The following is a 71942-nucleotide window of genomic DNA, read 5'->3' as shown; positions in this document are numbered from 1 at the left end:
CGTCCTTGCCATCAGTTCCTAATTGACAAATTGGCAAATTGATGCTTTTTGATCGCCCATCATCAATTTGAGGGGAGATGTTAACAATATTGACAGCAGAGCAACATCAGTTGTCCATCTCGACGTAGCACACTAGGATGGCAAGATCGCAGCTAAATTGGGCAAGGAAAATATTGCACCATGATGTCCAAGACAATGCCTAACTAGGAAAGATTCTTGGGATTAACTAGGAAAGAAAGTTGCGTCAATTTTATAGAAAGAATTCTTTTGATTATTTGTTTCCTTTGCCATAAACGTGTAAAGTCATACATGTTGTGTATGTAAGGCCGAGTGCCTCTCCATTGTAATTCAAGCTAGAAATATATCAGTTCAGGGCAAAACATTGTTTGACAAAATCTGCTACCATCGTTAATTACAAGGAAGACCAAAATAATTTATCATCACACAAACTTAAGGGTGTATCAGGAAATAATAACAATAGAGAGATGCTATTTAAGTGGAGTGCTATAACACTGCCATATGATTAAGGTGACGTGACAGTGAAAATCACAGCTCTCTATACTTGTAGAGTTTGGATTGCGGCTTTAGATCAGGACTCCACCACTGCTCAAGTCCATGATCTTGTTTAAAATTCTGGGAAGGAGATGGATTAATGGTCAGACTTGCAGAAGGAATGAGGTGTAGTGGTTCTGAGTACTCCTTCCCCAATGCATTCATTAGCAGACCTCCAATCGAGTTCTGGGTTGCTAATCTCCCAATCCATCCTGCACCATTCTCTTCCATCTTTTTCCTGCGTTCAAAATACTCAATATATTCTGAACCAATGTGATCACGGGGGTTCACAAATAGACAAGGGACCCATGCAGACAAAGCAGCAAATTGATCCTCCGCCGTATTCCTCTGGTGTTTAGTCCTCATAGCAAGAGTGAGCCCTGCTGTGATCGCACTGCTTGCAATTCGAATCCCGGTTCTCAGTCTTTTATCCTTAATTTTCTCAATTGGGCCAGAAAGGAATGGCGGATTGAAAAGAAAAGATTCGAGAAAGATGCCGGTCTTGGCCATAGTTTTTCCAGCAAGCATTGCCATTGCTGACCCAAGGGAATGGCCAGCTAACCAGACATTTGAATCACCAACTTCAGTAACAAAGCTCTGGACAAATTGCATAGCAATCTCAAAACGAGATGTCCGGTGAAGTTCATTCAGAATGAGGTCCTTATTCAAGTCGGCATCCCGTAAGACAGTGCCTAGCTTTATTAAGGTGCCTCGGAAAGCAATCACGTATCGTGGACTTCCATCTAGTGAGTGGTCACGGTGAGACGCTGGAGGATTGAATTCATAAATGGCTCCAAAGATGGAACAATCAGCATCATCTACAAAGGGACGAAGCAGCCGAAAATGGAGAAACTCCCACCAAGGAGGAGCAAGGGCATGGGAACCTTGACGATTTGCTTGGCGGTCCCGTTCGAGAATGTAGACACCCTGAACCAAACTGGCAGCAACAGACCTTCGATGGTTTTCACTCCCCCTGCATATAGCACACAGCATCCTTAATTTTCCCTCAGCATCTTGTAAATACAGAAAGGTAATATAGGATCAAATTGAATTAAACAAAAGGTAGCCCATGTATGGGATGTTTATCGTAAGGAAAAAATCTTTAAATTCTTAAATGGCCTCTAACGGGAAGGCAATAGTTCAGATCTTCATTTGCACATTCTCAAGTAAACAAAGGTGGACTCAACAGTAAGAATCCAAACTGACGTCAAATGCTATGCTCCAAGTCAATGTCAACAAGCATATGCAGGATAATGGCCAAGAAGGAAAGTTCCATGCAAATACAATTAAATAATAATAATAAAAAAATGGACACCAGCTCTACCTGTGTTAAAAATATAAAACTGGGTGTAATTAGAACACATGCATGCGACTCTTACTGGGGGAAGGGGATGAAGCCTATGACTCATGGTTCCAACCTGTAAGTTGCATCAGAAAAAGAAAGAAAAAAAAACTCTTTTTTTTGTTCCCAAGGAGAAGAGGAGGGAGAGATTAAGGAGCTGTTTGGTAACCAATCCATCCCATTTCAATTTCCATTTCACTTCTCCCAAAAAAATCAAATAAAAAACATTCCAACTTTTTTACACTTTTTACATCACATCAATAATTTTTTATTACTATTCAAATAAAAAAACTCACTACAAAACAAAACTTTTTCACTTTTCTATAAAACATTCTCAAATTCTATATCACATCAATCATTTATTACTACTATTCAAATAAAACATCCCATTTTCCACAACTTACCAAACAGGTCCTAAAACTTGTGATTTCAGCTTTATAAGGCATGATCCCAACAAATTAAGCTACCCTTAGGGAAAAAAAAAAAATGTAGAAGAAAAATTACCCCATGAATTGTAATTTTAATCCAATATGATTACGCTCTCAAATCATTCTTTGTCATATTGTTTTGCAATAGAATGAAACAGCTAAAAAAAAAGCCATTTTAATATTGTTTAATTATCAAGGACCAATCTCAGTCCCTTTGCAAGAGTTCAAAATATTCCATTGATCAGTCACAAGCACAACTTACATATCAACTTCAAAGAACTTTAGCGGCCGTAGACCAAAAAGGTAAGTAAATTTTGAAACAAGGTACTGCTATTTATTATCTATTCTTTTTTTCTTCTTCTTCTTTTTCAAATATATATATATATATATATATATATATGTGGAGGGGTTGAAGGTCTCACCAGTCAATAGAAATTAGGTGAAATGGTCCTGAAAGTCTTAAGTCTTCCCTCTTGGAGGCTGTTAGGCCCATTATACCGTATGTTCCTTTTTCCTCTTCCTCTTGATATCCTCAAAAACTGTTCTGCAATGCGCAAAGACATAATTGTGTTGTTTGGTAAGTAATTGCATCGTAAAATATTTGTTTGAATAATAATAAGAAGTGATTGATGTGATATAAAGCCCCTTCTGTCCGGTCATGGCAAAAAACATGGGTTTTTTGCCCACCAATAACCGGTCGACACGTCAGCTAAAAAAATTAAAACCAAAAAACTGAAATGGTCCTGATGTAGTGAATCGCTTCTCTTCATTCTTTCTTCTTCTGTTCTTTTTCTCTCCTGTCACCGGGACACAGTGAGGCAGAGGGAGAGAGTGGGTTTGAGAGGGGGGAGATCGGGAGAGTGAGATCAGGGGAGAGAGTGAAACAGAGAGAGAGATGATGTCGGAGAGACAGAGAGGATCCGATCGACGGTGGGCCAGCGCCGAAGGAGCAAGTCCGGTTATGGGTCGCACACCGGTGGCTGGAGGTGCGATTTTCGGTGGCCAGAATCGACTTCCGGCAAGGCAGGGACGGTCCGAGAGGGGGAGATCGGGAGAGTGAGATCGGGGGAGAGAGTGAAACAGAGAGAGAGAGGATCCGAGACGGTGGGCCAGCGCCGGAGGAGCAGGTCCGATTATGGGTCGTCGACCGGTGGCTGGAGGTGCGATTTTCGGTGGCCAGAACCGACTTCCGGCGAGGCTGGGACAGTCCGAGAGGGGGAGATCAGGAGAGTGAGATCGGGGGAGAGAGTGAAACAGAGAGAGAGATGCTGTCAGAGAGAGAAAGAGAGATGCTGAGAGAGAGAGAGAGAGAGAGAGAGAGAGAGAGAGAGAGAGAGAGAGAGAGAGAGAGAGAGAGAGAGAGAGAGAGAGAGAGAGAGGATATCGGGGGAGAGAGTGAAACAGAGAGAGAGAGAGAGAGAGAGAGAGAGAGAGAGAGAGAGAGAGAGAGAGAGAGAGAGAGAGAGAGAGATGCTGTCGGAGAGAGAAAGAGAGATGCCGAGAGAGAGAGAGAGACGAACAGAGAGAGGATCCGATCGCCGGAGAACTGACTTCCGGCGAGGCAGGGACGGTCCGGCAGTTGCTTTGCAGACTGAACAGTAATTGGAGGCTTTGAGCTTTGCTTGTTGATTGATTTGAGAAATGGAGGTTTTGCTTGTGTGTGTTTTGTATATTTTCTTTTGGTGTAATATGCTGATGTGTCTGTTTTCTATTAGAGGGCATAAAAGACTTGGTTTCTGCCAAGTCCGAACTGAAGTTATTCCCAATCTAAAAATGTTTTATAAAAAAGCGAAAAAGTTTTGTAGTAAGTTTTTTTTTTTTTATTTGAATAGTAATAAAAAATTATTAATGTAATATAAAAAATTATTATGTTTATCTAAATCAAACACATTAACTTCCTCGAACATAATAAATTTCAAGGATCTTTCGCTTGTTATTGATACAGTAAACTCTACATTGACGTGTGAATCATGCCAAACCAGTTCCATCGAAAGTACTAAGGACTGCCAATAAAAGTTCATATATTCCTTTCTATACAAAAGATGCCTAAGACTGCCGATAAAAGTTCCTATATTCCTTACTATACAAAAGATGCCTAAGACTGCCGATAAAAGTTCCTATATTCCTTTCTATACAAAAGATGGGCCATGAGTAGGCAATCCATGGAAATTAAGAAGTATTTAAAACCAGTCTTATTTAGAGATTTTCAATTATAATATTTTCAAATAATTGGAGCTTAGCCAACTTGTAGATTCTAGATATTAAACTGAAACAGGAAAAGCAACTTTGGAAACACTTTAGACCTTATTCCCAACGATGAGTGGTTAGTGCACAATTGTTGTGTACCACTTTAGAGACATAAGGTAGATCTCACGTAGGACTCATGTGGTGGGTTCCACCACATGAGACTTACTTCATGTCTCTAAGACTCTGCATAACAGTTGCACAACTGTTGTACAAGAGTCATTTTTCATTCCCAACATACATATAGTCACCTCAGGGTACATCTGAGTTTTTAAGATAAAAAATACTTCATAAATTAACACAAAATATGAACCATATTTCTCATTCCAATCAAGAATCAACCTTTACGTTAAAAAGAATCTCTAGAAAACAGGGACGGAGCCAGAAAGTATTTTGGACAGGGGCCAAGCCGTTAAGACATGAATTACAAATATATTAAAATAGAGGTAGGGGTCAAAGCATAAATTTAGTTTTGACAACAAAAATTAAACAAAATAAGTGTTTCATAATACATCAAATTTAGCCAAAACACTTATCAATATGGAACCTGTCGGATTTTTGAATCTCGAAAATCATCTATAAAATAAATTTACATGGTTATGTTGAAGTTTTTAGAAAAGTAAGAAAAAAAATTTCTAAGTTAGCAACTAACGAACTCACATAAAGAATAATAGAATATAATAGCTTTCACATGTCAAATTCTCCACTTAATTGTTTAGACTTATAAACTATAATAACCAATATTCTCAATATTTAATAATCATAATATCCAAATTACAATACCACTTATATTAAGAATTGAGCTTAGAAAACTAACCTCAAAAGTGCGACTTACGTTAGTAATTTTGCACCGCTACTGTGTTGCGAATTATTTGTTGTTCTGTATCTTAAAAATCAGATTAAATCAATAATTTTCAAAATCTAAATTTTATAATACTGTAAAGTAAAAATTGAAATAATAATAATAATAAAAAATTGTCTAAAAGGCATTCAACAATTATTGAACAAACCAAATGATTTTTACGACACGCAAATTAGTCACACAAATGAAAAAAAAAAAAAAAAAAAAGAAAAAGAAAAAAATTGTACACAATTTGTCTTAGACTTCCCCTTCAGACGTTACTTCTCATTGTTCAATTTGTACAAAATTTGTCTTTTTCTCCTTATTAGTCAATGTTGGGTTAGTGTAATTGTTTTTTAAAATGTTTTCTTTAAGTCTATTTTACTGTCATGACTAGACTCTTCTGTAGACTTTCTCAGTTTCTCCGGACTTGTTTGGCAAATCATTTCCAATTCTTCTTCTTTTTCTTTTTGTTTTTTTTTTTTTTAAAAAAATCAAATAAAAAACATTTTAACTTTTTTACACTTTTTATATCACATTAATCATATTTTATTATTGTTCAAATAAGTAAACCTACTACAAAACAAAAATTTTTCACTTTTCTATAAAGCATTATCAAATTTTATATTACATCAATCGCTTTTTACTATACAAAACACAAATATTTTTCACAACATAATTACTTTCCAAACAAGCCCCTATTTTATTTTGTACTCATCTTCTCGACTTTTCTCCTATTTTCAAGATTCTTCTCTAGACTCTTCTTCACCTGAGTCTAGCTTCTTCTAAAAGTCAATAATCCTTATTCCTCTTCACTTCTTCTTTTAGACTTCAGTTTATGTTTTCAGTTTAATTTCGCCATAAGGCCGTAAGTCACATTTTTAGTTATCTCTTTAGTTCTTCGCCATATGACAAAAAAATATAAGCAAAATATTAAGGTTTTGAGAACTCGCAAACTTAAAATGAATGGAAGCACTAAAGGCGGAAGCAATTGGCCAGTGAAATCAAAGACGGCAAGGTTAATTAAGACACCTTTTTCTAGGTTTAATTGGATAAGGTATTTTTTTTAATGGAATTTTGTTCTCTAATATATATATATTTTTTTGCTTGTGGACATGCGGAATGTAGTTTGGTCAGAGTACTTTTTTAGGTTTAATGGCTTTTGATATCTATAGGAAATCTGTGGATTGTAGATTGCTTTTTTTTTTTTATAAGGTTTATTTGGTTAAGGCAAAAAAAAAAAAAAAAAAAAAAAAGGGTAAGGGCCAACATAACTTTTTAGAATGGGCCAATAATTTTTTGAGAAGGTGTCAATGGGCTAAAATATATATATTTTAATCCTTTTTTTTTTTTTTTTTTATTATTATTTTTTTTTATGTCAGTTCATTCTCTTCTGAAAACAAGACATGCACTTATAACAATATACTTAAATAAATCACTCAACTTTGACCCAAATCATAAACCTCTTTTATAGTTTGTTTCTTTTGTCTTCCTAAGAGATCCAAATCATAATCGATCAATAGCTCAATTTACATAAGACCCACTAACAAATGCAGGGTTTTTTTTTTTTTTTTTTTTGAAGTTTCGATTAACAGAACAAGTATAAGACCCATAATGAAAAATGCACAAAACAAGCCTTATTTCACCTCCCTTCAAGAGATCATTTTGGAGAAAAAAAGAAAACTTTGATTACTTGCATACAAAACCATTTCAACCCCCATCCCATTACAAGGTTCGATCTTTTCATTCTGAACATTGTCAAAGGCTGATAAATTGAACTGACATTGTAATAACCAATGCTCCTAGAGACTAACATATCAAAAGCTAAAAGAATCGAAGAAAGGAGAAAAATAAAAAATAAAAAATTGTACCTTCAAGAAATTATAGGTATTGAGATCACATCTGATAGAAATGTGCAGAATGGTTTATTTGAAATATCAAGCGAAGGCCTTAAATACTTAATTTTTTTTTTTTAAAAAAAAATGGTTGAAAGAGACAACTTGGATATGTGATAGGGGTGTGCATGAGGTGGATTTTCGCCATATTTGGCCCCGCCTCGCAACCCTGCGGTTTTGGAAAATGTCACCCATGAACCGCAAAAGATGAGTGACATTCGTGTGGTGCGGGGGGAATTGATGCATGGGGTGCGAGTTGGCAGTGGTGGGACGGGTTTAGGCGAAGAAGATGAAGAGACGAAAACAAGAAACAAAACAAAATCCTGGCAATCACTCATTGAAACAAGAAACAAAACAAAGGAATAAAATTTTGGTACCGAATGGAGCCGCTCAGCGCTCACAATCAAATGCACGGCACATCCATGGCTTCCAAGACCACTAAGAGTATCCCTAGCTAGTTCTCTAAATTTTCTCTAAATTTTAACTCAAAAATCTTCTTCTTCTTCTTTCTTTTTTTTTTTTTTTTTTTTTAATATTTTGTTTATCACTTTTAAAAAGCTTCATACATCAGACTCTTTAAATATTTTTTTATTTTTATTTTAAACAGATATTATTTTTTTATTGATTTTGAGAGCAACGACTTTAACAACTTTAACTACCATGAAAAGTTGCTCCGAGTAAAATAAACTATATCCAGAAAAAAGTATTCACAAATAAATCTAACAACTTAAGCAACCGTCAATATTACCAAGGTAAGCCCTTTGCTTTGAGAAAGGTAAGCCCCTTGATCGATTGTTTAAGGCAAGGAACTCGGTGATCGCAAGCTACGGGGCTCCTTCTGTAGACTTGCTTGCGCCTCCAGCCGTGCCCGACGAGCCCACTAGGGAGAGTGAGAGATTGCTAAACCAATGGAAGTGCAAATTAGCGATAAAACTTATGACCCAATAGAGAGTGAGAAAAAGAAAAATAAAGAGCGTGAGAAGCGAAGGAGGAAAGTGAAGAAGCGGGAGAAGAGAAAAAATACTTGATAAAACGGTGAATGGTGAAAAGAAAAGGGAAATCACATTTATAGAGATTTCTGACAATAACTATTTTGCAGAAATTTTCAAGAGCTTTGATGCAAAATGGACATGTATGATTTTTTAGCAAGACTTTCAAGGTAAACTGATAAAGAACTTACTTCGGGGCAGGCCGGCAGGGGAAAACGAAGTCAAAGATTCCCGGGTTTTTTTAAAATCCCAACCCTTCCCTCCAAAACTATGTAAATCTAAGTAAATTCAGAGCAACTTCCTTTCCAATTAATTTTCCCAACAGATAGGAACAAGATTACTTTTTTTTCCCTAAAGATAGAAACCCCACACCAACTTCCTTTTATTTTTTCCTAACTTTTACTTTTACTTTTTCCTTTGGTTTTTTTATTCTTTTATTTTCTTCTCTCTTTCTCTCTCGTCTTCTTCATCCTCACACCAACTGTGTCTTTTTTTTTTTTTTTTTTCTCTCTTTCGTTGTCTTCGTCAAGCAAGCCCCCATCCCTGTTGTGCCTAGTTTGTTGACCAATTCATGTACAAACAAACACAAGAAAATCGAAAAGCCTATCAACAGAATGAAAATCAAAGCCGCACTTTTCTTGGATTTTGGTTTCTTTTGGGTACTGGATTTTTCTTTTTCCCAAAAAATTTCCTTATTTTCCATCTGATTTCCCCAAATTCCTTCCGATTCCTTCCCTTGATATTCCAATTGGAAAGCTAAATCTTGCAAAGTTCAATTGAAGAGTGGAACTTGGCCGTTTTGAAGATTACCCATTTGATTATTTGCTGAATAGATTTTTTCTTTGAAATCGCTTTTCTTGGGGTTTTTGCAGAGTCCTCAATGGAGTTTTCTATTCCGTCATCGTGTTTGTGGTGATGAGAATACCCTAAAGAATTCCCAGAAGGCGGTAGACCGAGCTCGTCCTCCAAAGCTTCCAGAAGGTACCAAATGAATGATATCAGAGGAAGAAGAAACGGACCGAGAGTTGGGAGACCTGAGAGGATAGAGGAGAGGGTGGTTTTTTTTTTATGATTATAATATTGAATGATAAGTGAACAGTAATTTTCACTTCCAGAGAATAAAAAATTGTAGGAGCTTATTTTTTTTTTTTTTTTTTTGTACTGTAACAAAAAAAAAATAATAAAAATAAATATAGAAGAAAAGTTCACATGAAGCTTAAGCTTACTTTTTTGCTTGCCTGCGGTTTTTTTTTTTTTTTTTTTTTGCCTTCTAGATCTGGATTACAGTAGGTGGCGCTCAGGCGGGGCTACAATATTTTTATAATATTTGTACAACTTCCAATAATTTTTTTTTTCAAATTAATTATTGAATTTGTTTTTTACATATTCAATTCTTAATTTTTTTAAAAAATAAAAAATATTTAAACCGTAATAAAATTGTATAAAAGTTGTAAACGTATCATATCTCTAATCATTAACATATAACAGTAAGCCAATGCAAGAAAGTAAAATAGAGCACAAATAATAAGACTTGACTAGGGGGAAAAAAATCCAAATAACTTGACTAGAGATTAGAGAACATTAGAATGGTAGCACAGAGAATAACCGCTCCAATATTTCATTTGAATTGCCCTATAATTTCAAGTAGAGAATTTAGTTAAGGCTATAACTTACCTGCAAGTGTATAATCCGATATAAAATCTAAGTAAAGAATCTGAAACGACACCTAACTAAGGTTGTACCTCATAATTGGAAATAATTTTACCAAGTAACATATCTAAATTTAAGAATGTGTGGAAAACTTCTCTCCTCCTCTTCTCATCATATTTTTCACTAATATTTTAAGCTCTATTTCGTAAAATTTTTGTTTTCTAATCTAAAAAATAATAATAATAATAACAAATAACCCAAAACAAAAAACAATTTTAAGAATACACTTAGTTTTCACATTTATATCACATCAAAACATTTTTTAAAATAAAAAATATTTTTCAAAACATTTTTAACACACAGAATTGAATCAAATAATTGGGTCATCTTGGTTCAATGCAAAAGTGTCAACTGGGAAAGCGCTTCTATTTAATATGTTATTGAAATCAGGATGTTTTGAAAATTTTAAAACATTTTACTATGTAAAATTCTTTAAATCTTTATCATCGTTTTAAAATGATCATATCAATATCTATTACTTTTACCAATCTAACATTTTTCAATATTTATCATTCTTTTCCGATTTTAAAAATAATAAATACTAATATGATAAAATTGTAACTATTTAATTTAGAAATAATTATTAGTATTTAAAAATGATACGCAAAATAATATATATAAATGATTCTAATAGAAACTTTTAAAAAGGATTTGATATTGTATTAGGGTGCGTTTGAGATTGCGATTTCGTAGACAATAAGTGCGATTTTAAATCAAATTGCAGAACATAAATTGTTTGGGAACTGCATTTTTAAAAATTGCGATTTAAAAACGCAAAAAATTTGTCTTTTCAAATCGCAGATAAGATGATACTTTTTTGAAAAAGTAAAATTTTAAACCCTAATTTGCGATTTTAAAGGCTAAACTGCGATTTTGTCAAACGCTAAACTGCGTTTTTTAAATTATTTTTTTTCAAATCGCATATTTTAAAATCTTTATTTTAAATCGCACTTTTTGAAATTGCAAACTCAAACGGACCTTTAAGCCCAACCATGACGTAAATAGAAATCGCACCATCTTTCAACTTTTTCGCTTAACACGCACTAATACTCCAACGAATCTATAGTTCTAGATTTTGACAATTCCCATCATCCCATCCACGCAGGATATAGACATATGCTCTGTTTTTTTTTTTTTTTTTTGGGTGCGGGTGCATGTTGGATTTTGATCCATCCATGCAGGTGGTTTACGGGTTCAAATTTTAAAAAATCCGAGAATCTTTGACTTTGGTTTTTGGGGTGGGGTAGGGGGTTGGAATTTTAAAAAGAAAATGATTCTTACACAACAGTTACATAACTATTGTATACCAATCACTCATCATTTTAAAAAACCCTAGGAATCTTTGACTTTGTTTTCCCTTGCCAGCCTGCCTTGAAACTCTTTATCAATTTACCTTGAAAGTTTCTCAAAAAAACCCTTTATTTCCATCTTCCTCTATGCTGTTTAAAATTTCTGCAAAATAATTATTGTCAGAAATCTCTCTTAACAAGCTTTATGTCTTTCAATAGAACCATAAGCACAGAGCTTGATGAGTTGATGGTGTAGACCCATTTGCACCCAAGAAGCTTGACTCCAGCAGGACAAGAGACAATGTCCCAAGTGTGATTGTCTTGAAGAGACAAACAAGAAACAAAACCAAATCCTGGCAATCAATTACTCATTGAAACAAGAAACAAAATAAAGGAATAAAATTTTGGTACAGAATGGAGCTGCTCGACGCTCACAATCAAATGCACGGCACAACCATGGGTTCAAAGATCACTAAGAGCATCCCTAGTAAGCTCTCTAAATTTTAGCTGAAGAATCTATTTTTTTTATTTTATTTATCACTTTGAAAATGCTTCATACATCAAACTCTTTAAATATTTCTCTATTTTAAATATTTTTTTTTTTTTATTGATTTTGAGAGTAACAACTTTAACTACCATGAAAAATTGCTCCAAATGAGAAATAAACTTTATCTAGAAAAAAGTATTCACAAATAAATCTAACAACTCAAGCAACCGTCGATATTTTTTTCAATTAAAAAAAAAAAGGGCCTTGAGAGTTGAGAGATACAATTCCCAACAAATGAATTGGGTATTCCAGATTATACACAAATTTGCAGCTGAAACTTAGCTAAGAACTTTCAAGATAAGCTGATGAAGAGCTTCAAGGTTGGCCATTTACTACGTGGAGATGGACAGTTGTTGTTTTGCTGTCAATATTGTTAACATCTCCCCTCAAATTGATGTTAGGTGATCAATAAGCATCAATTTATCAATTAGAAATTGATGGCGAGGACGAAAGAGAGCCTTGGTGAAAACATTAGCAGTTTGGTGTTCAGTGGAAATATGTAGAAGAGTAATCTCCTGTCGAGTAAATGATTCACAAATGGAATGACAATCCATTTTAATATGTTTGGTGCGCTCATGAAAAACGGGATTGGCCGCAATTTGAATAGCATTGGTATTATCAGCATGAAGATGAGTAGGAGTAAGCTGCGGAACACTAAGTTTGTCTAACAACCCTCGAAGCCACACAATTTTAGAACAAGCAGACGACATAGCCCGATATTCAGACTCAGTCAATGACTTCGAGACACGAGACTGCTTCTTACTCTTCCAAGAAATAAAGGCATCGCCAAGAAACATACACCAACCTGTAACAGAACAACGAGTATCCGCACAACCAGTCCAATCGGCATCACTAAAACCTTGCAACAATAATGAATTCCTTGAAAGGGAGCACAAGCCGCGACCAGATGTCCCTTTGAGATATCGAAAAAGACATTGGACAGCTGTCAAATGTGTCTGGCACGAAGCCTACATAAACTGATTGACCTGCTGAACAATAAACGAGATGTCAGGGCGAGTAATGGTCAAATAATTCAAATTGCCTACCAATTGTTGATACATTGAAGGATCAAATAATAAATCACCATCCACTTGATGCAGTTTCAAATTTACCTCCATAGGTGTAAGAATCGAATTACAGTCTTGAAGACCAACTAAAGAAAGAAGTTATTGGGTATACTTATGTTGATGTAAGAGCGTGCCCTTCTGACACTATTGTACCTCAAGGCTAAGAAAATACTGCAGGGGACCAAGATCTTTCATATGAAATGAAGATTTGAGATACTATTGGAGCTACTCAATTAACTAGAGATTAAAACTTGTTATCACAATATCATCGACATACACAAGAAGGATAACAATACATTAAGAAGAATGCAATCTTACCAAAGTGTTAAAGTGTCCCACATTGCTAAGAGATCCTTGTCTTGTACACTTTATAAGTCATGGACACCCCTCCTCTCTCAAGGCGTCTTTTGAGAGTGAGTAAGGCCCATGGACTTTTACATGGTATTAGAGCAGGTTCCTTTGACAATGATGGGCCTTTTCCCTCCTATTGTTGAACACGTGTTTGGCCAAAGATGCCACACGTGAGGAGGCGTGTTAAAGTGTTTGGCCAAAGATGCCACACGTGAGGAGGCGTGTTAAAGTGTCCCACATTGCTAAGAGATCCTTGTCTTGTAGACTTTATAAGTCATGGACACCCCTCCTCTCTCAAGGCGTTTTTTGAGAGTGAGAAAGGCCCATGGACTTTTACACAAAGGACATTCATTCACAACTTACTTTTTCTTCTTTCTCATGCACCCGACCTAAATGTCGTTTAGGATTGCAGTTTTAAAGATTTAAAGAAGTGCAATATTAAAATGTAGTTTTTGAATACACAAATTTTAAATTGTAGTTAGCATTTAGTAAAATTTGTTATAAAGTGTTGTTTCTGTCAATTAAGTGTTTGGATAACATTAGTATAAAAATGCGGTTTCATGTGCAAATTACCAACGAGGACATAGTTCACAAACAATTAAAATTAGTAGCTTGATAAATCACAAGAAAAAAAAAACTTGAAAGTATATTAAAAATTAGCCCAAATCATAAATAATAAAAGTATTTGTCACCCCACAAAAAGTTGGAAAAATTAATAATAATAACAAGGGAAAACGTCACTTACCCCTCATGTTTAGCGCTTTTGCAATCATACTTTCAGAGTTTAAAAATTTACAATTTTGAGTTCTCTTATTTTAAAAATTTCCCTCTTACTCTTGATATCCTCAAAAACTGTTCTGCAATGCGCAAGGACAGAGAGTGTTCAGGGTCATCCCAGATTTGCATTGCAGATACTAGATTCAAGAACTAAATTGACAAAACAATTTCATTGCAAGCAATCTTAATACAGTGTAAACCCTTTCGGAAACTCATTATTTGCTTTGCAAGCCATCTAAAAAACAATTACTTCAAAAATGTTCAAGAGCACGGAAGACAGTTTCCACGCTCTTTGGAACAAAACTATTTCCAAGGTATGTGTATCTAAATCAAACACATTAACTTCCTCAAACGTAATAAATTCCAATGATTTTTTGCTTGTTATTTATACAGTAAACTCTACATTGATGTGTGAATCATGCCAAACAAATTCCATTGAAAGTACTAAGGACTGCCAATAAAAGTTCTAATATTCCTTTCTATACAAAAGGTGGGCCATGCGTAGGCAATTCATAGAAATTAAGAAGTATTTAAAACCACTCTTATTTAGAGATTTTCAATTATAATATTTTCAAATAATTGAAGCATAGCCAACTTGTAGATTCCATTCTAGATGTTAAACTGAAACAGGAAAAGCAATTTTGGAAACAATTTAAAACTCATTCCCAACATACAGATAGTCACCTCAGGGTACATCTGAGTTTTTAAGACAAAAATACTTCCTAAGGGATCCAAATCATAATGAATAGCTAAATTTACATAAGACCCACTAACAAATGCAGGTTTTGTTTTTTTGTTTTTATCTTTTTAAGTTTTGATTAACAGAACAAGCACAAGACCCATAATGAAAAATGCACAAAACAAGCCTTATTTTACCTCCCCTTCAAAAGATCTTTTCTTTCTTTCTTTCTTCTACTTCTTTTTTTTTTTTTGGATAAATTTGCTCTGGTTTTCCGTGGTTGAAGACTTGAAGTCACAAAGTCGATGCCTTTATATTCAATTGTGGTGGGTCACTGTTGCAGATAATGAAAGAGCTACAAGCTGGTGAGGCATCGGATGATGAAAAGATGCTTCGGTTGACTGTGTAAACTGGTGGATGTTCTGGGTTGAGGGTTTCAATATGTTTTCAATTGTTGTTAAGGATACGAGTAATAAATAACAATACATAACACTTGAGGGTTTCAATATGTTTTCAAATCGTTGAAGCCGTTTGGTTTCAATACGACGCAGCAGGACTACGCTCTGGTCCACAACTAATCACGTTGGAGCATCTGTCCAGGCCTCGAGTGAAACAAGATCAGCGTAGATCTCACTCATGACTCACCCATTGGCAGTCCATTAGGTGAGATTATGCGTGTGCCCAATCAACTTATTGGATGACATGACACAATCTGGGATTTCCTCGAAAAAACGACGCCACTTTCTTGGTCAGAGTCATGCGCTTCTTAAATGGCTAGGAAGACCAACAGTGGCATTGAGAATTGGAGAGGAGGGCATCTATTGACCCAGTCAGGCAGTCACCCACCCAACCCAAGTCCCAAGCGTGTAGAATGTTGCCTCTTTGACTCTCCTCATCGTCTACAGTAACAAACAAACAATAGTGACATAATGGGAAATCTGCATTCCTTATTGTCCTCAAATATACAGAAAATTATCTTCAAAATGAAAGCTATTTTCAAATCCAACTATTTCTTTCTTTCTTTTGTTCCCAATCCATCCATTCAAGAAGATCATCCTTCAATATCTCCTCTCTTTTAGCACTCTAGAAAAAGCACTGTGAGAGAGGAACACTTGCAAATGTCACAATCCCATTACAAGGTTTGAGCTTTTCATTCTGAACATCGTCCAACATATCAAAGCTAAAGGAATCGAACTGACATTGTAATAACCAATGCTCCTATAGACTAACATATCAAAGCTAAAGGAATCGAAGAAAAGAGAAAAAATAAAAAATTGTACCTTCAAGAAATTATAGGTATTGAGATCAGATCCGATAGAAATGTGCAGAATGGTCTTTTTGAAATATCAAGCTGGGCCTTCAATACTTAGAATTTTTTTTATTTTTATTTTTTTAAAAAAAATGGTTGAAAGAGACAACTTCGATATGTGACAGGGGTGTGCATGGGGCGGGGCAAATTTTTGCCATATTTGCCCCCTCCTCGCAACCCTGCGGTTTTGGAAAATGCCACCCGTAAACCGCAAAAAATGAGTTACATTTGTACGGTGCGGGGGGAATTGATGCAAGGCGGGGGGTGCGAGTTGGGAGGGGCGCGACTCATTGAAACAAGAAACAAAACAAATGAATAAAATTTTGGTACCGGACAGAGCCGTTCGACGCTCACAATCAAATGCACGGCACAACCATGGCTTCAAAGATCACTAAGAGCATCTCTAGTAAGCTCTCTAAATTTTTTTAAATTTAAAAAGCTTCATACATCAAACTCTTCAAATATTTCTTTATTTTAAACATATATTATTTTTTAATGATTTTAATAGCAACGACTTTAACAACTTTAACTATCATGAAAAGTTGCTCCAAACTTTATTCATAAAAAAGTATTCACAAATAAATCTAACAACTGAAGCAACCATCAATATTTTTTTTAATTAAAAAAAAAAAAGGGCCTTGAGTGTTGAGAGATACAATTCCCCAACAAATGAATTGGGTGCTGCAGATAATACACAAATTTGCAGCTGAAACTTAGCTAAAAAAATGTCAATTATATTCAACCGGCAAAACAAACCCCAAATCATGAAAAATTGAGGGACAAAGAAATAATTATCCAGCTATTTGACAATATTACCAAGGTAAGCCCCTTGATCGATTGTTCAAGGCAAGGAACTCGGTATTAAATTTAGAGAGATTTCTGACAATAACTATTTTGCTTAAATTTTAAAGAGCTTTGATGCAAGATGGAAATGGAGGATTTTTTAGTGAAACTTTCAAGATAAACTGATAAAGAGCTTCAGGGCTGGTCGGCAGGGGAAAACGAAGTCAAAGATTATCAGATTAGTTTTAATCTAGTAATGAGATAAGTACACATGTGTTAACTAAGATAACATATTGAACTAAACTCATAACTCATCTAACTAATCTGATACACGTGTGTTAACTAAGATAACATATTGAACTAAACTCATAACTAGATTAAAACTAATCTGATAGCCCCCCTCGAGATGGATGGAAGATATTGATGACATTCATCTTGGACAGAAGATGATGAAAAACAAGATGAGGTAGAGCCTTTGTAAAGATGTCTGCTAGTTGATAAGTAGACTTGACATTCAATGTCTGGAGTAAGTTTCTCACGTACAAGATGACAATCCAATTTTATGTGTTTAGTGCGTTCATGGAACACTGGATTTGCTGCAATATGAAGGGCAACCTAATTATCACAGAAAACTAAAGCTGCTTGAGGATGAGAAAGTTGAAGATCCTGAAGCAAGGCAAGTAACCATGTAATCTCACAAGTCACAGTAGCCATAGACTGGTATTCAGCCTCAATCGAAGACCTCGAAACTATATGCTGCTTCTTTGACTTCCAAGAAATCATGGAATCTCCTAAGAAAACACAAAAACCAGTGACGGAACGATGAGTATCCGGGCATGCAGCCCAATCCGAGTTACAAAAAGCCTTCAACTTTAAAGAAGAATCAGAGGGAAATAAGAGACCCTGTCCTGGAGATGATTTTAAGTATCTCAAGACTCGAAATGCTACATCCATATGTGGTTTTCTAGGAGAATCCATAAACTGACAAAATAACTGAACCGAAAAAGAAAGATCCGGTTGTGTAATGGTTAACTAGACCAATCGGCCAATTAATCTTCGACCACTAGAGGGATCATCAAGAAGCTCACCATCACCCTGAGAGAGTTTAAAATTAGAATCCATGGGGAAGAGAACCGGTTTAACACCAAGAACACCAGAATCCTCTAGAATCTCTAATGCATATTTGCACTGAGAAATAGATATGCCCTTATTACTATGGGCAACCTTTATCCCAAGAAAATATTTCAATGGACCAAGGTCTTTCAGACTAAAGACACCATTAAGAAATTGAGTAAGTGCCAAAACTGCTGCAACGTTGTCACAAGCAATGATTATATCATCAACGTAAACAAGAAAAGCAATAAAAGAAGAAGCCTGTGTACGAGTGAATAGCGAATAATCAGCCTTAGATTGTGTAAAACCATGTGAAATCAAAGTGGATGAAAACTTGGCAAACCATTGCCGAGAAGCCTACTTGAGGCCATAAAGGGATTTCTGTAATTTGCAGACTTTTGATGGTCCGGAACTGGCAAAACCAGGAGGGAGTTTCATATAGATTTCTTCAGCTAAATCTCCATGAAGAAAAGCGTTGTTAACATCTAATTGATTGAGATGCTAATTCTTCACAACAGCAAGAGCAAGTAGGCACCAAACGGTTGTAAGCTTTGCAACTGAGGAGAAGGTATCATAGTAGTCTAAGCCTTCGAATTGTGTATAGCCTTTCGCCACCAACCCAGCTTTATAACGCTTAATCTCACCATTAGCCTTAAGCTTCACTTTGTAGATCCATTTACATCCAATGGGGTGTTTGTTGGAAGGAAGATCCGTAACAATCCAAGTGTTGTTTGCTTCGAGTGCACTAATCTCAGCAACCATGGCATCACGCCATTGAGGAGATTTAATAGCTTGAGAAAAGGATTTAGGCTCAATGTGGGATGAAACAGAACAACTAAAATTTTTATAAGGATGAGAAAGATGATTATAACCAATAACAAAGGAAATATCATGTTGTTTACCTAGAAAAGAACTTGTAGAACCAATTGGATGAGTAGATCGAGTTGCTAAATTGCAATGAAATTGTTGTAAATATCCAGGTCTACGCCTAATACGAGTAGATTGACGAACAGAAACAATAATTGAAATAGGAGGAGCAGGCACAACAGAATTTGACAAATCAGAATGTGACAGATCATGAGAAGCAGAATTATTATGAGAATCAACAGAATCATTATGAGAATGAGCAGATGTAGAAGAAACAACATCTGAAATAGGTTTAGGAACAACAAAACGACCATTAGAATTGAAATTGGTAAGATGAGAAGCAAATGGAAATATATGTTCATGGAAAACTACATCCCGAGAAACAAAAACAGAATGATTAATGAGATCATAGAGTTTATATCCCTTTGAATTAGAAGGATAACTAATGAACACACAAGACTTAGCCCTAGCATCAAACTTTGACCTGTTTCGGGTAAGTGTAAAAGAAAAACAAAGACATCCAAAGACTCGTAAGTGAAGATATGAAGGTGATTTAGAGAAAAGTAATTGATAAGGAGATTTATTGGACACATTAGGAGTAGGTATGCGATTGATGATATGAACCGAAGTTAGAACACAATCACCCCAAAATTTGAGAGGTAATTGGGATTGAAACCTTAATGCTCGAGCAACATTAAGCAAATGTTGATGTTTTCGCTCTACAACAGAATTTTGTTGTGGAGTTTCAACACAACTCAATTGATGTATAATACCTTTTGCAAAATAGAAATTAGGCATAAAAAATTCAGCCCCATGGTCAGACCGAACAACTTTAATTCTGAGCTGAAATTGTGTTTTAATGAAATGATAAAAAGACTGAATTAAATTGCGAACTTGTGCTTTGGATTGAAGCAAATAAACCCAAGTAAAGCGACTAAAATCATCCACTATTGTAAGAAAGAAAGAGCTGCCATTTCTTGAATGTACTGAAAATGGTCCCCAAATATCTACATGAATCAAGTCAAAAATTGAACTTGAAACAGAAGAACTAATAAGGAAACTTAGTCTTCTTTGGCGAGCTAGTGGACAAACTGTACAAACAGTAATGGATTTACAATTAATAGAAGGAAGGACATCATGTAAAAGAGACAATCTGGATTGAGGTAAATGACCTAAACGAAATGCCAAACATCAGCATTAACGTTTTTAACAGAGCTAGAAACAAACGCAATAGAGGAATTATGACTAGATGGAGTAGTTGCCTTGGATGTTTGCAGAAAATGAAATAAGCCACCATGCCGTCTACCCATGCCAATCGTCCTCCAAGTGTGCAAGTTCTGAATAAAACAGAAACCAGCAATAAAAATGAGACAACAATGAATATCCCTAAGCAATTGACTAGCAGAAATGAGATTGAATGAAAATGAGGGAACACAAAGAACATTAGTAAGGATAAGATGTTCTGATAATTGGACCGTGCCAATATGTGTCACAGGAGCAAAGTGGCCATTAGGTAATTTGACTTTATGAGAAATAACAGCAGTAATGGAAGTAAACAATGTGACTGAGCTGATCATGTGATCAGTAGCTCCGGTGTCTATAATCCAAGTATGGTGAATTTGAAGAAAAGAAGTGCAAGAAAATACTGAATACCGCTTATCAAATGGACAAGAAGCATGAGTAAAAGTTTGGATATTACCTGCCATATTAGAAAAAATATGGTCCTGTGGAGGTGCAGAGGAACTTGCTTGAATTGAAGAGTTGGTAGACATATCATAAGGCTTAAGTAGAGCAAGCAATTGTTGACATTGCTCTTGAGTTACAGAAATTTGAACAGAATCGAAAGATTGAACCGTATTCTGAACTTGATGAGCAGAAGCAAGACGCAACTTAGGTTTGTAACCTAGAGGATAGCCGTGCAATTTGTAACATTTTTCAATGGTATGGCCTAAAAGACCACAATGAGAACAGAGAGGGCATGGTTTACGAAATTGTGACTGTTTAGGATATGAATTGGAAGGAGAATGATCAATCTTGGTTAATAAAGGTGCAGTATCATGCACAAACAAAGAAGAAGCATAGAGCTCACGCTGCCTCTCTTCTTGAAGCACCAAGGAAAACACTTTGTTTATAGGTGGAAGAGGATCTATCAGAAGAATCTGACCTTTAATGTTAGCAAAAGGCTCATTTAAGCCCATGAGAAAATGAAATATATACTCTTGCTGATGATGCTCAACAAGAACCTTCGATCCACCGCAATAACAGTTGGAAACAGGACGAAAGCTCAATAACTCGTCCCGAAGCCCCTTCAACTGAGTATAATAGGCACTGACTGAATTGTTACCTTGAGCAAGAACATAAATTTTCTTCTGCAACTGAAAAATTCTGAGACCATTGCTCTAAGAGAAGCATTCTTGAAGATCAGACCACATAGCAGCGGCTGAATCATTGAAAATCACGCTATTGGCTATCTTAGCAGAGATCGAGTTAAGAATCCACGAGAGGGCCATCGTATTGCATCGCGTCCAAGCGGAAAAGGATGAATCAGTAGAAGATGGTTTAGGAATGGAACCATCAAGAAAATAGATTTTATTTTTGGCAGTAAGAGCCATCTCCATGGATCAGCGCCAAGTGCTAAAATTATCATCGGTTAAGATCTAAGGCACAAGTACCGGGCCAGGATTATCGTCGTTGTGAAGAAAGAACGGACTGGAAGCATTCTCATTGGAGAATCGAGAATCGTTCATGTTTGAATGCTCTGATACCATATCAGAATCTGAATGTACAGAATCGCAAAGAATAGGAAAGAGGATGAACTCAGAGAGAGAATGGAATGAATGTCTAATCTGATTAGGTTGAAAATGAAATAATACAAATATGTCTGTATTTATACAGTACAAGAAACCAATGAGATAAGTACACGTGTGTTAACTAAGATAACAGATTGAACTAAACTCATAACTCATCTAACTAATCTGATACATGTGTGTTAACTACATTCAGATTCTGATAAAGATTCCCGAGGGTCATTTTCGTTTTGGGGGGTTGGGATTTAAAAAAACCCTTTGTTTTCCCCTGTTGGCCTGCCATTCAAAAATTAGTAAATAATACTCTTCTTTATAAAATGATTTGATTTTTGAGCAAAAAATTAAATTATCCATATATAATTTTTGGATGGCAGGCCGGCAAGGGAGTTTTTTATTAGTTCATTTGTTGATAAATTAGTAAACGGCCTGCTCTGAAGCTCTTTATCAGTTTATCTTGAAAGTTCTTAGCTAAGTTTCAGCTGCAAATTTGTGTATAATCTGGAATACCCAATTCATTTTATTGGGGAATTGTATCTCTCAACTCTCAAGGCCCCTTTTTTCTTTTAATTGAAAAAAATATCAACGGTTGCTTGAGTTGTTAGATTTATTTGTGAATACTTCTTTCTGGATAAAGTTTATTTCTCGTTTGGAGCAATTTTTCATGGTAGTTAAAGTTGTTACTCTCAAAATCAATAAAAAATAATATCTATTTAAAATAGAGAAATATTTAAAGAGTTTGATGTATAAAGCTTTTTAAAAGTGATGGATAAAAAAAAAAATAAAAAAAAAAAGATTCTTGAGCTAAAATTTATAGAAAATTTAAAGAGCTCATTAGGGATGCTCTTAGTGATATTTGAAGCCATGGTTGTGCCGTGCATTTGATTGTGAGCGCCGAACAGCTTTGTTTTGTACCAAAATTTTATTCATTTATTTTGTTTCTTGTTTCAATGAGTTGTGGGTTTTGTTGATTGCCAAGACTTGGTTTTGTTTCTTGTTTTCGTCTTTTCAGGACAATTACACTTGGGACATCGTCCCTTGTCCTGCTGGAGTTAAGCTTCTTGGGTGCAAATGGGTCTACACCATCTAGCTCCGTGCTGATGGTTCTGTCGAAAGACATAAAGCTCATTTAGAGAGATTTCTGACAATAATTATTTTGCAGAAATTTTAAAGAGCTTGAAGGAAGATGGAAATAGAGGGTGTTTTTTTTGAGAAACTTTAAAGATAAACTGATAAAGAATTTCAAGGCAGGTTGGCAAGGGAAAACAAAGTCAAAGATTCTTAGGGTTTAAAATGAGGAGTGATTGGTGCACAACAATTATGCAACAGTTGTGCAAGAATCATTTTCTTTTTAAATTCCAACCCCCCACCCCACCCCAAAAACCAAAGTCAAAGATCCTCGGATTTTTTAAAATTTCAACTCGTAAACTGCCTGCATGGATGGATCAAAATCCAACCTGCACCCGCAAAAAGAAACCGAAAGACAAAACACAGATCATATGTCTATATCCTGCGTGGATGGGATGATGGGAATTGTCGAAATCTGGAACTATAGATTCGTTGGAGTACTAGTGTGTGTTAAGCGAAAAGGTTGAAAGATGGTATCGTTTCTATTTACGTCATGATTGGGCTTAAGGGTCCGTTTAGGTTTACGATTTTTAAAAGTGTGATTTAAAATAACGATTTTAAAATGTGCGATTTAAAAAAAAGTGATTTTTAAAAATGCAGTTTAGCGTTTGGCAAAATCGCAGTTTAGTGTTTGGCAAAATCGTAATTTATCCTTTAAAATCGCAAATTAACTTTTAAAATTCTGCGTTTTCAAAAAAACATCATCTTACCTGCGATTTGAAAAAGTAAATTTTCTGCGTTTTCAAATCACAATTTTTAAAAATGCAGTTCCCAAATGATTTATATTTTGCGATTTGGTTTAAAATCACACTTATTGTCTACGAAATCACAATTTCAAACGTACTCTGATACGGTTTCAAATCCTTTTTAAAAAGTTTCTATTAGAATCATTTATATATATTATTATGCGTATCATTTTTTAAATATTAATAATTATTACTAAATTAAATAGTTACAATTTTATCATATTAGTATATATTATTTTTAAAATCGGAAAAGAATGATAAATATTGAAAAATGTTAGATTGGAAAAAGTAATAGATATTGATATGATCATTTTAAAACGATGATAAAGATTTAAAGAATTTTACATGGTAAAATGTTTTAAAATTTTCAAAAGATCCTGATTCCAATAACATATTAAATAGAAGCGCTTTCCCAATTTGTCCTTTTGCATAGAACCAAGATGACCCAATTATTTGATTCAATTCTGTTTGTTAAAATTGTTTTGAAAAATATTTTTTATTTTTTATTTTAAGAAATATTTTGATGTAATATAAATGTAAAAATTGAGTGAATTCTTAAAATTGTTTTTTGTTTTGGGTTATTTGTTATTATTATTATTATTTTTTAGATTAGAAAACAAAAATTTTACCAAATAGAGCCTAAAATATTAGTGAAAAATATGATGAGAAGAGGAGAGAAGTTTTCCACACATTCTTAAATTTAGATATGTTTACTCTGTAAATTTTTTTCCAATTACGAGGTACAACCTTAACTAGGTGTCGTTTCAGATTCTTTACTTAGATTTTATATCGGATTATACACTCATGGGTAAGCTATAGCCTTAACCAAATTCACTACTTGAAATCATAGGGTAATTCAAATGAAATATTTGAGCGGTTATTCTCTGTGCTACCATTCTAACAGTCTCTAATCTCTGGTCAAGTCATTTGGATTTTCTCCCCCTAATTGAGTCATATCATTATATATTAATGATTAGAAATATGATACATTTATAATTTCTATACGATTTTTGTATGGTTTTAAAAAAAAAAATTAATTTTTTATTTTTTAAAAAAATCATCCATCGAATATGTAACAAAACAAATTTAATAATTAATTTGAAAAAAAAAAATTATTGAAAGTTGTACAAATATTATAAAAATATTGTAGCTCCGCCTGAGCGACTCCTACTGTAATCCAGATCTAGAAGGCAAAAAAAAAAAAAAAAAAAAAAAAAAAAACGAAGAAGAAGAAGAAGAAGCTTAAGCTTCATGTGAACTTTTCTTCTTAATTAATTAATTAATTAATTTATTTATTTTGTTACAGTACAAAAAAATAAAAATAAAATAAAATAAGCTCCATGTCAACTATAGAAGACGTGTGTTTTCCTGTCTCTTTCTCGATCAGTACCTGTGAAACGATTACTCATGGAAAAGAGAAAGGGGACAGATTTTTTGTGGGGGCTCACCCGCACTTCTTTAGGGTATTCTCGTCACCACAAACACGATGACGGAATCGAAAACCCCATTGAGGACTCTGCAAAAACCCCAAGAAAAGCGATTCCAAAGAGAAAATCTATTCAGCAAATAATCAAATGGGTAATCTTCAAAACGGTCAAGTTCCACTCTTCAATTGAACTTTGCAAGATATAGCTTTCCAATTGGAATATCAAGGGAAGGAATCAGAAGGAATTTGGGGAAATCAGATGGAAAATAAGGAATTTTTTTGGGAAAAAGAAAAATCAGTACCCAGAAGAAACCAAAATCCAAGAAAAGTGCGGCTTTGATTTTCATTCTGTTGATATGCTTTTCGATTTTCTTGTGTTTGTTTGCACATGAATTGGGCACAACAGGGATGGGGGCTTGCTTGACGAAGACAACGAAAGAGAGAGAGAAACAAAAAAAAAAAAAAAAGAAGAAGAAAAAAGACGGTCTGTGTGAGGACGAAGAAGACGAGAGAGGGAGAGAAAAGAAAATAAAAGAATAAAAAAACAAAAGGAAAAAGTAAAAGTTACTATTTTAATGATATAGTGGTGTGGGGTTTTCTTTTTAGGGAAAAAAAGTAGTCTTGTGCTTATCTGTGAGGTTGTTTGGGAGATGGATAGAGGTTGTAAGACAAGTATTTCTCGATTTTAAAAACATGGACTAGGTACAAGGTTGACTTCGTTTCTTCTGTTTGGGAGTTAGGTAGAGGTCGTAAGACAAGCATTTCTCGATTTTAAAAACATGGACTAGGTACAAGGTTGACTTCGTTTTCCCTGCCGCTGCCCTGAAGGTCTTTTATCAGTATACTTTGAGAAAGTCTTACTAAAAAATCATACATTTCCATCTTTGGTCAAAGCTGCTTGTCTCGATTTTAAAAACATGAACTAGGTACAAGGTTGACTTCGTTTTCCCTGCTGCCTGCCCTGAAGGTCTTTATCAGTTTACTTTGAGAAAGTCTTACTAAAAAATCATACATTTCCATCTTTGGTCAAAGCTCTTTAAAATTTCTGCAAAATAATTATGGTCAGAAATCTCTATAAATTAGATGCTCCTTTTCCTTTCGCCATTCACTGTTTTATCAATTTTTTTTTTTTCTCTTCTCCCGCTTCTTCACTTTCCTCCTACGCTTCTCACGCTCTTTATTTTTCTTTTTCTCACTCTTTATTGGGTCATAAGTTTTATCCCTGATTTGCACTTCCATTGGTTTAGCAATCTCTCACTCTCTCTAGTGGGTTCGTCGAGCACGGCCGGAGGCGCAAGCAAGTCTACAGAAGGAGCCCCATAGCTTACGATCACTGAGTTCCTTGCCTTAAACGATTGATCAAGGGGCTTACCTTTCTCAGAGCAAAGGGCTTACGTTGGTAATATTGTCAAATTGCTGGATAATTATTCATTTGTCTCCCAATTTTTCGTGATTTGGGGATTGTTTGGCCGGTTGAATATAATTGACATGTTCTTAACTAAGTTTCAGCTGCAAATTTGTGTATAATCTGCAATGCCCAATTCATTTGTTGGGGAATTGTATCTCTCAATTCTCAGGGCACCCCCCCCCCCCCCCCCCCCCTTTTAATTGAAAAAAATATTGACGATTGCTTGAGTTGTTAGATTTATTTGTGAATACTTTTTTCTAGATATAGTTTATTTTACTCGGAGCAACTTTTTATGGTAGTAAAAGTTGTTAAAGTTGTTGCTCTCAAAATCAATAAAAAAAATAATATCTGTTTAAAATAAAAAAAAAAAATAAAGAATATGATGTATGAAGCTTTTTAAAAGTGATAGCTAGACAAAATCAAAAAAAGTGGATTCTTTAGCTAAAATTTAGAGAAAATTTAGAGAGCTTGCTAGGGATGCTCTTAGTGGTCTTTGAAGCCATGGTTGTGCCGTGTATTTGATTGTGAGCGCTAAACGGCTCCATTCGGTACCAAAATTTTATTCCTTTGTTTTGTTTCTTGTTTCAATGAGTACGTGGGTTTGTTGATTGCCAGGATTTTGTTTTGTTTCTTGTTTTCGTCTCTTCATCTTTTTCGCCTAAACCCATCCCACCCCTCCCAACTCACACCCCCCTGCATCAATTCCCCCCACACCACACGAATGTAACTCATCTTTTGCGGTTCATGGGTGGCATTTTTCAAAACCGCAGGGTTGCGAGGCGGGGCCAAATATGGCAAAAATTCACCCCGTGCACACCCCTATCACATATCAAAGTTGTCTCTTTCAACCATTTTTTTTTTAAAAAAAAAATTCTGAGTATTTAAGGCCCTAGCTTGATATTTCAAATAAACCATTCTACACATTTCTATCAGATCTGGTCTCAATACCTATAATTTATTGAAGGTACAATTTTTTTTTTTTCTCTTTTCTTTGATTCTTTTAGCTTTTGATATGTTAGTCTCAAGGAGCATTGGTTATTACAATGTCAGTTCGATTTATCAGTCTTTGACGATGTTCAGAATGAAAAGCTCAGATGTACCCTGAGGTGACTATCTCTATGTTGGGAATAAGGTTTAAAGTGTTTCCAAAGTTGCTTTTCCTGTATCAGTTTAATATCTAGAATCTACAAGTCGGCTAAGCTCCAATTATTTGAAAATATTATAATTGAAAATCTCTAAATAAGAGTGGTTTTAAATACTTCTTAATTTCGATGGATTGCCTACTCATGGCCCATCTTTTGTATAGAAAGGAATATAGGAACTTTTGTTGGCAGTCCTTAGTAATTTCGATGGAAAAACCATGTGTATTGTTTCGAAAAGGTTTTTCTTTTTTCTTTTTTTGGGTGGGGGGTTGGGGTGGGTGGTTTCCAATTACGCTCTATTGGTTTGGCATGATTCGATTCACACATCAATGTAGAGTTTACTGTATGAATAACAAACTAAAAATCCTTGGAATTTATTACGTTTGAGGAAGTTCATGTGTTTGATTTAGATAAACATACCTCGAAAATAGTTTGTTCTTGAGAGCTTGGAAACTGTCTTCCGTGCTATTGAACACGTTTGAAGTAAATTGTTTTTGAGATGGCTTATCAAAGCAAATAATGAGTTTCCGAAACGGCTTACATTGTTTTAAGATTAATGCATGCAATGAAATTGTTTTGCCAATTTAGTTCTTGAATCTAGCTAGTCTCCACAATGCAAATCTAGGATGACCCTTAACATTTTTTGTCCTTGCGCATTGCAGAACAGTTTTTGAGGATATCAAGAGGAAGAGGGAAAAGGAAATTATGGCGTTAATGACATCTGAGAGGAAAGACTTTAGCCTTTCAGGACCATTTCACCTAACTTCTATTGACTGGTGAGACCTTTAACCCCTCCCTATATATATATATATATATTTGAAGAAGAAGAAGAAGAAGAAAAGAATAGATAATAAATTACAGTCCCTTGTTTCAAAATTTACTTATCTTTTTGGTCTATGGCCACTAAGGTTCTTTGAAGATGATATGTAGGGTGTGCTTGTGACTGATCAATGATATATTTTGAACTCTTGCAAATGGACTGAAATTGGTCCTTGATAATTAAACAATATAAAAATGGCTTTTTTTTAGCTGTTTCATTCTATTGTAAAACAATATGACAAAGAGTGATTTGAGAGTGTAATCATATTGGATTAAAATTACAATTTATGGAGTAATTTTTCTTTTTCTTTTTTGTCATTAAGGGGTAGCTCAATTTGCTAGGGATTATGCCTTATGAAGCAGATGTCACTAATTTGAATCACCCCTTCCTCTCATTTGGGAACAAAAAAATTACTATTGAAAAAAAAAAAAAAAAAAATTCTTTTTTTTCTTTCTTTTTCTGATGCAACTTACATGGTTACAGTTTGGAACCATGTCTCATAGGCTTCATCCCCTTCCCCAGTAAGAGTCGCATGCATGTGTTCTAATTACACCCAGTTTTATATTTTTAACGCATGTAGAGCTGGTGTCCATTTTTTTTAAAAAAAAAAAAAAAAATTATTATATTATTTGTATGGAACTTTAATTTCCTTCTTGGCCATTATCCTGCATATGCTTGTTGACATTGACATTATCCTGCATATGTAGAGCTGCATATCCTTTTCCCTCTTTCTGTATTTACAAGATGCTGAGGGAAAATTAAGGATGCTGTGTGGTATATGCAGGGGGAGTGAAAACCATCGAAGGTCTGTTGCTGCCAGTTTGGTTCAGGGTGTCTACATTCTCGAACGGGACCGCCAAGCAAACCGTCAAGGTTCCCATGCCCTTGCTCCTCCTTGGTGGGAGTTTCTCCATTTTCGGCTGCTTCGTCCCTTTGTAGATGATGCTGATTGTTCCATCTTTGGAGCCATTTATGAATTCAATCCTCCAGCGTCTCACCGTAACCACTCACTAGATGGAAGTCCACGATACGTGATTGCTTTCCGAGGCACCTTACTAAAGCGACAATCCTGCTCTCAGGATCTCAAGTCGGATCTGGCCGTCATTCGGAATGGACTTGACCAGACATCTCGTTTTGAGATTGCCATGCAACATGTCTGTAACATGGTTGCTACAGTTGGCGATTCAAATGTCTGGTTAGCTGGCCATTCCCTTGGTTCAGCAATTGCAATGCTTGCCGGAAAAACTATGGCCAAGAGCGGTGTCTTTCTCGAATCTTTTCTTTTCAATCCGCCATTCATTTCTGTCCCGATTGAGAGATTTATTGAGGATGAAAGACTGAAACACAGCCTTGGAATTGCAAAAAGTGTGATCACAGCAGGACTCACTGTTGCTATGAAGACTAAACACCAGAGGAATACGGAGGAGAATCAATTTGCTGCTTTGTCTGCATGGGTCCCTTGTCTATTTGTGAACCCCCGTGATTTTATCTGTTCAAAATATATTAGGTATTTTGAACAGAGGAAATATATGGAAGAGATTGGTGCAGGAGGTATTGGGAGATTAGCAGCCCAGAACTCGATTCGAGGTCTGCTAATGGATGCATCGGGGAAGGACTCAGAACCACTACACCTCATTCCTTCTGCAAGTCTGACCATTAATCCATCTCCTTCCCAGAATTTAAAACAAGCTCATGGACTTGAGCAGTGGTTGAGTCGTGATCTAAACTTGCAATCCAAGCTCTACATGTATAGAGAGCTGTGATTTTCACTTTTACGTCACCTTAATCATATGATAGTGTTATAGCGGTCACCTTAAATAGTATCTCTCTATTGTTATTATACACCCTTAGGATTGTGTGATGATAAATTATTTTGGACTTCCTTATAATTAATAATGGTAGCAGATTTGATCAGCTTGGTATCCTGCATAATGCTCATATTCACTGGTAGAACTGACCCGTTCTCATATGTTAGATTATTTTCTGTTACAGTTACACCGTTAATATATTTGCTGGTGTTTTTGTTTTTGGTGGTTCTATAAATCATCCCCTCTTATATTCACTGTCCAAATTCCCTGGGAATGGACAAGACATTTCACGGGATATCCTTGTCTGCCACCAAAAAACTACCACCAAACCAGCATGGCTTGCATTGAATATCACGACTGTTAGTCATTTCTATGTGATTTTGGATTAGACATAATTAGAGTTTTTTTTTTTTGTAATCATTTATATAATTAACATAGACTAAGTACAAGTTTGATGTGGGATTCAACACAGTACGTATGTGTTAATTTTTTCCTCATTGAATTAAATAGATTAATGTCGAAGAGGATTACAATAACTAGGGCCCGAGTATCGGTTAAATTGGTGACTGTAGGTGTATTTTCACTTACCGAATCGAAAAAGTTGGTTGTATCGATATGAGTAAATTTTGATTATTTTGGTTAAGTTGATTAATTCGGTAAAATCGGCTAAATTGGTTAGTCGTTGGCTTTTTATATTAGGTCAAGCCTTTTTTTTATGTGCCAATTTTTTATTTTTGGCTAAACAAGTGTTTATTGGACATGTTATTGGGCTAAACAAGAAATGCAAAAAGCTATTGAGTGTCAAAGTCGGTTAAGTTGGTTGGGTTAACGACGGAATAAAAGTTTCACCGCCTACTCAACCAAACTAACATCGGAATAGTTTTTTTGTTTCGACTACTGACTGCCAAAAGTTGGTAGGCCGGTGGCAGCTCGATGGCAATCAGTAGGCGGCAATCGGATATTCTGCCCACCTCTAGCAATAAGATGTTTCAAAATTGGTTGTTTGTTCTTCTATTAGAGATGTTTTAAAAATGTCTAAATCAAGTAGATAAATATGATAGACCAAATATATTCTCGGCTAATCCATGTTAGGAATGTGAATTTAGGCGCCTATGATTTGGGTTGGGAAGGTAAGCCCAAATTGTAAGTTCTAATCAAACCATAAAAGCCAACGCGAGGAAGCAAAATAGAGCACAAATAATAAGACTCGACTAGGGGAGGAAATCCAGATAACTTGACCAGCTGTGCTAGCATAGTGGTTGCGTATAGAACGATGGGATTGTAGCACAGAGAATAACCACTTCTTAATTTCATATGAATTGCTGTATGATTTTAAGTAGAGAATTTGGTTAAGGCTATAACTTGCCCGCAAGCGTATAATCCGATATAAAATCTAAGTGAAGAATTTGGCATGACACCTAGCTGAGGTTGTACCTTGTAAGTGGAAAAAATTTCACCAAGTAACCTATCTAAATTTATGAATGTGTGGAAAAGTTCTCTCCTCTTCTCATCATATTTTTCACTAATATTTTAGGCTATATTTGGTAAAAATTTTGCTTTCTATTTCAAAAAATAAAAAAAATAAAAAAAAAAAAAAATCCCAAACACATAAAACAATTCTAAAAACAAACTATCAATTTTTACCTTTATATCATACCAAAATATTTTTCAAAACACGTTAACAAACAAAGCATTTGAAATGGGTCATCTTTGTTCAATACAAAAGAACAATTTTGAAAAGCGCTCTGTTTAATATTTTACTGAAACACCAGGATCTTTTGAAAATTTTAAAATATTTTATTATGTAAAATTCTTTAACTCTTTATCATTGTTTTAAAATTAAATAATTAAAAATTATCATATCTATATTTATTACTTTTAACAATCTAACATTTTTCGATATTTATCATTCTTTTCCAATTTTAAAAATAATAAATACTAATATGATAAAATTCTAACTATTTAATTTAGAAATAATTATTAATATTTAAAAAATTATATGCAGAACAATATATATATATATATATATATATATATATATATATATATATATATATATATATATATATAATTCTAATAGAAACTTTTAAAAAGGATTTGATACCGTATTAATTAAGCCCAACCATGAAGTAAATAGAAACGACACCGTCTTTCAACTTTTTCGCTTAACACGCACTCCAACGAATCTATAGTTCCAGATTCAAACAATTCCCATCATTCTGTCAACGACTCAACGGCAGGATAGAGACATGTCAACGTCGTCTCCTTCAACCATAATTTTTTTTTCTTTTCCAAGTACTTAAGCCCCAAATTGATATTTCAAATGAACCATTCTGCACATTCCTATCAGATCTGAATATCTGATCTCAATACCTGGTAATTTCTTGAAGGTACAATTTTTATTATTATTTTTTTTCTCTTTTCTTCGATTCTTTTAGCTTGTGATATGTTAGTCTCTAGGAGCATTGGTTATTACAATGTCAGTTCGATTTATCAGTCTTGGACGATGTTCTGAATGAAAAGCTCGAACCTTGTAATGGGTTGGGGTTGAATTGGTTTTGTATGTAAGTAATCAAAGTTTTTCTTTTTTCTCCAAAATGATCTCTTGAGGGGGCGGTAAAATAATGCTTTTTGTTTTGAGCATTTTTCATTACGGGTCTTATGCTTGTTCTGTTAATCAAAACTTAAAAAAAAATAAAAATAAAAAATAAAAAAACCCTGCATTTTATAGTGGGTCTAATGTAAATTGAGCTATTGATTATGATTTGGATCTCTTAGGAAGACAAAAGAAACAAACTATAAAAGAGGTTTCTGATTTGGGTCGAAGTTGAGTAAATTATTTCAGTATATTGTAAAAAGTGCATGTGTTTTGTTCAGAAGAGAATGAACTAACATAAAAAAAATGTTTGATCTTCTCTAGTCTTATTAAACTTTTATCTACCTGCACCACTATCATTCTTTCTAGACTACAAGGTGAAAAAGACAATGTTAGCTCGTTGCACTGTAGATTTTGCTAGATTGCAAAATATTAGCATATGGGGAATAAGGGTGAGGGTCTACATAAAAAAGTATCTGGTAAAGATACAACAACCACATGCTTCTGTATTCATTCATTGATTTATTTTCATGGAGATTCTTTTAAACGTAAAGATTAATTCTTGAATGGAATGAGAAATATAGTTCATATTTTGTGCTAATTTATGAAGTATTTTTGTTTTAAAAACTCAGATGAACCCTGAGGTGACTATCTGTATGTTGGGAATGAGGTTTAAAGTGTCTGCAAAATTGCTTTTCCTGTTTCAGTTTAATATCTAGAATGGAATCTACAAGTTGGCTAAGCTTCAATTATTTGAAAATATTATAATTGAAAATCTCTAAATAAGAGTGGTTTTAAATACTTCTTATTTTCTATGGATTGCCTACTCATGGCCATCTTTTGTATAGAAAGGAATATAGGAACTTTTGTTGGCAGTCCTTAGTAATTTCGATGGAAAAACCATGTATGTATTGTTTGGAAAAGGGTTTTTTTTTTTTTTTGGGTTTGGGTGGGGGGGTTCCAATCATGCTCTGTTGGTTTGGCATGATTCACACATCAATGTAGAGTTTACTATATAAATAACAAACGAAAGATCCTTGGAATTTTTTACGTTTGAGCAAGTTAATGTGTTTGATTTAGATAAACATACCTTGGAAATAGTTTTGTTCCAAAGAGCTTGGAAACTGTCTTTCGTGCTCTTGAACATTTTTGAAGTAATTGTTTTTGAGATGGCTTGTCAAAGCAAATAATGAGTTTACAAAAGGGTATACATTGTTTTAAGATTGCTTGCAATCAAATTGTTTTGCCAATTTAGTTCTTGAATCTAGTATTTGCAATGCAAATCTAGGATGACCCGGAATACTTTCTATCATTGAGCATTGCAGAACAGTTTTTGAGGATATCGGGAGGAAGAGGAAATTTTTTAAAATAAGATAACTCAAAATTGTAAATTTTTAAACTCTGAAGGTATGATTGCAAAAGCACTAAACATGAGAGTTAAGTAAAGTTTTCCCTTGTTATTGTTATTAATTTTTCCAACTTTTTGTGGGGTGACAAATACTTTTATTATTTATGATTTGGGCTAATTTTTAATATACTTTCAAGTTTTTTTTTTCTTTTTTTCTTTTTCCTGTGATTTATCAAGGTACTAATTTTAATTATTTGTGAACTATGTCCTCGTTGGTAATTTGCACATGAAACCGCACTTTTATACCAATGTTATCCAAACACTCAATTGACAGAAACAACACTTTATAACAAATTTTACTAAATGCTATCTACAATTTAAAATTTGTGTATTCAAAAACTACATTTTAAGATTGCACTTCTTTAAATCTTTAAAACTGCAATCCTAAATGATATTTAGGTCGGGTGCGTGAGAAAGAAGAAAAAGTAAGTTGTGAATGAATGGCCTTGTTTGCCAAGTGGCGGAACGGTACACAGTAATGCGGTTATTGTTCATGTATTTCTTTTTTCACTTTTTCATATTTTTTAATACTAATTAAGATCAAAATATTTTCACTTTTTTTTTCACTTTTTATATCATATAAATAATTTTTTTTATTACTATTCAAATAAAAAAATTCACTACAATCCAAAACTTTTTCACTTTTATATACAAATTCTTTTTATTTTATATCACATCATTATTTTTTACTAATTTTAAAATTAACAATCCATTATTCTATTATGTTCTGTATATATCTTTGCTAAATAAGCCCAATGTCCTTTGATAAGACTAGTGAAAAAGTGAGATATGATCAATAGGGATACGGTTTATAGAAGTCTATGTTCGCATTCGTCCTGGCCTTTATTTTTATTTTTCTTTTTGTTTTCCTTTTTCTAGCCCCTCTTATGTGGAATGAGAACTCACCAACTTTTTTTCTACCTGGGAAAACCTCCATTGTTGAGAGTAGACAAAAACCTCTGCGCGACCTCCTTTTCCTTCCACAGCATCACAGACTCCTGAGTGAAGCTCTCTACAGGCGGAGACGAGAAGAAGACGAAGCCCATCGTCATGGCAAAAGCTCTCTTGAGTTGCAAGAATGGGGCCCAAATGCATGCGTAGAAGACAATGATGGCCATGCACAAACGAGACTGAGAAAGTAGAAGGCAAATCATTTTTCTTGTTTGTTTTGTGCGAAAGCTGATATGAAGGAAACCTGGAGAAAATGTTCCTTTATATAGCAAAAAAAACGTTATGAAAAGATGCAAGTTTTCTTTTGGCTACAACTGACATTGTTACGTTACATTATTCAACCAAAGTTACATGATTCACGACTCATGGACGTGATTTTTTTTTTTTCAACAAATTCAACAAAGTTCACTTGGACGAAGACAAATATTTGTACAATTTGATTGTAATGTACGTCATGCGTGTTATTTTCCATTCCTTTTAGCTTCATAATTTTTCTTTCTTGAGCATATGAGTTTCAGGCATCTGTGCCAACAATAGAAAGACCACTTTATCTAAACTTCCAGTACTCAACTTGAAGTAGGACGGGTTAATCCATTTAGATTCTATACTTGAAAGACTTGAAACCGACCATACTTTTTCTTTCTTAAGAGCTTTTACTCAACGCTTGCTCGTACCAGTTTCCCACTAATCGCAACTTTTGTTAGCGTGGTGAGAGCGTGGTGAAAGTTGTTGTGGGGCTTTTGTTTTTAGCTTTGTGTGTAAATACGCGAAAGGGTTGAGAAGAAAATGCACGTCACTATTGCGATCCATGTTCATAAGACTTTCAACCAAGCCTCTAACTGTACAGTTAATAATTTTTCGTGAAGACTTCTTATTGAAAATGAAAGCAATAAAGCAAGAGTTTAAGAATTGAAGGAGCAAAATAATACTCTGTCATTATATCTCAGAAACAGAAACAGAGTATAACAGATTTTGGAGATTTCTGGGTTACAATAGCAAATATTTCTGGGTTACAATGGCAAAAGAGGGGAAAAAAAAAAAAAACTTGTAAAACGACACGTGATGCGCACAGTACGTGTTGACCGTCCAAAATAACGCCTCTGACTGACGGAAGGGGGGAAAATGTGTAACTTTGATAGTTAGATGCTCTATTTTGGTCGAGTTGGTAGTTCATAGAGGATTTCTGCAAAAGTTGGTAGTTCATGAAAAATTTCAGAGGGATCAAACCACATATACTGCAAGTTGTCATCATCTACATTAAAGAATGTCAGATTTTCGCCAAGCATGTCAAAACCTGCAGGATCTGCCTCCAAGGGGTTTGAAAGATCATTAGATTCAAGGTATAATCCATCGCCCAATGGATGATAATCAGTGACCCTTGTGACTATGGGCTTCAACCAATGTAAGCCTCCTCCGTGGTCTATCTCTTCTTTACCTGGTTTACGACTCTTCTTCCTTTCCTGGTAGACGATACTAAGAATTCTTGGATGCTCAACCTGATTCCTTAGCTTATTTAGCCAAACAGAATCTGACTCTATTTGCTGATATATTTTCTGCTCGTCCACAACTGGGTAATTGGGTCAGTTGGATTGACCTGAACCGACTCGTTTACTCAAATTGCCGACCCTAGAAAATATTCCTTTGTCCTCTAAAATTAATGTGGCTCTTAAAATCACTATTGAATTTTTGATATATGACTATTGGATTTTGATCCAATAGTGATTTTAAGAGTCACATCGATTTTGAGAGGACAAAAAAAAAGATAAGGGAATGATGTGTAACATTACTCTTTTTAAAGTGCGTCCAAAAACTTCCACGTGTGGTTATCTCTTTGAAAAAAGACACATACGGACGCAAAATTTCCATTTTACCCCTGCCTTTTCACAACTTGAAAGACGGTGTACAAGCCAATTTTTGCAAGGAAATTGTTTTTCATGGCAGGGGTAAAATGGAAAGAAACACCAGAAATATCCTGCCCAAAGCCTACGCCTGCCAAAAGCCTGGAAGAGGGGACACGAACAAAATAATATCTTATGATTCTTATCTGTTACGATCGATCGGTGCATCAAAATTTTTAAGCTGAACAACATCATCCCCCGCTTCAACGCCTATAAATAGCGCCGCGATAAACAATGGGGAAATTCGTGATCAGCAACATAGCGAGTGGCCAGAGACCTTTTGGAGAAAATCAACAGATATTTCAGAGGAATTGGTTCTTAAAAAACTCAAGGATCCAAAACTTAAAACCACATGCAATTCTCTGAAAAGTGTATAATATACTGCACAGATAAAGAAAATTGACGCTAGAAAACAAACAAATTAACAAGTCCCTTGTAGAAAAGTTGATCTGCAAGAATTAATCATTTGTGGGTTTGAGGGGACTGAACTAATGCTCTGTTTGGTTGATGGGAAAATTTTGGTAGGATACAATTGAACTTTTCATTCTTTGGTTTATGTCTTATGAAACTTCTTGATATGAAAAGAACAAGTTTACTGCCATAATCTTTACAACTGATTAAGTAACATTTGTCTAAAAAACATTGACAAGTAACATATGCTGGTTTGTCCTAAATGTTTTTTATTGGACAAGGATTGTTCTATAGATTTTGTTTGCATAAAGAATTTTAAGGGTAGTAAAACTATCTATATTAATTTGTTTGTTGTGAGAGGAATATTGCTTATTTGTATATTATTGGATGTAATAGGAGGGATTTGCCTTGATTCTTTGTATATTTTTCCATGAGCTTGAAGTTGTGTGTTTGTGTTTGTTTTATTACTTGTACTAAAAGATAGTTACATTAGTGGGTCTTAGTAAGATACAACTTTTTTGCGGCAGTGAAATGTTGAGTGCTCCGGTGAGACGAATTGATGAAATTCTTGCTTTGCCCCACTTGGTGGATGATTTTAAGGGTCAGGAGGTTCCTCCTTTTGATCATGATTCTTGGCTTTACAACGGAGAGGACGAGTTAAACTCATTTTCCACCACGAATCGGTATATCTCAATTATCAAATTAAACTCATTTTTCTCACCCCTATTCAAAGTCCATGCAAGACTAATCGTTCTCAGAGACGACGGCAAATCGGCAATCCACTGACGCAACCTTGCCTTTTTTCAAGTCTCTCTCACAACTTTTACAAGTGGAATTATTGGTGCTAGAAAAAGTCCTCCATCCATTTAGCAGTCAGTAAAGCATATATTCAACCATTTTCATCACGCCAACAGCATCTGAAACTGCTGCTGTTGGCATGATGAAAATGGATTTTTTATATATATAGTACGTATTTTTTTTTAACCCAATTTAAAGATAGGTAAACCAGCATAATTAATGCTCATATTCAATGGTAGATCTGACCCGTTCTCATATGTTAGATTATTTTCTGTTATATTAACACCGTAAATATATTTGCTGGAGTTTTCGTTTTTTGTGGTTAATTCTATAAATCATACCCTCGTTCGTATTCACTGTCCAAATTCCCTGGGAATGGACAAGAAATTTCAGGGGATCAAGATCCTCGTCTGCAGCCAAAAACTACCACCAAACCAGCATGGCTTGCATTGAATGTCACGACTGTTAATCATTTCTGTGATTTTGGATTAGGCATAATTTGAGTTTTTTTTTTCTAATCATTTATATAATTAACATGGACTAAGTACAAGTTTGATGTGGGATTCAATTCAACACATTATGTATGTTGTTTTAATTTTTTCCTCTTTGAATTAGATAGATTAATATGGAAGAGGATTATAATAAGTTGGGCTGTAGGTGTGTTTTCGCCCACCAAACCAAAAAAAGTTTGTTGTATCGACATTAATAAATTTTGACTATTTTGGTTAAGATGATTAACTTGGTGAAGTGGGTTAAATGTCGGTTGTTTAATTTGGTTAGTCGCGGGTTAAAATCGATGATTAAGGCTTTAACTTGCTCGCAAGTATATAATCAAATATAAAATCTAAGTGAAGAATCTGGCACGATACCTAGCTAAGGTTGTACCTTGTAAGTGGAAATAATTTTACCAAGTAACATATCTAAATTTAAGAATTTGTGAGGAAAAGTTCTCTCCTCTTCTTCTCATCATATTTTTCACTAATATTTTAGGCTCTATTTAGTAAAATTTTTGTTTTCTATTCTAAAAAAAAAAAAAATTAACAAATAATCCAAAACACAACAATTCTAAAAACACACTATCAATTTTCACCTTTATATCATATTAAAACATTTTTTGAAATAAATGACAAAAAATATTTTTCAAAACATATTAACAAACAAAGCCTTTGAATTAGTTCATCTTAGTTCAATATAAAAGGGCAATTTTGGAAAGCACTCTGTTTAATATTTTATTGAAATCAGGATCTTTTGAAAATTTTAAAATATTTTATTATGTAAAATTCTTTAACTCTTTATCATTCTGCATGTCACTCTTTTCCAATTTAAAAAATAATAAATACTAATATAATAAAATTCTAACTATTTAATTTAGAAATAATTAATATTTAAAAAATTATATGCAGAATAATATATATAAATGATTCTAATAGAAACTTTAAAAAGGATTTGATACCGTATTAAGCCCAACCATAAATGGCCTAATAATTTGCATAGTCTCTCTTTCTAGAGAGAGAAGCTCCCGACTTTCTAGAGAGAGAGAGGCGTCTTTGGCTGTTTGTGGTGGGGGAGGGGGGCTTAACGCCTCCCTCCTCCTTTGGCTTTTGAGTGTTGTATAGTCTCCCACCCTTTAGGGGTGTGGAAGTTTTGTCTCCTCGGTGTTGTTCCGGTGGAGTTTTTTTGTTTTGTCTAGTTTTTAGGTCGTGGTGGCAAGAGAGTTCTCTGTGGAGGATGTCGGAGGGGCGTGGTTGATCTCGGTGTGTTCGACGGCGGAGTTTCAGTGGCCTTGCGTTTCTCATGGTCGGATTTTGGTGGCTAGATCTACGTTTCTCCGTCGTCTTCTGGTGAACACGCGCCTTCTTGCCTTCTTCGCCGTCAGTCTCTGGTGCTTCTACCGCTCTTCACAGCCGTGGGGTTCCTCGGTGGTCGGTGCGTGGGCTTCACGCGCCAGTGCTTTCTTTCTGATTTGGGCGCGCGTGGGGGCTTCAATCCGTGTGCTTTTCGGCGTGTATGGTGGGGCTAGTGGTGATCGGAGGTTTTTCGGTGTTTAGGCCGGGGTTGAGGGGATGCTCTGGCGTCGGCGCGTGTAACTGATGGTGGCTCTCCCGGAAGACAGATTCCTCTTTGAGCTCTCCTGTGTTTTAATCTAGTTGTGGTTTTCTCTGACAGTTTGCATTGTGCGTGTACTAATTCAGTCATTGGCTTTGCCTAGTATGTGTGACCGACTCCCTAATCAAGTAAAGGTGTATGTCAACGCAGAGACACCATGCTGTTGGCTGGATTTTATTAGTTGCTACTGTTTGTATTTTTTGAGTCTTTGACTCAAGTTGTATGTTCACCTTCAGGGTGGCTGATTGGCTGATTGCTGTATTGGTCGCATGTTGGAATGCTGTTTGTATTAATGAAAGTTCAACTTTCCCTTAAAAAAAAAAAAGAAAAAAAGAAAAAAGAAAGCCCAACCATGACGTAAATAGTTCCAGATTCCGACAATTCCCATCATCCAATCCACGCAGGATATAGACATGTGATATGTGTTTTTTTTTTTTTATCCGTTTTTAAGGTTTTTTTTTTTTTTTGCGGCGGTTTACTGTTTGGAATTTGAAAATATCCGGGAATCTTTGACTTTCCTTTTATGGGGGTTGGGATTTTAAAAAACCCCGGGAATCTTTGGCTTCGGTTTCAAGTTTTGACCTACCGGCCTGCCCTGAAGCTCTTTATCAGCTTATCTTGTAAGTCTGACTAAAAAATCCTCCATTTCCATCTTGCATCAAAGCTCTTTAAAATTTCTGCAAAATAGTTATTGTCAGAAATCTCTCTAAATTTGAAGCCCCTTTTCCTTTCGCCATTCACTGTTTTATCATTTTTTTATTTTTTTTTTCTCTTCTCCTGCTTCTTCACTTTCCTCCTTCGCTTCTCACTCTCTTTATTTTTTCTTTTTCTCTCACTCTCTTATGGGTCATAAGTTTTATCGCTGATTTGCACTTCCGTTGGTTGAGCAATCTCTCACTCTCTCTAGTGGGTTCGTCAGGCACGGCCGGAGGCGCAAGCAAGTCTACAGAAGGAGCTCCATAGCTTGCGATCACCGAGTTCCTTACCTTAAACGATCGATCAAGGGGCTTACCTTTCTCAAAGCGAAGGGCATCCTAGTATCAGCGGGTATTACTGCCTTAGCCTGTCCGAACATCTGAGTTTGTTTTGTTTGCTTCCTTTTTTTTTTTTACCCCAGACTTTTCAATTTGTTGTGAAATGCTGGGTGCTTTTGATGCCAGCTCTTGATGTAATTTGTCTTTGATCATTGTGATTTGGGTTTTGTTTGGTTGGTAGGAAAATTGGGAAGGGTGAAAATAAAATTCCGGGAAATTTATGTGGTCGCTCTACTGTTCACGCTACTGTTTCGTGTGTGCGGGTTTTTCTGCAAGTCCTCTGTTTTCTGCATACTTGGAGTTTTGCTGCGTAATGGATCTAGGGTTTTATGTGCCTCTGGGTGTGTGATGAGAATCGGTTTTGAGCTGGGTTAACTAATTATGGGCTTTGTGTTTGATGTTGGTAATATTGTCAAATTGCTGGATAATTATTCGTTTGTCCCCCAATTTTTCGTGATTTGGGGTTTGTTTTGCCGGTTGAATATAATTGACATTTTCTTAGCTAAGTTTCAGCTGCAAATTTGTGTATAATCTGCATTACCCAATTCATTTGTTGGGGAATTGTATCTCTCAACTCTCAAGGCCGTGTTTATTTTGAAATTGAAAAAAATATTGACGGTTGCTTGAGTTGTTAGATTTATTTGTGAATACTTTTTTCTGGATAAAGTTTATTTTATTCGTTTGGAGCAACTTTTCATGGTAGTTAAAGTTGTTAAAGTCGTTGCTCTCAAAATCAATACAAAATAGTATCTGTTTAAAATAGAGAAATATTTGGAGACCTTTTTAAAAGTGATAGATAAAATCAAAAAAGTAGATTCTTGAGCTAAAATTTAGAGAAAACTTAAAAAGCTCACTAGGGTTGCTCTTAGTGATCTTTGAAGCCATGGCTATGCCGTGCATATGATTGTGAGCGCCTAATGGCTCCATCCAGTACCAAAATTTTATTCCTTTGTTTTGTTTCTTGTTTCAATGAATATGTGGGTTTTCTTGTCTCAATACCTATATTTGTTTTATTTTTTCTCTTTTCTTCGATTCTTTTAGCTTTTGATATGTTAGTCTCTAGGAGCATTGGTTATTACAATGTCAGTTCGATTTATCAGTCTTTGACGATGTTCAGAATGTAAAGCTCAGATGTACCCTGAGGTGACTATCTGTATGTTGGGAATAAGGTTTAAAGTGTTTGCAAAGTCGATTTTCCTGTTTCAGTTTAATATCTAGAATCTACAAGTTGGCTAAGCTCCAATTATTTGAAAATATTATTTTCTAAGAGAGTGGTTTTAAATACTTCTTATTTTCTATAGATTGCCTACTCACGGCCATCTTTTGTATAGAAAGGAATATAGGAACTTTTGTTGGCAGTCCTTAGTAATTTCGATGGAAAAACCATGTGTGTATTGTTTGGAAAAGGTGGTGTTTTTTTTTTGGGTGGGGGGTTGGGGTGGGTGGTTTCCAATCACGCTCTATTGGTTTGGCATGATTCACACATCAATGTAGAGTTTACTGTATAAATAACAGACGAAAAATCCTTGAAATTTATGACGTTTGAGGAAGTTAATGTGTTTGATTTAGATAACCATACCTTGGAAATACTTTGTTCTAGAGAGCTTGAAAACTGTCTTTTGTGCTATTGAACATTTTTTAAGTAAATTGTTTTTGAGATGGCTTGTCAAAGCAAATTGAGTTTCCGAAAGGGCTTACATTGTTTTAAGATTAATGCTTGCAATGAAATTGTTTTGCCAATTTAGTTCTTGAATCTAGCTGGTATCCACAATGCAAATTTAGGATGACCCTCAACACTTTCTGCCCTTGTGCATTGCAGAACAGTTTTTGAGGATATCAAGAGGAAGAGGGAAAAGGAATTTATGGTGTTAATGGCCTCCGAGACGGAAGACTTTAGCTTTTCAGAACCATTTCACCTAACTTCTATTGATTGGTGAGACCTTTAACCCCTTCCTATATATATATATATATATATATATATATATTATATTTGAAGAAGAAGAAAAAGAAAAAGAAGAAGAAGAAGAAGAAAAAAAGAATAGATAATAAATAAAAGTCCCTTGTTTCAAAATTTACTTATCTTTTTGGTCTATGGCCACTAAGGTTCTTTGAAACATGATATGTAGGGTGTGCTTGTGATTGATCAATGGTATATTTTGAACTCTTGCAAATGGACTGAGATTGGTCCTTGATAATTAAACAATATTAAAATGGCTTTTTTTTAGCTGTTTCATTCTATTGCAAAACAATATGACACAGAGAGTGATTTGCGAGTATAATCATATTGGATTAAAATTATAATTTATGGGCTAATTTTTCTTTTTCTTTTTTGTCCCTAAGGAGTAACTCAATTTGCTGGGGACCATGCCTTATGAAGCAAAGGTCACTAGTTTGAATCTCCCATTCCTCTTCTTTTTGGGAACAAAAAAATTACTTATAAACAAAAAAAAAAAAAAAAAAAAAAATTTTTTTTTTCTTTTTCTGATGCAACTTACAGGTTGGAACCATGAGTCATAGGCTTCATCCCCTTCCCCAGTAAGAGTCGCATGCATGTGTTCTAATTACACCCAGTATTATATTTTTAACACATGTAGAGCTGGTATCCATTTTTTTTTTTAATTTAATTATATTATTTGTAAGGAACTTTCCTTCTTGGCCATTATCCTGCATATGCTTGTTGACATTGACATTATCCTGCGCGCATATGTAGAGCTGCATATCCTTTTCCCACTTTCTGTATTTACAAGATGCTGAGGGAAAATTAAGGATGTTGTGTGCTATATGCAGGGGCAATGAAAACCATCGAAGGTCTGTTGCTGCCAGTTTGGTTCAGGGTGTCTACATTCTTGAACAGGACCGCCAAGCAATCCGTCAAGGCCGTCTCCATGCCCTTGATCCTCGTTGGTGGGAGTTTTTCCATTTTGAGCTGTTTCATCATCTTGTAGATGATGCTGATTCTTCCATCTTTTGTGCCATTTATAAATTCAATCTTCCAGCGTTTCACCTTAACCACTCACTACATGGAAGTCCACGATACGTGATTGCTTTCCGAGGCACCTTAATAAAGCTAGGCACTTTCTTTCGGGATCTCAAGTTGGATCTGGCCATCATTCGGAATATTCTTCACCGGACATCTCGTTTTCAGATTGCTGTGCAATTTGTCCAGAGCTTTGTTACTGAAGTTGGCCATTCAAATGTCTGGTTAGCTGGCCATTCCCTTGGGTCAGCAATTGCAATGCTTGCTGGAAAAACTATGGCCAAGACCGGCATCTTTCTTGAACCTTTTCTTTTCAATCCGCCATTCAGTTCTGTCCCGATTGAGATAATTATTAAGGATAAAAGACTGAAACGCGTGATACGAATTGCAAAAAGTCTGATCACAACAGGACTCACTGTTGCTAGGAAGACTAAACACCATAGGAAAACGGAGGAGGATCAATTTGTTGCTTTGTCTCCATGGGTCCCTCGTCTATTTGTGAACCCCCGTGATGTCATCTGTTCAGAATATATTGGGTATTTTGAACACAGGAAAAAGATGGAAGAGATTGGTGCAGGAGGTATTGGGAGATTAGCAACCCAGAACTCGATTAAAGTTCTGGGGAGGAATGCATTCCGAAAGGGGAAGGAGTACTCAGAACCACTACACCACATTCCTTCTGCAAGTCTGACCATTAATCTATCTCCTTCCCAGAATTTTAAACAAGCACATAGACTGAAGCAGTGGTGGAGTCCTGATCTAAAGTTGCAATCCAAGCTCTACAAATATAGAGAGCTGTGATTTTTACTGTCACGTCACCTTAATTATATAATAGTATTATAGCAGTTCACTTAAATAGCATCTCTCTATTGTTATTATACACCCTTAGGATTTTGTGATGATAAATTATTTTGGTCTTCCTTGTAATTAATGATGGAAGCAGATTTGATCAGCTTGGTATCCTGCATAATGCTCATATTCAATGGTACAACTGACCCGTTCTCATATGTTAGATTATTTTCTGTTACAGTTACACGGTAAATATATTTGCTGGTGTTTTTTTGGTGGTTCTATAAATCATCTCCTCTTATTCACTGTCGAAATTCATTGGGAATGGACAAGAAATTTCAGGGGATGAGGATCCTTGTCTGCCACCAAAAACTACCACCAAACCAGCATGGCTTGCATTGAATATCACGACTGTTAGTCATTTCTATGTGATTTTCGATTAGACATTAATGTTGTGTTTGAGTATTAAATTTTTGAAATCATATCTGAATTTTAATTCTATTTATAAATTTCGGGAAAAAAAATGTGTTTGGGTGTTGAATTTTTAGATTAAAAAATATTATTTTTTAATGGTAAGAAATGATTGAAAATTTGAAAAGTTGTGTATAAAGATTGGTATTGTGAAAAGTTGTGTGGAATAATAATTTATTATATATTGATTGTTTAATTAAAAAATAAATAAATAATTTTAAAAAAAAAATTAATTTAAAAAAAATGAATATAAGGGGGTGGCCCGACCACCTTAGAGGTGACCGGCTGCCACCCCATGACAGGAAAAATAAAATGAAATTGAAGCATTTTGGCTAAAAAAAAATTAAAATTGAAGCTTTTTAGATTTAAAAATTAAATTAAATTTATGTTGCTTTTTGAAATCTAAGATGATACGATTTTTTTTGGAAAATTAATTGTAAATTATTTTGCTTTTTTAAATCTAGGAGAAATACGATTTTTGCATTTAATTTTAATTAATTGCATTTTTCAATCTAAGAAAAATACCGTGAAATTGGGGAGTTATAGGGTGTGATTACTCGGAAGGTGTATGCAAGAAATGGACAGTTCAGATGACAAATAGTATACAGTATATTAATCCAAAGGCTATTAATATACAGCTTTTATCCCAAGACTTTCAATCATCCACGCATACGAGGATGGTGTGACCGAATTACACTGAAGACAGACCATGGCATTAAAGCCTGTACGCGCCTTTTGGGGGTGGGTCCAAGGTAAAGAGAAAAAGCTATTGTTTTTGAGATGGCATTTATGGCATTGAAATTTGAGTTGAATATTTGAAAAGCAATGGAATTCGTGTTTTTATTCGGGTTTATTGCGGGTATCCGGGTTTTTCAAAAAAATCTGAAAAGAATTCTAATTTTTTCGGTATCCAAACACACCGTTAGAGTTTTTTTTTAGTAATAATTTATATAATTAACATAGACTAAGTACAAGTTTGATGTGGGATTCAACACAGTATGTACGTTTTAATTTTTCCTCTTTGAATTAGTCAGATTCCTGTCGAAGAGGATTACAATGAGTAGGGCCGAGTATCTGTTAAATTAGTGATTGTAGGTGTACTTTTCACTTACCGAATCGAAAAAGTTGGTCGGATCGACAGGAGTGAATTTTGACTATTTTGGTTAAGTTGATTAACTTGGTGAAGTCGGTTAAATTGATTAGCCATGGGCTTTTTATATTAGGTCAAGCCTTTTTTGATGTGCCAAAATGATTTTTTTTTTTTTGCTAAACAAGTGTTTATTGGACATGTTTTGGGGCTAAACAAGAAATGCAAAAAATTACTGTGTGAGTGAGTGTCAAAGTTGGTTAAGTTGGTTCGGTTAACGACGAAATAAAATTTTTACCGCCTACTCAACTGAACTGGCATTAGAATAGTTTTTTTGTTCCGACTACTGACTACCAAAAGTTGGTAGGTGGTTGGTGGCAGCTCGATGGCAATCGATAGGGGTGGGCGTCGGTTCAGTAGACGGTTAATTCGATCGGTAAACCGACTTTTGTCGGAATGTAATCGGTAAATTTATTTCGGTTAAATCGGTTAATAGACGGTCAGTTAAATCGGTTAACATTCGGCTAACATGAGTAATGAAACAACGTTGTTTTGATTTTTTTAAAGGAAAAGGAAAAAAAAAAAAAAAAAAAAAAGAAGAAGAAGAAGAAGAAAGATCAAACGTTTCGTTCTTACTAAAATGACGTCGTTTCGTTTGATGTCAGTTTGGTAAATTGGTCGAATTAAAAGGCGTTTTGGTTCGGTTCAGTCGCCGAACCGGCTTTCAGAACAAAATTTTATACCGACTACCGAACCAAAATTAGTCGGTAGGCGGTTGATGGCGGTTCGGTAGGCGGTAAGCAGATAATTTGCCCACCCCTAACAATCGGTAGGCGGCAATTAGATATTCTTTCCACCTTTAATAGTAAGATGTTTTAAAATTGGCTGTTTGCTTTTCTATTAGAGATGTTTTAAAAATGTCTAAATCAAGTAGATAGATATGATAGACCAAATATACTCTCGGCTAATCCATATAAGGAGTGTGAATTTAGGCGCTTATGATTTGGGTTGCGATGGTAAGGCCAAGTTGTGAGTTTCTAACCAGACCATGAAAGCTAACGCGAGAAAGCAAAATAGAGAACAAATAATAAGATTCGATTAGGAGAGGAAATCTAGATAACTTGACCAAATGTGATAACATAGTGGTTGCATATATAACGTTGGGATTGTGGCACAAAGAATAACCGCTCTATGATTTCATATGAATTGCCCTATGATTTCAAGTAGAGAATTTGGTTAAGGCTATACCTTGTCCACAAGTGTATAATCCAATATAAAATCTAAGTGAAAAATCTGTCACGACACCTAGCTGAGGTTTTACCTTGTAATTGGAAATAATTTCACCAAGTAACATATCTAAATTTAAGAATGTGTGGAAAAGTTCTCCCCTCTTCTCATCATATTTTTCACTAATATTTTAGGCTATATTTGGTAAAAATTTTGTTTTCCATTCTACCAAAAAAAAAAAAAATTAACAAATAACCAAAAACACAAAACAATTCTAAAAACTTACTTATCAGTTTTTACCATTATATCATATCCGAATATTTTTTGAAATAAAAAAATAAAAAAATATTTTTTAAAACACATTGACTGAACCTTTGAATTGGGTCATCTTAGACTCTTAGTTCAATACAAAAGGACAATTTTGGAAAGTAGTTTGTTTAATATTTTATTGAAATCAGGCTAATATGATAAAATTCTAACTATTTAATTTAGAAATAATTATTAATATTTAAAAAATTATACGCAGAATAATATATATAAATGATTAGGATAATTGCACCGTTGGTCCATGTGATATACCATAATTATTTTTTACACCCTATGGTTTAAAAAATTCATAGGAGGTCCCTGTGGTAAGCAATAATTACAAATCGATCCCTGACGTCAAATTTTATTAAATTTTTTAACAGATTCCGTCATATGCCACGTCAGCGCCACATGTCGCCAATAAGACGGCAACATGTGTCCATCTTAATAAAAAAAAATAAATTTATTAAAAAATAAATAAAAATGCTTATTATTATTTAAAAAAAAAAAAAAAACGTGAAGCCCCCAACTAATGGGGATGGACACGCACCACCCCCAATGGCCGTCAGGGGTGGTGCGCGGCCACCCTTTAAGATCCATTGGGCCACCCCTGGCCACTGGCATGGGGTGGCCCCCAGGGTGGCATGGGGTGGCCCCAAGCAACTGGGGGTGGCCGCGCGCCACCCCCGGCGGCCATTGAGGGTGGCGCGCGGTCACCCCCATAGGCTGGGGGTGGCCCAGCCACCTCTTGCAGGTTTTTTTTTTTTTTTTTTTTTAAAAAAATTTTAATTTTAATTCTTTTTTAAAAAAATAAGTATTTTTATTTATTTTTTTAATAAATTTATATTTTTTATTAAAATGGACACGTGTCGCCATTTTATTGGCGACACGTGGCGCTGACGTGGCATTTGACAAAATTTGTTAAAAATTTTAACGGAATTTGACGCCAGAGATCGATTTGTAATTATTGTTTATCACATGGACCTCCCATGAACTTTTTAAACCATAGAGAGTGAAAAATAATTATCGCATACCACATACACCAACGGTGTAATTATCCTTAAATGATTCTAATAAAACCTTTAAAAAGACTTATATATAAAAAAAAAAAAAAATTAAAAAAAAAATTAAAAAAAAAAAACCTTTAAAAAGGATTTGATACCATATTAAGCCCAACCATTACGTAAATAGAAACGACACCGTCTTTCAACTCTTTGGCTTAACACGCACTCCAACGAATCTAATAGTTCCAGATTCCAACAACTCCCATCATTCTGTCAACGGCAGAATAGAGACATTTCAACGTCGTCTCTTTCAACCATAATTTTTTTAATTTTTTTTTTTCTCCGAGTACTTAAGCCCCAAATTGATATTTCAAATAAACCATTCTGCACATTTCTATCAGATCTGAATATCTGATCTCAATACCTGGAAATTTCTTGAAGGTACAATTTTTATTTGTATTTTTAATTTTTTTTTCCTCTTTTCTTCGATTCTTTTAGCTTGTGATATGTTAGTCTCTAGGAGCATTGGTTATTACAATGTCAGTTCAATTAATCAGTCTTGGACGATGTTCAGAATGAAAAGCTCGAACCTTGTAATGGGTTGGGGTTGAATTGGTTTTGTATGTAAGAAATCAAAGTTTTCTTTTTTCTCCAGAATGATCTCTTGAAGGGGAGGTAAAATAAGGCTTGCTTTGAGCATTTTTCATTATGGGTCTTATGCTTGTTCTGTTAATCAAAACATAAAAAGATAAAAACAAAACCTGCATTTGTTAGTGGGTCTTATGTAAATTGAGCTATTGATTATGATTTGGATCTCTTAGGAAGACAAAAGAAACAAACTATAAAAGAGGTTTCTGATTTGGGTCAAAGTTGAGTTAATTATTTCAGTATATTGTAAAAAGTGCATGTGTTTTGTTCAGAAGAGAATGAACTAACATAAAAAAATGTTTGATCTTCTCTAGTCTTATTAAACTTTTATCTACCTGCACCACTATCATTCTTGCTAGACTACAAGGTGAAAAAGACAATGTTAGCTCATTGCACTATTGCATTTGTTAGGTTGCAAAATATTAGCATATGGGGTATTAAGGGTGAGAGTCTACATGAAAAAGTATCTGGTAAAGATACAACAACCACCTGCTTCTGTATTCATTCATTGATTTATTTTCATGGAGATTCTTTTAAACGTAAAGGTTGATTCTTGATTGGAATGAGAAATATAGTTCATATTTTGTGCTAATTTATGAAGTATTTTTGTCTTAAAAACTCAGATGAACCCTGAGGTGACTCTCTGTATGTTGGGAATGAGGTTTAAAGTGTCTCCAAAATTGCTTTTCCTGTTTCAGTTTAATATCTAGAATGGAATCTACAAGTTGGCTAAGCTTCAATTGTTTGAAAATATTATAATTGAAAATCTCTAAATAAGAGTGGTTTTAAATACTTCTTATTTTCTATGGATTGCCTACTCATGGCCATCTTTTGTATAGAAAGGAATATAGGAACTTTTGTTGGCAGTCCTTATTTCGATGGAAAAACCATGTGTGTATTGTTTGGAAAAGGGTTTTTTTTTTTTTTTTTGGGTTTGGGTGGGGGGGTTCCAATCATGCTCTGTTGGTTTGGCATGATTCACACATCAATGTAGAGTTTACTATATAAATAACAAACGAAAGATCCTTGGAATTTTTTACGTTTGAGCAAGTTAACGTGTTTGATTTAGATAAACATACCTTGGAAATAGTTTTGTTCCAGAGAGCTTGGAAACTGTCTTCCGTGCTCTTGAACATTTTTGAAGTAATTATTTTTGAGATGGCTTGTCAAAGCAAATAATGAGTTTACGAAAGGGTTTACATTGTTTTAAGATTGCTTGCAATGAAATTGTTTTGCCTTTGCCAATTAAGTTCTTAAATCTAGTATCCACAATGCAAATCTAGGATGACCTTGAACACTTTTTGTCCTTGCGCATTGCAGAACAGTTTTTGAGGATATCAAGAGGAAGAGGGAAAAGGAACATATGGTGTAATGGCCTCTGAGAGGGAAGACTTTAGCCTTTCAGGACCATTACACCTAACTTCTATTGACTGGTGAGACCTTCAACTCCTTCCTATATATATATATATTGTTTTTTTTTTTTTTTTTTGAAGAAGAAGAAAATAATAGATAATAAATAACAGTCCCTTGTTTCAAAATTTACTTATCTTTTTGGTCTATGGCCACTAAGGTTCTTTGAAGATGATATGTAGGGTGTGCTTGTGACTGATCAATGGTATATTTTGAACTCTTGCAAATGGACTGAGATCGGTCCTTGATAATTAAACAATATTAAAATGGCTTTTTTTGAGCTGTTTCATTCTTTTGCAAAACAATATGACAAAGAGTGATTTGAGAGTGTAATCATATTGGATTAAAATTACAATTTATGGGGTAATTTTTTTTTGTCCCTAAGGGTTAGCTCAATTTGCTGGGGATCATGCCTTATGAAGTAGAGGTCACTAGTTCAAATCTTTCATTCCTCTTCTCCTTGGGAACAAAAAATTACTTATAAAAAAAAAGGTTTTTTTTCTTTCTTTTTCTGATGCAACTTACAGGTTGGAACCATGACTCATAGGCTTCATCCCCTTCCCCAGTGAGAGTCGCATGTGTTCTAATTACACCCAGTTTTATATTTTTAACACATGTAGGGCTGGTGTCCATTTTTTTTATTTAATTATATTTGTATGGAACTTTCCTTCTTGGCCATTATCCCGCATTTGCTTGTTGACATTGACTTGGAGCATAGTATTTGACGTCAGTTTGGATTCTTACTGTTGAGTCCACCTTTGTTTACTTGAGAATGTGCAAATGAAGATCTGAACTATTGCCTTCCGGTTAGGGGCCATGTAAGAATTTAAAGATTTTGTCCTTATGCTAAACATCCCATACATGGGCTACCTTTTGTTTGATTCAATTTCATCCTATATTGGCATAGTTTTAAGTCAACATCGGTTTTGCTGGATGTTCTCTATCTGTATTTACAAGATGCTGAGGAAAAAGGATGCTGTGTGCTATATGCAGGGGGTGTGCACACCATCGAAGGTCTGTTGCTGCCAGTTTGGTTCAGGGTGTCTACATTCTTGAACGGGACCGCCAAGCAAACCGTCAAGGTCCCCATGCCCTTGCTCCTCCTTGGTGGGAGTTTTTCCATTTTCGGCTGCTTCGTCACCTTGTAGATGATGCTGATTTTTCCATCTTTGGTACCATTTATGAATTCAATCCTCCAGCGTCTCACTCTAACCACTCACTAGATGGAAGTCCACGATATGTGATTGCTTTCCGAGGCACCATAAATAAGCCAGACTCCCTCTCACGGGATCTCGAGTTGGATCTGCACGTCATTCGGAATGGACTTCACCGGACATCTCGTTTTGAGATTGCTATGCAATCTGTCCGGAACATGGTTGCTGCAGTTGGCGATTCAAATGTCTGGTTAGCTGGCCATTCCCTTGGGTCAGCAATGGCAATGCTTGCTGGAAAAACTATGGCCAAGACCGGCAACTTTCTTGAATCTTTTCTTTTCAATCCGCCATTCTTTTCTGCCCCAATTGAGAGAATTAAGGATAAAAGACTGAAACACGGGATTCGAATTGCAAGCAGTGTGATCACAGCAGGGCTCACTCTTGCTATGAAGGCTAAACACCAGAGGAATAAGGCAGAGGATCCATTTGCTGCTTTGTCTACATGGGTCCCTTGTCTGTTTGTGAACCCCAGTGATCACATCAGTTCAGAATATATTGGGTATTTTGAACACAGGAAAAAGATGGAAGAGATTGGTGCAGGAGGTATTGGGAGGTTAGCAACCCAGAACTCGATTGGAGGTCTGCTAATGAATGCATTGGGGAAGGAGTCAGAACCACTACATCTCATTCCTTCTGCAAGTCTGACCATTAATCTGTCTCCTTCCCAGGATTTTAAACAAGCTCATGGAATTCACCAGTGGTGGAGACCTGATCTAAATTTGCAATCCAAGCTCCACAAGTATAGACAACTGTTATTATCGTAATTATCGATATGAGTAATGCTGTTTAGTAAACTGTTATACGACTGTCATACAACTGAGATGACATAACAGTGAAAATCAACATTTTGATTTGCAAGGACTTGTAAAAAGAAACAATGACTGATTTTTACTGTTACGTCACTCTAATCATATGGCAGTGTTATAGCAGTCTACTTAAATAGCATTTCTCTATCGTTATTATTTCCAGATACACCTTACGATTGTGTGATGATAAATTATTTTGGTCATCCTTGTAATTAATGATGGAAGCAGATTTGATCAGCTTGGTATCCTGCAACTGCCTGATCACAGCCAGTTCATTTGAAATTGACACTAGGATAGAAGGCTGATCTGTTTATGGATGGTAAGGGTCAGAGACCATGGTTTGCAGCAAGGAGGTTTAAAGCCTCCAAATTCTTTCGTGGCATGTACATTTGAATTGATTTGCATATTTGCATGTTGTTAGTGAATGTTGTAGTTTGTATCCAAAGAAGTTGGTCTATGTTATGTAAGTTATGTGAGATTGATTTCTTCCTTTTATTCAAATGCATGTTGACTTGTTGAGTGGTGATTAAACCATGTAACCTCAAGTAGTGGATACTGTATTTGTCTATACCTTTTTTATTTTCTTTTATCTTTGAGCAAAAAGGATAGCAAAGAGTTTAAAGATAGTAATCTTATCTGCCTCCTCTCATAAGTAAGTAAACGGCTTTCTTTAATAACTCTTTCTCTCTTTTTGTTTTTTTCTTTTTAAAACAAAAATATTAACAACCGATTGAAAACATAAAATATTTAAAATTATTCTTATCTTTAGGTCACATCAAAACATTTTTTTTCAACAAATAAAAAAATAAAATACTCTCTAAAAAGTATTAATCAACGGAACTTACTAAGAAATATTGTAAATGAGAACAGGTCCTCTCCATTTCAGAGGAGTCGGTCCCTCATAAAACAAAATGCAAAATTATTATTTTAATTTTTTGAACAATTTTACCTATTGTTTTATAAGGGACCGACTCTTCTCCATTTCAAATGAAATGGAGAGGATCTGTTTGCATTGCAAATAGGCTGATGATCAAAGAAAACCAATATAGTCTGTTTGGATGCAAGTAGAAAACGTTTTCTAGTTGCTACAGTGTTTACTTTTTTTAAAAATAAATCATATTTTATTCAGTTTTTTTTAATTTTATCTCACAAAGTTAAACTTCGAAATTCATACAACAAATAAGAATTGAATTCTAATTTTAAAAATCGAACATCCAAACATACAATAAGGATAAGAGAATATCCCCATCAAACATTGAAGACAATACCGATTAACCATTGACATTAAACTTAATAACTACCAAATTGTTGTGACAGTCACCCTCATTTCAACCTTTTTTGGTCGGAGTGAGTGGTGGTTTGTAAAGACGCGCGAAATGCGGCTTTGTTTGGGGAAATTGTCATCATCACTTATCAGGGGGTTTATTAAAAAGAAAAAGAACAAGTAAAAGGAAAATGAGTCGTTTTCTTGACTTTTGAGAAATGAAAAATACTTCTTCCTTAAAGGTGTTTCATCTTTAACTGAAACATGTCTTTTACAATGTGTTGATAATAGTTAATGCGTGATTGAGAGGTGTTAATTCTTTTTTAGTTGATGATTTGGGCCTAATTACATAATAACACATGCCATCAAGTTATAAAAAAAAGTTTTGAGTATCACATTATTATTTTAACTGAATGGTGATATTTAGTGACTGAGATTATGCAATATCTAGGATATTGCATAGAGTGTAATAGCTTTAATATGGGTGGTTTATTTTAATTAAGATCACCATAACAGAAATGTTGGGAATAATCCTACTCAGACCGGCTCATCCAAAGAATCATGAGCCTTTAAATTAGTATCGGCCCAAGGAGAATTGGTAGCCGAGACAATTAAGACTCCCGCGTAGTCTTGTTCCAAGAGATAAATATTGAGTAGTTCTCCTCAGGAAAGCTATTCCTAAGAGTAATTGAGTCCTGAAAATGCTGAAATCCCGAGACTGAGAGTCAACGTAGTCAGCCAAGGTCTCAAGTATCAACTCCACCTCAAGACAAATTAGGAAAGGAGTCACGATCCAGGTCTCTTGGACTTGGATCAATTTCGAGTAATCCGAGATTGAAACTAATTCCAGATTTGTCACCGAAGATCTCGCTTGGAGATTATTAACGAAAGAATTCCAAGATTAGAGGATGGAAAACTAGAATAGTCCAAGTCTTAGTCAGATTTTGACGACGCTCCTAGGCCAAAGAATACGAAATCCTAACAGTAAGGTTGCTTATCATTCAGCCTATAAATAAGCTCATACCCCAAGTATAAAGACAAACGGAATTTTTTATGCATATGGTAGACTTTTTTCTCATAAACTAATTTAGGCATCAGAGTGAGACCCTCACAATGGTCTCCTAATTTTAATTGTTTTGCAAGATTCTTGAGAAAAATTGAAGAATTTTGAAAAACATGTTATTTACACCATATCGAAAACTGTATCAACAAGATTAAAAAGAAAAATGGATGACTTATACCGCATATAAGCCAAAAGGTGGACTATCCTTTCGGCCAAAGAAAGTGATTTACCACTCCCAATAACACATTTGAAAGTGACCACCAAACTACCATCTAAGCTAGTTATTAGGAGTGGGCAAAGAATCACATGGACAAAGAGAATAATTTGGGCACCCTACCGGCTTAGCCGTGGCTGCAATCTTTCTTGTATTAAATCTATCCGATGCATTAGGCTAGATATTCTACTAAATCTCAATTTGAGAAGACTCTCCAGTAAATAGAGTGACAATTCAGGTTCCCATATTGAATTTAAATCACGCCGAGTCATTAATAAAAATTATATAAGTAAATTTTAGTTCAACCTATTTAAATAAATAAATCAAACTTTTTAACGTTAACTCTTTAACACACTCTTAATTCTCTACATTCTAATCCACTCATTTCATTTCGTATTCAGTTAAGTACCGAAACCCTACCATGTTACCAGTAAGTTAAAAGTTGTTATCCCTTCCAGTAAAAGTCAGTAACAGTTGGATTTGGAGGTGTGGAAGTAAGTGGAAGTGAGATTTTTTCTTTTTTTACTTTGTTGGGTGACTTGGGTCCAGTGCAGAATTGGAGACAAAGGCTCCTCAGTGTAATAATTGTCCCATTTGCCTTGGGATTCGAGTCTCTGCTTTTTTGACCTTTCCTATGCAGGTTTCCCACCTCCTCTGTCGCCTTGTTCACTGCACATTTCTCATTCTTTATTTCTTAATTCTCACCAAATCCCACCCCATTTAGTCTCCTAAATGTCATCATGGCATCAAACTTTGCTTACTGCCCAATTAATCTCCACAAAAGCAAAAGCCTCTCCCCTTCCTTTTCCTTTTTGTGCACCAAATTATCCACAAACTTGACAAAAACATCTCACTAATAATTACAGCAAGTTCATAATTTTGAACCCACTACTACAAAGCTCAAATGCCCAAATGCAAGTTCTAATCAGAAAATTAATTTCTTCTTTTTTTACACTTTTTCCAACCAATTGGGTCACACAAAATTAAATTCCCCAAAACCCTCTCTACAAAAGATAAAGAAAAAAATTAAAAATTTAAAAAACTAACTACAATTACCCAAAAAAGAAAAAGAAAAAGAATTAGCAGTGGAATCCTAACACAGAGCCATCACTCACCGCTATGACAACCTTACACCCGGCCCGAGACTGCACGTGGTGGGTGAAGAAGTGCAGGACCCGAACGCGACCCACCAGCTCCATCCTCGACTCGATCTCCATCGTCGGGCTGATGCGGAACCCACCGGTGGCGAGCTGGGGCCCCATGGCTCCGACGGTTTCCGGGGCCGTCAAGGGGAAGGACTGGACGGAGAAGGTGGCGGCCATGTACTGGGTCTGACCGGGGTCGATCTTGCCGGCGGGGATGAACATGAAGCCGACTTGGGAGCCGGAGTAGACGAGCTGGAGGGTGCTGTCGTAGTGGGAGAAGACGGCGCGGTTGGGGTTTCGGATGGCGGCGTACTGTGAGAAGGTGAAGGTGGCGGTGCCGTTGGCTATGGAGAACGACGGGAGCTGGACGGCGTTGACGGAGATCTTGGGGTCGTGGGGCTTGAAGACGGTGAAGTAGACGATGAGGATGATGATGACTACGAAGATGAGGAAGATGGTGGCCACTATGCACGAGGCCAGGTTGGTCCGGCCGGAGGGTGGCCGATGGCCATGTGGCTTGCTCATCGCTCCGACTGTTTCGCCGAGCAGTGTTTGTGTTTGTGTGTGTGTGTGTCAGAGACTGAGAGAGCGAAGGGCTGTCTTGACGATGGGTTGGGCATATTTAAATATCTTTTAGTCTCTTTTTGTGTTTGTCCGGATTCGGTAGAATTTTGTAGATAATTTTGAGAGATTATTTATGAAATTTATTTGATCGGATAAGTAGTTGGACAGATCAATTTTTATTTGGTCAGGTGGGTTATATCAGTGGTCTCTCATAATTATTTGCTCAAATTCTTTCAAATTTAAACAAATAATTATAAATAATTCTAATCATAACTAAACCAAGAGACATTAATATATCATATGTTAATGTAAATTAGACAATAATATAACATATTAACCAAAATAAGACTACGAGTATTCACATTCGGCTAGCCAAAGATTATTTTGCTTAGTTAAATGCAAATTTGGGCGAAAATATGTAACTGTATTCGGATAGGTACTTTAGTTTAAAAAATTGGTAAGCTGTTATAGCACTTACCAAATCTCCAAACGTGCTCTTAATAAAACACGCACATGACTTTAGAACATAGGTACTTTTAAAAAAATAGTTAAATAGAGTAATGAAAGTAAATAATTAAAATAAAGAGCGGGATGTAGATGCTTTAAAAAAAAGTAAGTAGTCGAAATAAAAATAAAAATAAAATAAAATCTTCTAGAAAAACTTAAGAAAAAAATTATTTAATCGGGGGTAAATGCTCTAGCGCATGAGATCATAAATATAAAGTGAGCTGTGTTTTGATGTTAGGGTGGACGACTCGGGGTCTCAGAGAGATGAGTAATGCTAGAAGTTTATTTTGTTTTTTTAATAATGAAATGGCTTTTTAAATTAATATTTGGCTTGTGAATTATCATTATTGAATTTAATTAAATTTGTAATTTTAAAAGTTATCTTGTAATTGAACGAATAGAAGAGTAACTTGTAGAATTATTCCGAAGACACATTTAAGGTTTTGATTATTAATATGTTTTGGGTGGAATTTTTTGTTTTAATAATAATTAATTAATTTTTTTTAAAGTATAATAAATCTTATGAGTATTGAGTAGATATTGCTATCGGATCTAGGTCCCACTCGTCTGAACAAAAGAGACAACCTTGTGAAGTAAAGAAAATAAAAGCGTGGAAAATGGTAGTTGGGGCGGGAGGACAAAAGGTGTGAAATTAATGGTGAGACTATGAAACTATGTTTTTTATTATTATTTTTGTTTTGGCTATCTTATTTTTTAGTAATTTTTTTATGTATTAATTAATATAAAATAAATGAGGGTGAAAAATAATATTATTTTTTTATTTTTGGTTAGAGGAGAAAGAACTAAGAAGTGGTGCATAAGGGAACATAAAGGATAAAGAATAAGCTTATAAAATGGAACATAATTCTCTTTTATTTCAAACTCTAACTTAAAAAAAGAGAAAGGAAACATCTTTATGGAAGAATTAGTATATGGGGCATCATTAATCCGGCTTCTTTATATGACATTTCATCTTTTTCGTAAAGGAAAAATCATATTTACTTATCCTCCGAACTTACGTTCAAGCTACGATCTTTCACAAATGACGATCGATTCTCTCAAATTATCAAATATTTTCACTTTCTTTATTCTGTAAGCATATTCTATTAACTTAGACGTAAAATGCATTACTCAATGAAAATTGTTCATTACACCTTTATTAAATGTGTGAAAATACAATTATACTTGGATTCCTATGCCGGTCTCTGGCCATGGAATCGTAGAGACCCACGAATGTTTATAGATATCTTGAGTTATCTGATGTATTTTGTTTCAAGTTAATAGAAAATATTAACGGAGGAGTAGACAAAAAAAAAAAAAAATACATCGAAAATTTGAGGGAGTAATTATAAATTGGAAAAATACATTGGAAAAACATGTTCTTAGCTCGGTTATCTGGCGATGCGAAAAATGTCAATAATGGATGACAAATGGCGAAGAAAGTCAGATGGCGCTTGGCAGGGGCAGGGGCAGGGCACCATAGTCACCGTCAGTCGCTCTCTGAGTGAATAAGTCGGTGTCAGAGGGGAGTTTGTCAACATGCAATAATGCCTGCCCAACTGAGGGGCTCTTGACCCACTCTGGTGCTCTAATCAAAGATAACAGGAACGATGACAATGGAACTGAAAAGATTCAAGGAAGTTGGCCATCTAACTGGACTGTTGTACAACAACTCTGCTCAACTAGGCCAGCCCATTTTGCAATATCTGCTGTAAAGGGCTGTTGCAGAGATGGTGCAACTGAGGCAGTGATAACTGCTGTAGGTCATATACCAACATGCACCATCTTCTTCTTCTTCTTCTTCTTCTTCTTATTGTTATTATTCGATATGGGAAAAGGGTAAGGGGAAGATTACAACAAAAAGGAAAACAAACAAAGAAATAGACATCCCAACAACAGTCTCAAAACAACCACAACAGTGCAGAAAAACTCTAGAAACTATTGGGAATAAGCCAAATAAATGGTCTGGCTCATTGGATTGGCCGCCAAAACAAGCAGATTGAAGAGGCAAAGCCGAGGTAGATTTGCCTGTAAGATCACATAATCTAACAAAGATATGAGAATACGAAAGAGAAACACATAAAATTAAGATGATGACCTACGTCTACACGTCAAAGCCTTTTCTTTGCTACATCTTTTATTAATTCATTTGATTATATACAAGACTCTATTTATAAACATTACAAATCTCTTCTACTTCTATATTAACAACAATAAATCTACTTTCTCATCTTGTAACTCTTGTCTCTTGAGTATTTGTAATTCTTGTGACCTTGTCTCTTAAGTTCTTGTAACTCTTATCTCAATATTGCAATCACAATATCTATTGCAATAATCGAAAAGGAGAACCACAACAGGGAAATAAGCACCGAGGATGGTTGGATCAAATATAATGAGGAGAAGCGCCAACATGGCTTCATAGCATGGCATCTAATGAAGAAAGAACCTGGCAGATGATGCTTGGTACACTAGACACCAAAACAAAAGCTACAACTAGATCTGGGAATCCCCATAAACCAAAAGAAGGTTCCAACTATAGAGATCCGATGGGAGAGAAGCGAGAGAGTTGTATATTTGATGCAATGACCAAAAGGAAACGGCAACGGTGGCGCTTGCAGCAAGCGAGCCATGGAGGTGCACCACGTGTGGTGGTGGAGGATGTCGGTTGAAGAAACTGATACCAATGGTGGTGGAGGGTTAGTGCGTGGGCGGATCAGGGACAAGAAAACAGCATTTTCCTCAAAGAGGTTTAAGAGCTAAAACAAGAGAGAGAACCGTCCATTGGTTTCTAAAAGGCACCACCTTCACTAACATTGGTTTCTTTCACATTTTGGGCTATTCAACGATAAAAAATGCAGCCGGTTAAAAAGCAAAAAACAAATAGCTGTCGCCACAATTATACTAGGAATCTGCAAAAATGAACCATGAGCAATTGAGAAGGATATAGATATGATAAGGATCTTATAGTTTCTGCTTTATTTAGAAAATCAAACATACACTCATACACACAAGCCACAATTCCTGTCAAAGATATCCAATCAATATAAAGACAATCCGGCAATCCATGGAACCTGAGCACAATCTACACACTCCAATTTTTAAATCTTAATTGCTTCCAGTCAGTTGAATCTATTGTCCTCCGATCACAAAGGAAGAAGAACTCAGAATTAGAACTGTCAAAAGAAACACCTTATCTACCTCAGTTGGCTATATAACTCACAACCACTTAAGCTGAGGCCACTTGGATGATGCTCTCTTAGATCAAGCAACGGCCCCGCCGTTATAGAAGTCTGGATTTAACATCGACATGAATATGTACAAAATATTTTAGGCTCCCATTAAAGCTCCGTAGTATCTCAGGCAATCCTGCATAACACATTTTATTCATGATCTTAAGCTTTTGTTCAACATCCCGATATAACCCCAGGTAACTGTTGACAGGAAAGCTTCAGGCCTATACAGAACAGGGTAAACCATGCACATTTTGTACGACCTTCAGTCCATCCAAAAATGGACCAATCATTTGGTAAATACATGCGTGTATATATATATATATTAATATAGTTATATATAAACCAGAGGATAATTATTTTTTTAGCTTGTTATCCATGATCTCGGAGACAGCTTCAAGAAATGCAGCTTCACTCATGCCAGGGAGCAAGGAATCCTTGGCTTCCCGAACAATCTCCTCGATCACAGATTCCTTTGTCACACTTTCTCTGCACATGATGCTTCCAATGGCAAAGGGAGTGAGACCTCTCTCCACTCCTTTCTTCAGAAGCATGGTGGATATACAGAGCGTGCGGGCACACTCAAGTGGAATGTCCCATCCATAAAATTTCAGAAGTGCTAAATCCTGTTCGGCATCAAGCGAATTTATGTATTCAATAGTGTCAGGAGAGTATGGCTGGCGAGCTTGCGGCCAGTAAAGCCAATCAAACGTGCAATCTTCAAACTGCAAAGAGAGCAAATGAACTTATAAGGAAAACCTGACTAATCTCAATTTTGGTGGGACAAGATAACAATATTTTTCAGCAATCACACTGCTAGTATTAACAATTGCTACATGACTACAAAATGCATCGATTGTCCCAGATCTTTTGGTTTCAGCAATAACCAGAAACCTGCACCTCAAATTGGAGAAAGCTCCTAAAAATCATGATACAAACAAAGCTAACCACAAAAATATGCAATTTTGTGCACAAATGCTCTTGATTTTGCTTACAATGAAAGTATGAATAAAAGCTGTCTAAACATACTTCATTAAAAAAAAAAAAAAATCAAAGTTGAAAAAGAGCCCAGAGATGGACATAAGTTATTATGCTAGTCAATCCTCATACTTGGACCCAACTTGAAACCTACTTTAACCACCTCTAGCAAGCACATTTAGGTCTTGACAAGCAATGTGCATTGAAATGCGATTCCCAAAAATGTCACTCACAGGAAAATCGCATGCAGGCAAAAGTCTAATGCTTGAACAACTTAACAATTAATAAGATAGCGAGGCATGAAAAGGAGAATCTCTATACTTACATTCTCAGGCAGGCAATAGCCATGATCAATTGGTATGAGTACAGTCTGACCCTCTCCTTTGCGGAACAATATGTTCCCAGCATGCCTATCTGCATTTGCTATTCTTATATCAAGCACACTGATCTTATGTACCTCGTCCACGGGAAAAGCCCCAGGACCAATGTCCTCACAACTTCCATCATTCTTCATGAACAATTGCAATGATCCAATCTTAATATTCTTTGATTTGCCTTCATACCCTTCTGGATGATTAAATCCTTTGTGCAAGCAGTGAACCATGATGGTAGGGGGTACGCCAGCAAAGCCCATTGTTTCGCCTGACAGCATGCGAGGTCCACTCCTTGGATGATCCAATATATAAGCTGCAACTTCCCTCAATGCTCCTTCTCCTACCTTTGTCCCCCTCTTTAACCCTTCACCATTTGTTGACACAGGTAGATCCCTGGGATTGTATACAGCCATGGGCTCCTCATCGATAGGCTTGAAAACTGAAACATAATCCTGGTCCAATGAATTTTGCATGAAATAAGCTCCTCCTGTGCCTTCGGAGGACCTGATAGGATCATTGCCTTTCTCTAAACCATCAATTGTAGAGTTAATCATATCCCAAATACACGAGGAAAATTCGGCCTTGGGATTAACAATGATCGGTTCGAACCAGAAATCTCTACCGGGTGGCTCCCTTGTCACAACTTGAAGCTCCCTGGATTGCTTATGCCCATCAACTCTTTGATCTCTCCCTTCACTTTCAGTTGCTGCGACAACCGAAAGTTCCAAATCCTTCTCAACAGGCTTAGCTCTAACTTTTGCAGACTTTTGAATCAGCAAATGAATGACAGCATCGTTGTCCTTGCATATATCATCAATCAGTATCTGGTTATCGAGCTTCTTACCATCGCAGAAAAGTTCTTGATCCTCAACATCAACAAAACTTTTCGCCTCCTTCTTCCAAATACGTTGCTTAAGGTACCCCACATTTCGATGCCGATCAACATGAAACTCAAATTCCTTCCCACAAGTGGTCCTAACAGTGATGAGTAGGAGATCAGAGAGCCTTAGAACCAAATGTAGAACATCCCCACCGGTGACACCATAGTCCTTGATGAGACAATCGTTCCTGGCTAACTCTCTGCCTCCATAAACTAGCTTCTGCTTCTTGACTACAAACCCTTTACATGTCTGGATCCTAAGCTTCACTGACGCTATCGAATCGGACTCCAACACACGCATAGGAATCACAGAACCGGCGACAGTGAGGTATAAAAGGATCGATTCCCTAGACTCGCTAGAGCAAGGTCCTATCCGGGGGCGATAATCCACCGGCTCCTTGCGAATCGGACTCGGACCCAGAGCAACATCAGCAACAGACATTGTCCGAAAACCCACAAGAGATTTACGGACCTGTTTCTTTTTGCCTTAAATATTTTCAATTTTTACAAATGGGTTTTGAAACCTATAACAAACCCATCACTAATTACAAACCCAAGAAGGCTCTTCAATCAAATTTGATCAAAGAACCCACCTTCTAAAATAAATCCAAAAAACGAAAACTATACAAAACAAGGGAAAAATAATCTAAAATCCCAGAAACTCAAGAATAAACCCTTAATTAATTACCAGAATGTGCAAAGCCCAGAAGCCAAAAATGGCTACCTCCCGGCTTCAGAGACAAAAGCTTTTTGGGCTTTGCAAATCAGGGTCTCGGAGGCTGGAACATACCGGGCATTATCGACAACTTTTGGGAAGGCGAAAATCTCTAAGGAAAAAAAAAAAAAAAAAATTTATTGAGGAAGAGAGGGGATTCTCGCTGGAGGGAAAGAATCAAAGAGAAATCGGCTGCGAATGAGAGCTTAAATGGGAACTACTCGCCGACGAATAGATCCGAGTTTTTCAACTTTTCCGAGATTGGGGTGTCGTCTGTTTCAAGGGCTCCGAGGTTTTCGCCGAGGTCTTCTGGTGGAGGAAATTGTCGCCGATGACAGAGACACGGAAAGAGAACGGAATTGTAGCCGTTGGCTTTATAGAGTCTTTGACCCAACGACCAAGACCTGTTCGGGAGAAAATGACGACGTTTAGCTGTGATGTAACGGCCGTTTGTTTATTTATATCAAAAGGCAACTTCCTGGAAGGAGCCGAGGAGTATTTTTACTGAAACACCCCCTTAAGTCAACGGCTCCTTCACAGACTCACTCACAGCTAAATGACGATTTCTTAGTTAATATTAGATTTTACATATTTAAGTGATGTTGTCACATATTAAATAATTATTACGTCACTTAATTTTTTTATTTTTTTTAAATAAAGTGATATTATATGTTCCGTTAAATACAACAAACAAAATTTTTCTTAAATGGATCTTCTCGCCTTTATATTTTTTTTTATAGGATTAAACTTGAGCTATAATCCGATCATATGCGGTTTTTGTGCATTTCTATTTATTTATTCTTATTTACCTTTTTATCGACTTAAGAAATATTTACCTAATCATAGAATTATAAAAATAGATAGGACTTATACAAAAATATTTCTTTATTTTCAGTGTAATGATTTATTGTTAAAATTATGATTTTTTAAATCTATAATTTGGAATTTAATTTATTGTTAAAAAAAAAATTAACTTTATTCACGTGCATAATTCTTAAAAAATATTTTCATTATTAAAGTAAAACCCTAGTTGAAATTTTTTTAAGGAAATCACTATAAAGTGTAGCTAGTGAGGATAGGAAAAGGCAAACATAAAAGTGTGACATTTAGAGAAAAAGCCTAAAAATATCTTATTTCTCCTAATTTCTGTCATCAAATATTTTCAATAAAATCATTTAAAAAAAAAATCTCTGAATATATTTTTTCGGCGTTTGATTCGTATGAAAAAATCACAAACGACGAAAAATCAACAACTACTGTTTGTGAAATTAGTCTTTATAGACATTATATGGTATCAAAAAGAATTAAGCTTACATCCGACGAAAAATATACGAACAATTTTCACTGTCTATACGAAGAACATGGAAATTTTCAGTTTTTTTATTTTTTATTTTTATTTTTTATTTTTTGTTTTTATTTTACTTCAGGCATGCCAAACTCAACCCCACAAATAAGGACACTTTTTTTAAAAAATAAAATAAATAAGGACACATATTAATCTATTTAATATGGATCTCTTGATTCAATGTCAGAAAATTAATTTTTCTTGGGTCAGAGTCAAGGGTGATTTTGGTAATTAACTCAATGCAGATATTTCCGTTACATTTACTTGTCCAACATGCCACGTGATATGGTGGTACTCAGCTGTTGAGCCGTTGGATTTAAATGATGGAAAATTCTGTGAAATGTTTCTGAATGGGAAATTTTGTCGTGGCTCATCAGCTTTCTCAACCAACACAATAACCATAAAAAAAACCATGCTTTTAGTTTAAGCTTAATTTTGCCTTAATTTGTTTGATAAATTCAAATATATATATATATAAAATAAAAATTTACTACAAACCAAATTTTAATAATGACACGTGTCCTTTATATGTGAGAAACTTCTCGCATACTTTTTTAATAACTTAAAGAACACATGCATGTCGGTTTTATACATTTATTTGCACGGATTTTTTACAAATCAGTTTGTACAAAATTTGAGTCCTTTTTTACCTAAAAATAAAATATTCAAAATTATTTTTTACGTTTGTTTCACGAGTAATGTTAGAAACCATCTTTTTATCCTACAATTATCTTACAATATTCGACTGAATTTTTCATTTAATAAAGACTGATCCAAAAGCTAGTTGAGATTGTCATTTCAACATTATAGAATAAAATATATTTCTAGCATTACTCTTATATCACACAAGCCCTTTTTTGCCCTTTTTTTTCTCTATTTGGGATTGGGAGTTGGGACTTCACCTCCTCTCATTGGTAGTTCAAATATGAGTAGTTAAAAGGAAGATATGTTATTCCAACAACACCACCTATAGTTCTTTAAGGTAAAAGGCTTTGTAAAAAGTAAAAAGTAAAAACGCATGTAAAGATTATGAAAATATATTTTGTGATAACGTTACAAAATGGTATTGAATTATCGGTCATTTTAAAAAAAGGGTATTGAACTTCCTAACGTCTCAAACTAGGGTATCTAAGTTTCTAAACGTCTCAATAAAGGATAATTTGTTAGGATTTACTGTTAAATCTTGCCAAAATTCTCAAAATACCCTTGTGTTGATTTTTTTTTAAAAAAAAAAAAAATTATAAAATTTTTCAAAGATTCAGGCATGGGTATTTTTGCAAATTCCGTTAAATTCTGACCAATATCTAAATCCTAGCAATATATTTTTTTTCCCCTAAAAGCTTATTTTTTATACTTTTTAAAAAATCATTAGCAAAAGATTTAAAAAAAAAATATGTAAAATACATTTCTAATATTGATCCCACCAAAAAAAATATTTCTCTCATTTATATCATATCAAAATACTTTTCAAAACCATTATTTAACACATACCCCAAAAGTTATTTCTTAGAGGACAAGTATGATCATGAACAGTGCTCTGAAAAATGCTAATGTTGATGGGAGCCTAAACATGAAGTTAGGGCCTCCATGAGGCTTGAGACTGAGTTTGATTCAAGATTTCTTAATTTTATTTTGTTTTATTTTGGCATGAATTAAAAACCATATGTAATCGTTGTACTTAATTTTTAATCCCACATTCAAATGCAATATAAAGTACTTTTAAATTAAGGGTTTTATTTTTTCAATAAGTGGTATACACGTGTAGTACAAAGTTTCACACACGTCTCAAATAATTAAAGGTAAAGCAATTTGTGTAATATTACTTGCTTAACAATATTAAGATATAATTAATTATGTAAATTAATTAAGTAATTAGCAAGCATCTCTTGGTTTCATAACCCACCCCCCTTGTGTTTGTTTGTATGCTTTGTAGAACTTTTGTGTTGAAGGGCCAGGTTCATGTTCATCGCCGTTGCACAAGATGAGGGTCCCGAATCCATAATGCAAATCTGCAAAAGCACTCACCGCACTTTTTGCTTGATTGATCATGGCCAATGTACTATTGTGTCTCCAATAAGGGCAATACTTTAAACAACTTTCTCTTTCTAATCAATTAAAGCTATTTGAGGGGGAGGGGATCGGGATCGGGATCGGAATCGGTTGTAATTTTCTAATCAAATTGTAGCTAACGGGAGAAGGTTCGATGGAGTTTACCTGTCTTGATAGGTGCTTAGATAGCTCCGTAAGAACTAATAATAATTTAAAGAGAGATAAATGAAATGGAGGAGACAGATTTTAGGTGATTCGGTTTATGGTCTACATCTACACTTCTAAGCCTTTTGTTGGCTACATCTTTCCTTAAATTCATTTGATTGTATACAAGACTCTATTTATAGAGAAATAGTCTGAACGCTACAAGTCTTTTCTACTTCTACATTAACAATAATAAATCTAATTTATCATCTTACAACTTTTGTCTCTTGAATGCTTGTAACTCTTGTCTCAATACACCCGCAAACCCAACGGTAAATCATGGACATTGAGGTTTAATCTTGAACATCAAAGGGTTAGAAAAAAAAAAAAAAAAAAAAAAAAAAAAGAAAAAAAAAAGAAAGAAAGAAAGAAAAAAAGAAAAGAAAAGAAAAGAAGGCTATTATAGCCTGAATTGGAATATCAGTTTCTATGACCAAAACTTGATATCAGAGCCAAATGTTCTGAGTTCGAACCTTGACTCCATAAATTCTCACCCCATTAAAATTTAATATTCTACATGTTGGGCCTCACCTATTAAAGGGAAGTTTGAGCCCACACCTGAGAGAGAGTGTTAAAATATTAATTAAGTGATTAAATTTACCTCTTTCTATAGCTCAAGTTGTTATGATAAATAGTAATTTAAGTCTCAATAAGCTCGAGGTGCGGGGTCTACATTTTTAGTCAAGTAGATCCTATCAAGACACTCCCTCATTGACTGTTCAAATTGTTATCTTTCGGTCAGCTAATTGCTGCCAATCTCCATCATACTTAGTAATTATATAGCCCATTTGCCTAATGATGTATCCAAATCTTTTTTTATTTTTTATTTTTTATTTAATTTTTTAATTTTTTAATTTTAATTTTATTCAATGCGGGAAAGGAGGAAAAGAGAGAATTACAAGAAAATAAAAAAAAATAAAAATGCGGCAAAGACATTCTTCTAACAGTTGAGAATGAGTCAAATACATGACTCGGCCCATCAAAGGAATTGGTACCACCAATGAAGGCGGTTAAAGTAGACAAAATTTTGTAAATGGAACAAATTACAGATCAACAGGGAGCGGAAATGAGCATGACCGTCTCGAGACTCTTCAACCCTACTCGAATCCCCAAAGTAGGGAACACAGACAGGGGCATAACCTTCGAAATACCCTTCAACTCTATCTGAATCTCTACTGGATTAAACAACACAACACAACACAACCAATAATAATCGGTTGAAGATAACAAATACGATCATCAGGAGTCGGAAGGGGGGATAGCATTGTCAAAAAAAAAAAGAGGAGGAAAAAAAAAAGGGTAAGCAAAAAACAATCTCCAGCACTTGAATAATCCAATGACAAACAGGAAACAGCTAGCCACAAAAATACATGGAAAATAAAAACAAAAGCTAAAAAACTCACAAAGCAGCAACTAATGATATCTCCAAAGCATGATTTATCTATTTAATTGGTTTCAATTTGCAAACAAATTGTTGCCACGAAGGTTCCTCAAAAGAATTGCTAGAGAACATGCACCGACCGTGGGTTCTAACTTCTAAAGTATTGGGATTGGGTTTGCTTATAAAAAAGAGATTAAAAAAGGTTGGATGGGTGGACCTAAGTTCTATTATGAGCTTGCCTTTAGGCTTTAGTGGTTGCATTATGGTGAAGATAAATGCCGATTTGTTAATGAAAGATGGTACAACAAAAGAATGAAGTGCTTTTTATGGGTCCTATGCCACTATCATTCTTCTTCATGTGGCCTTGGGACCTTACAACCCATATCTCCACTCTCGGATTAATAATAATAATAATAACAATAATAAGCATAGTTTATTAATTCCACACATGTCAAATTCAACCGTCTTTTCTGTTTCAAGTGAAATAGAAACGATTCAATTAGTTTCACAGATGTAATAATGTATATGTTACGGTTACCATATCATTTATGTAGCACAATGTTTAAATGACATGGCCCTATGTATACCGTTAGATGCATCAAAATCAATGACGGGAAAATTTTTTTTGATATGAAGGCAAAGTTCTAAAATTTAGGGCTGCTCTAATGTCTTATTCCGCCCCTGATCAAAACAAAACTCTGAAAAGTAAAATTTATCCATTCATTTTCACTTAAAAATGAAGAAGAATCTATTCCAAATTGAAGAAGTCTAACATTCTCTTTATTATATTCACCACCTCATTAACCTTACACTCTAAGCATACTTAAGAAAGTGCCATCTTTGTTAAAGTGCTATGTAGAATCAACTTATGGTTAATTATTGTTTGACCATGGATATTATGTGTCTTTTTTTTTTAATATTAATATCATTAATAGCTATCAATTGCTATACATCATAGATGACACTTCTATGACTTTATGAAATTTTAAGAAGAATAATAATCATATTTTAATTCGTTTTGCTGTTTTCATACCTTATTTTTTTACGGGCAAAAATTTCTTATAAATTGAGTTGGAAAAACAATCTTTAAAAGTGACGTGTATTCCATTAACATAAAAAAAACACATGTTTTTGTTTTTTTATTAATCATATTATCACGTCACTTTTAAAAATTGAATTGGAGAAAAATTTATTCATCCCAATTTATAAATAATTTCTGTCCAATTAATAACAAAAACAAAAGTTGCAATCGTTATTTTATGGACAGAAAGTGCAATTATATATTTTTTTTAATAACATTAATATAAAAAAAAATGAAATTTTTATACATGGATCGTAGAAATATAATATTTTCATTTTATTTTATATGATCTCACATTGAAAAATCATCGCCAGATTCCTCTCAAAAAAAAAAAAAAAAATCACCGCCAGAGAAAAGTTTCCACTGACTTGCTTATTTCTTTGTTTGTAAACTTGTCGACCACGGATTCCACGTGTCAGTAGACACGCTCCTTTAGTGACCGTTGATACGAAGTACCGTTATGATCTGCAAGACATTGCACACGTGTCTCTCTGTGATAGAAGGTGACATTAAACTTTGTCTGTTTCATCGTAATTTGCGCTTATTTCAAATTAAAGCGATGGATTGGACGGTGGAGCACTATTATCTTCTCTTTTTTTTTAAAAAAAAAAAAAAAATTTAAATTTAAACAACGTTTATTCAACTTGACTTCAATTCTAACAATTCAAAATTTGGCTAAGGCCCAAAATTTTCAATAATAATGTAATTTTTAAAATTAATAATTTTAAAAGTTATCTTATTTTTTGAATGACTCAAAAGAAATACATAAAAAATTAGAATTACTCGTGAGTCGTGAATGCTCCATATAAAAAAATGTCGTATCATCATCTTAAGTACACCCATACTCATTCAATTTGAGAAAACTTAAGCGTTATGCAATTTTGAATTCTCTTTGCTAACTTAAGCATAAGATATTTTTCTCACCGACAAGCTTAAACAAATTTTCGACTATCCCTGCTTGTTGTCTAGATGTCAATTGATTAAATTTGACTGTGCGATCAACTGCTTCGTCAATAACTAATTTTACAAATGGAAGGTTTTTTTTTATTATTATTATTATTAAAAAGAAAACACGCGTCCTTTTATATAATATGTTATTAAAGCTAATATGTGTGAGCAGTGACGGAACTAAGGCGGGGTGGCGGGGCCATGGCCCCCTTCCATCCCCCACTTCTTAAAAAATATTTAAAAACGTTTTTTAATTTTTAAATTTGTTAGAAAAATATAAGTTAACTTTTTTTTCCTTATTTTGGCCCTTGATTTTTTTATTTTTTTATTTTTTTTAATTTATATACGACCCCTTAAAATTGAATTTCTGGTTCCTTCCCAGAAAGTGAGGGTGATGCCTACAGGGAGTGAGTAGTTAAATCTTATTTCAAATAATAGTTATTATAGTAGATGATTAATATAACACAATTCTTTAAAGTCATTCTTTTTAGACTAGTAAGAACGAATTAGTAGAAAACACAAGGAATACAAAGATAGGGGACTAACCAGGCAACCCCCTAACCCCTACCACCTCAATCAAAGGATGTTGGCAGCATCCTAAATCCTAATCTAAAACAAAAATAAACAATATGAACATCCAAATAATTATCTACCTCTAAATATAATCTAGAAAAGCCCCAAGATTAATGAACCAACCACATATTAACAGAAGAATGTTGGAACTCAAATAAAGATTGATTCTAGTACTAACCATTTATTGAATGTTCTCTTACAATTTTGGATTGGGATCTCTT

General features: G+C 34.9%; 6 protein-coding genes across 7 annotated transcripts; 3 read left to right on the top strand and 3 right to left on the bottom strand.

The window, feature by feature from the left end:
- Positions 1–393: 393 nt before the first annotated feature.
- Positions 394–1573, bottom strand: LOC133853628 (GDSL esterase/lipase At4g10955-like). The gene has a single exon (XM_062289617.1). It carries the CDS (start codon positions 1543–1545, stop codon positions 547–549), a length of 999 nt encoding a protein of 332 aa, XP_062145601.1. The 5' UTR covers positions 1546–1573; the 3' UTR covers positions 394–546.
- Positions 1574–28142: 26569 nt separating this feature from the next.
- LOC133854536 (GDSL esterase/lipase At4g10955-like) lies at positions 28143–30020 on the top strand. Its single transcript, XM_062290772.1, has 2 exons — positions 28143–28213; positions 29042–30020. Exons 1-2 carry the CDS (start codon positions 28143–28145, stop codon positions 30018–30020), a joined length of 1050 nt encoding a protein of 349 aa, XP_062146756.1.
- A 13109-nt stretch (positions 30021–43129) lies between these two features.
- Positions 43130–45045, top strand: LOC133854534 (GDSL esterase/lipase At4g10955-like). The gene is made up of 2 exons (XM_062290770.1): positions 43130–43200; positions 44055–45045. The coding sequence occupies exons 1-2, from the start codon at positions 43130–43132 to the stop codon at positions 45043–45045; spliced, it is 1062 nt and encodes a 353-aa protein (XP_062146754.1).
- Positions 45046–49421: 4376 nt separating this feature from the next.
- LOC133855060 (GDSL esterase/lipase At4g10955-like) lies at positions 49422–53740 on the top strand. 2 transcript variants are annotated; one of them, XM_062291355.1, is made up of 3 exons: positions 49422–49569; positions 51097–51209; positions 52180–53740. In XM_062291355.1, exons 2-3 carry the CDS (start codon positions 51148–51150, stop codon positions 53162–53164), a joined length of 1047 nt encoding a protein of 348 aa, XP_062147339.1. In that variant the 5' UTR covers positions 49422–49569; positions 51097–51147; the 3' UTR covers positions 53165–53740. The 2 variants fall into 2 exon arrangements, with proteins under 2 accessions (XP_062147339.1, XP_062147340.1); XM_062291356.1 differs by having other exon boundaries at positions 49515–49555.
- A 2831-nt stretch (positions 53741–56571) lies between these two features.
- LOC133854391 (uncharacterized) lies at positions 56572–57503 on the bottom strand. The gene has a single exon (XM_062290580.1). It carries the CDS (start codon positions 57415–57417, stop codon positions 56827–56829), a length of 591 nt encoding a protein of 196 aa, XP_062146564.1. The 5' UTR covers positions 57418–57503; the 3' UTR covers positions 56572–56826.
- Positions 57504–60890: 3387 nt separating this feature from the next.
- LOC133854256 (phosphatidylinositol 4-kinase gamma 2-like) lies at positions 60891–64536 on the bottom strand. Its single transcript, XM_062290356.1, has 2 exons — positions 62497–64536; positions 60891–61918 (listed from the first exon to the last, which is right to left on the bottom strand). The coding sequence occupies exons 1-2, from the start codon at positions 63865–63867 to the stop codon at positions 61550–61552; spliced, it is 1740 nt and encodes a 579-aa protein (XP_062146340.1). The 5' UTR covers positions 63868–64536; the 3' UTR covers positions 60891–61549.
- Positions 64537–71942: the final 7406 nt, after the last annotated feature.

The sequence above is a fragment of the Alnus glutinosa genome, chromosome 13 (genome assembly GCF_958979055.1).
Source record: "Alnus glutinosa chromosome 13, dhAlnGlut1.1, whole genome shotgun sequence".
Taxonomy (NCBI): Eukaryota; Viridiplantae; Streptophyta; class Magnoliopsida; order Fagales; family Betulaceae; genus Alnus; species Alnus glutinosa.
This window is presented reverse-complemented; position numbering and strand designations above follow the sequence as displayed.

Bases quoted from the DNA above. Each gene is read 5' to 3' on its own strand.
- LOC133853628 (XM_062289617.1), bottom strand. From the start codon at position 1,545: ATGCTGTGTGCTATATGCAGGGGGAGTGAAAACCATCGAAGGTCTGTT.
- LOC133854536 (XM_062290772.1), top strand. From the start codon at position 28,143: ATGGCGTTAATGACATCTGAGAGGAAAGACTTTAGCCTTTCAGGACCA. The intron at 28,214-29,041 runs GTGAGACCTTTA...TGGTATATGCAG, and splicing joins CACCTAACTTCTATTGACTG to GGGGAGTGAAAACCATCGAA.
- LOC133854534 (XM_062290770.1), top strand. From the start codon at position 43,130: ATGGTGTTAATGGCCTCCGAGACGGAAGACTTTAGCTTTTCAGAACCA. The intron at 43,201-44,054 runs GTGAGACCTTTA...TGCTATATGCAG, and splicing joins CACCTAACTTCTATTGATTG to GGGCAATGAAAACCATCGAA.
- LOC133855060 (XM_062291355.1), top strand. From the start codon at position 51,148: ATGGCCTCTGAGAGGGAAGACTTTAGCCTTTCAGGACCATTACACCTA. The intron at 51,210-52,179 runs GTGAGACCTTCA...TGCTATATGCAG, and splicing joins CACCTAACTTCTATTGACTG to GGGGTGTGCACACCATCGAA.
- LOC133854391 (XM_062290580.1), bottom strand. From the start codon at position 57,417: ATGAGCAAGCCACATGGCCATCGGCCACCCTCCGGCCGGACCAACCTG.
- LOC133854256 (XM_062290356.1), bottom strand. From the start codon at position 63,867: ATGTCTGTTGCTGATGTTGCTCTGGGTCCGAGTCCGATTCGCAAGGAG. The intron at 61,919-62,496 runs GTAAGTATAGAG...CTCTCTTTGCAG, and splicing joins GCTATTGCCTGCCTGAGAAT to TTTGAAGATTGCACGTTTGA.